Here is a 72,089-nt window from a genome sequence, read left to right as displayed (position 1 = left end):
ACTAATGAAATGACTATTCAGACTACAAAATTTAACACATAAAACACCAAACACTTAATATTGGTCTTTGTTTTTTTTTTTTTTTTTTTTTTTGGTCCACACAGGGCAGTGTTTGGGACTTATTCTCAGATCTGGGTTTGGAATTGCTTCTGGCAGTGCTTAGGGGACCATGCGGTAGCAGGGATTGAATCCAGGCCTTCTTCATACAAAGCAGGTGCTCAGCCCACTAAGTTGTCTCCCTCCCTCCTCTCTCCCTTTCCTTCCTTCCCTCCCTTCCTCTCCCCCCAACACTGATCTTTCCTTGCTAATGGCATTTACAACTTGGCCAGCCAGTGTCTAATATAATACTAACTTATTGAAATGGATGTTGTAAATCTTGTTAAAGACATCTAAATTGTGAGACCCACAGTTGTAAAGTTAGTCTGAGAAACAAATATGATTATTTTCCTCTCTTAATTAAATATTCCTCTCTTAATTAAAGATTTCCAACGTCCCTGGTAATAAGAACTGACATAACTTAATTTTACATTTAAATAAAAGAAAGTAGGTGAGAACCATAATAGACATTTTAATTTTATTTTTTATTTGGAGAGTGAGGGTTAGGACCATACCCAGTTATGCTCAGGGCCTATTCATGGCTCTGTGCCCAAGAGTAACCTCAGCAATGCTTCAGGGGACGGAAGTGGTTCTGGGTATTTGAAATGGGGTCTGGTCGCATGAAAGATGCTAGCAACTTGTCTCCTATGCTATCTCTTTGGTCCCATAATAAGCATTTAAAAAATATTAGAGAGTTCAGGGAGATGGCTTCTTTATTAGCTCAAATTCACCCATAGTATAACCAAGGCCCCGAATTCCATCCCTGACACCATGTGACATCCCCACCAACCTTGGCGCAAGCAAGTGTGACCGTGATAGACCTTGACACCTGGTGGCTCTTGTGCATCACCAACCGTGCTCTGCTGGGAATGGCCTCTATTTAAAAACAAAAAGTGAATAGGGCATACAGATTTGACTCAGTGGTGTAATGCTGCCTTGTATGTGTTAGGTTCTGAGTTTGTTCCCTGGCACTGCCCCATGTCACGAGGTGTAGGATAACATTGCCACAGGGAGCTTAGGTTTATTGGGTTACACCCATCACAGTGCTCCCTAGTCACTCCCATTCCTCTGTTTATCTGTAAACTCTTCTCTGTGCTCCTTCCTAGCCAGCTAATCACCTTTTCTCCCTAATCAGATTCTGTTAGCTTGTAAGATCAGATCCTTCTAAGGACACTGAACTTGTATTGTAAGTTATGTCTTTTGCATAGTTTACCTTAAAGCAACATCCTTTCTGTATGGACACAGGAAGACAGTTAATATTATGCTTTGTAACTTGGGAGTTGATTGACTCCGAATAATATTTACTGCTGGGCATCTGCTTTCTTGACTCAGTTGCCCTTAGTTCCTAGCATCCCAAAAGCAGGGTCCCAACAAGGGACTGAATGGACCCAGGGCAAGCTGTGAGCTACTCTGGCATTGAAATGGGCCAGGCCAAAGTGTTACGATACTCAACTACAAGTTGAGGGCATGATCATGGACAAATGCTGTCATAATCCAAAAGTAAGTAACGACAAGACTAGGAAGGGGCTTGGAAGACTAACCTGACCTGAGAACTGCAGAATATATAGTGAGATGTCCTCAGGAAGAACCAAACTGTAAGTTTATGTCTCTTACTGTGCTTATACAGAATGACATTGCTAGAATTATTAGAAGTAGACTTACTACAACTATTTAAGTAGATTACTAGCTGAGGAAAGAATACACCCTTGTTAGGATCCTACCCTTGAGCAGATCTCCTAGTTTTTCATCATCATCCTGTTATTCGTAGATTGCCTTGAGCAGGCCCCAGTAATGTCTCTTTCATCCTAGCCCTGAGATTATATTCAAGGCTCTTTAGGAGAATGAGACCTATCATTGTTACTGGTATTTGGCATATTTGGTACGCCACGGAGAGTTTGCCAGACTCTGCCCTGTGGGCAGGCTACATTCGATAGCCTGCAAGTTTGTCCAAAGTAGGAATGAGATAATAAGATGTCATAAAAAGATGTCCTGATAAGACGTCGCGCAGCCGCGAATGCTCTCGTCCGGGAGCTGGATTTTATAGTCTCTGAGTCTTGGCCGTTGATGGGATTACACGGCGCAAGGGGCCAGGTGGTGGGTGTGACCCCCGCCTACTGGAATTTGGAGGATCTGGGTGGAAGATGCTCGACTCCAATCCGAGTAGGCTTGGAGATCTCGGCCCCAGAACCTGCGTGGCTTTGTCCCTCTGCCAGTACCTTCATGTGTGCGGAGAGTGGTCTCAGCATGGTGGTGGCTGGTCCTGGAGGTCTTCGGCTGCCGGAGCCCTGGTCGGGGTGGGGAGGAAAGCTCAACCCGCTCCCCGCCAAGGGGCCTCGGTGAGGAACAGCCAGGCACGGGGACAGAAGACTCCTAGATCTCCTAGTAATCTGGAATAATCTCTTTAGATGAGATTTTATCCTTGAGTTAATCTCGAGGAGTGGTCATACCTCTCTTTGCTGATTTGTTAATGTTCAACCCACCTTTGTGTCGCCACCCTACGTGATTGCTATATAAACTAAGACTGTAAGCTCGAAGGGGGCTTGGGCGGAGAGAGAAGGCTCAGGCTGAGGAGGAGGCTGAGGCTCAGACTCAGGCTCAAGCTCGGGATCGGGTTTGGACTCAAGAGAGCAGAGACTGAGGCTCAGGCTCAGGCTCAGGCTCAGGCACAGACTCAGGCTGAGGCTCGGGCTCTGGCTCAAGAGCTCGGGCTCCAGAGGGCAGAGTCAGAGGTGAAAGTGAAGATTGGAATAAACTACAATTAATACCGACCAGTCTGGCCCTTGTTTCCGTCCTTCACCTGCCCATCGCCGTCGAACTCCCTGGTACGGGGGAAGCAACGTGAGATCACCGAACGCAGGCAGCGGGAGAGATAGAGCACTGCCAGACCTTCCAAAAACACACAACGAGGCACAATCCCCTGGGACTACACTAATTACTGTACTTAATGATAACAATAATGAATCACTGTAGCACTGTAGCACTGTTTCCTCCTGTTGTTCATCGATTTGCTCGAGTGGACACCAGTTAATGTCTCCATTGTGAGACTTGTTACTGTTTTTGGCATATTGAATATGCCACAGGGAGCTTGCCAGGCTCTGCAGTGTGGACGGGATAGTCCGGTAGCTTGCTGAGCTCTCCGAGAGGGATGGAGAAATTGAACCCAGGTTGGCCACGTGCAAGGCAAATGCCCTACACGCTATTCTATTGCTCTAACCCAATAATGAATCACTTGTATTCACTTGTATCACTTATATCACTTGTCACCCTGTTGATCATCAATTTGCTCGAGCGGGTGTCAGTAACATCTCCATTCATCCCTGTCACGTGCTAGGGATGCTCCAGGAACATGAAAATCCTCTGTTTGTTCAGGGTTTTGACAAAGAAGTCTGACCATCTCATAGGTGGGTGGCCACACGTCCTTTTGACGTCCCCGTGGGATCCAGTTGGTAACAGCTCTACTCCAGCGGCTGTCTTTAAATCACATTACATGTCCATCACATCTGATTTTCGACACCTTAGCAAATGAGACAGTGTCCCTGATTCTCAATCGTCAATGGGGGTTGGAACTCCATATTCCTTCTCTCACTTGAGTGAAGCATGATATTCCAAGCTTAGCTCTTTCGATTCCTCTTTGGGATACCCGCATAGCGTTCTTGTCCTGTTTTTGTAGGACCCAGGTCTCTGAGGCATATGTTAGTACAGGAAGAATGGTGGAGTCGAAAAGGTGTGCCCAGAGCTGGAGGTTCTTTATCCTCGGCGTTCCAAACCACCCTTTTCCTCCTGCGCAGTTCTGGCGCCAAGTCATTCGTCATGTTGAGTTCTCGACTCAGGTACACATAACTGCTACATTCAGAGATGTTCATTCCATTGAGAGAAAATGGAACGTCAGGGACTAGTTCATTTTTTATGAACATTGTCTTTGTGAGATTCAGCTGCAGTCTGACTTTTCCACACTCACGGTAGAAGTCGGCCAGCATTTGTGCCGCTTGGCTCATGTTTGGTGTTATTAGAACGATGTCATCAGTGAAGCAGAGGTGGTGTAGTTGCTGACCGTCTATCTTCACTCCCATTCCTCCCCATTCCAGTTATCGCATGATGTTCTCGAGGGTGGCACTGAAGAGTTTCGGTGAAATGGCATCACCCTGCCGAATCAATTAACTATATTTTAAGTTATGCTGCAAATCTCAAATATATGTTGTTCAGTTGATTGCTGCAAAACAAATTTAAGATTTGATTTATTCAGTCTTCATGCAGCTTTGATAAGCACCTAAATTTCATTCTATGTGAGATAAAATAAATTCATCATTATAATTTCTTTTTAGAGATCAAGTTCCAATCACACACTTATTTAACATTTTCTGAAAAATTATAATCCCTTCTTTAAGTGGCGTTTTTGCATGGCCATAGTCCCTCAGAGAGAGAAGATGAGCCTCCAAAAATAATAAGAAGAACAAAAAGTAAAATGTTTGAGATTATCTTTTGGTTGGAGATGTACCAAGTGATCATTATTTTCTCCTATGAATTTTTCCAAATTTTTCCAACAATTCTGGAAATGAGGATGGGGGACTGGGGACCCATCAGTGACATGAGCACATTCCTTTGAAGCCCAGAAGGGTGAGGCCTGTATTGAATCATGTTCCTGCCCCCTGATGCCCACACATGAGCCCACAAGCTCTGCAATTTCTGATCCCTGGCAATGCAGTCAAGTGTGTGATCTCAGGCTCACCGTAGCCAGACCCATGCAAGCACCACAGTTGTATGAGGGCACCACAACCAAGTATGCAAGCCTCAATGGTCACTATAATCAAGTGTACACAAGCAGCACAACTATTTTGAATTCCTTGGTGAGCGGCATCACTTAACATGGGAATGTCACGACCAAGTGTGTCTTTGCAAGAACAATAGCAACAGAGAAAGGAAAATAAAACAATACTCAATAAACAAACAAGGAAATAAAGAAAAGGAGAGAAAGGGAGGAGGCGGCGCAGAAGGTTGGGGGAAAATCAGGATGTGGAATTCCTGACAAACTCATGTGTGAGAGCCCCACCACCAAATGTGCCAATGCTACAGCCAAGAGTGTGCAACCTTGGATCATGGCAATTACCACAGAGATGGAATGGGCAATAAAAATAAATAAAATAAGTCTGACTCATTCTTGAAATCTGAAAATAGTTATTTGGACAAAGCACGATTCTTCTATGCTGTTCCTCCCCCACCTCCTGATGCTGTTGCTGTGCCTTTTGTCTCTCTAATAGGACAAAAGTGTCTAATAGGACACTAATTACTCCCATTGTTTCCAACGGGAGAACCACTTCTCCTGCCTCACATCACAATGCAGCTAGTCTTCATTATTGCAAATCACAATTAAAAGAATAGAGGGGTCAGAAAGATAGTGTAGGGATGAAGGTGCTTTGCTTTACATGTGGCTGACCCTACTTTGATCCGTGGCACTACCTATGGTTCCCCTAAGCATTTCCAGGAGTAATCCCTGAGCACTGCTGGATATCACTCAGAAATTTAAATGATTTGTATCTCTGAATAATTTTGACATGATTCTAAGTTTTTAATGCACCCTCTTTTTAAGGGAAGGGAGGTAGTGTGGATAATAACTGATGAAAGATAGCCCCATGACAAATGGACCCTAGCAAAGCAAGTCCCAGCCCATATCCCGTCCTGCAGCTGTGGCAGGCTAGCAACACCAAGTACCCCCATCTCCTCCTTGCATCTGGAATTTGCCAGATAAGGCCACAAGGCCGGAGAAAGCCTACTGAGACATCTCCTTGTCCTGGAATCCGCCTAACAAGGCCCAACACCAAGTACCCCCATCTCCTTGCACCTGGAATTCGCCAGATAAGGCCACAAGGTCAGAGAAGGCCTAATGAAAAGGCCTAATTGACTGCCCATTGGGAGGGCCTGGTGACAGGTACAGAAGAGAGTGGCTGGTGCTGATGGCTTGTTGCAAAATGATTGACTGCCTGCATGCAGCATCTAATGTGACAATTCAAATGTATTGGGTGATTTGTGCGCGGGCTTTCTGAAATGCGTGGGAAGATGCCCTATAAAAAGCCCCCTTTGAAGAGGCTCGGGGCTCTCAGTCACTGATGGTTTTTGGTCATGCTGTGAACCCGAGCATGCTCGAATAAACCTATTGCTTTTGCATGGACTTGGTCTCTCAGAGTTTTCCTTGACAGGTGAGGCTGTCCTGAGCTCGGACTCTAACACTGATAGGTAGAAATCAAAGGTTGTTTGTTTTCTATAACTTTTCTGGCTTTGGGGTATTAATCTTCACCCTAAAATTAGTTCTTACTTCATCCCCCCAAGATAGTGGTCTTAAAATAAAATACAATTTATTTTAAAGTAAAATTTGTCCTTTACCATGTCATGGATCACTGAAACCCTTCTAGTAATAATCAGCCAGAGGTCTACTTGACTATGCGGATCATTCCTGGTACATGATATTAAAACCTGATGCATGTGATATGAGATCTTAGGGACCGAAGAGAAAGTCCAGGAGTTAGAGTGATAGTTTGCATGTGATCAACCGTGGTTTGATTCCCAGAATCACACATGGTTACCTGAGCACCTCCAGGAGTCACTCCTGAACACAGAGGCAGAAATAGACCCTGAGGACCTCAAGTGTGGTCCAAATGCCCTCTCCACACACATCCCCACAATCCCCCAAATCAGAGACCTTAGTTTCTTTTGCAGGAAAGTAATGGTTTAGTCTCTTCCCATCTAAGGGACAATGTAATTAAAAGAATTTTTCCCCTACTATGTCTTGCCTCCCTTCAAAAGGCAATAGAATATTATTTTCCTTCTAATTTTAGAATTGCACGACTGAAAAAAAAAGACAGGTGAGATTAAACGGAGGATAGAAATAGAAGTTAAAAGTTCATCACCACAGGGGGGAAGAGATAATTCAAAGGTCTGGGGTACTTGCTTTAAATGAGGAGCCCTCGGTGGATCCCTGATGCTGCCTGTCTCCCTCACACTGCTGACAGCGACTCCTGGGCACTACTCTCTCCCCCCAAGGAAGTCAGAATCGGAGAAATGGAGAAATTATAATTGGTAATACATTTGTAATTAATTCTATTATATGAGGCTATTTTTAAATTTATTTATTGAATCACCATGAGAACAGTTACAAAGCTTTCAGATTTAAGTCTCCGTCATACAACAATCAAACACCCATCCCTTCACCAGTGCATATTTTCCACCACCAAAAACCCCAATATACTCCCCATGCCACCCCTCCCTGTGCCTGCAAGGTAGATGATTTCCACTTAACTCTCTCTCTACTTTGATTACATTCATTATTTCGACAAAAGATGCACCATTATTATTTGGAATTTTGCCCCAACAATCAAACCTGCTGAAAAGGCATCATGAAATAATTTGTTTTCTATTGCTGGTTATGAAGACCATATAATGCTGTGCGTGATTTTGGATTTCTGATATTTTACTAATTAAGTCTGGAAGGATTTCTGCCAAAAGCCGAATAGTTCTGAGATTGGTTTGTGTGCCTCTGGGTCCATGGCTGGGCCGGAGGGCCACTCGTGGGGGGCAACTCGTGGTCTCGACAGGGCAAGAAGGATGTGCCAGTTCCGCCCCCCATTCCATGAGGCCACAGTTGCCCCGTCACCGCCCACTCATACCTGGCTGTCCAATAAACTCTGAGGTAGCTGCCACCATGCATCTGGGGTGGGGGGATGGCGGAAGAGACTGACACCCTTTCCCTTCTCGGGGGGCGGGGGTGGCAGGCGCAGTAGCTTAATGCATAGTCTATTCACATTTCTGTATAAGGCTTGTTGTCAATTTACAAGTAACAGTGTAAATTGCAAATAAGGTTAGGGAAAAAATATATAAAACTTGAAAAACTATACAGTTGTAACTGGACTTCAAATTTCATTCTAAGTTGATTGGAAACTAGAGTTAAACCAGAGATGCAATCAGTGTAATTTCATTTGCTTTCATTAATTCAGTATGGGACAGCAGTATTAATTTATACTGTGATGAAACAACTATTGAAGTCACGATTGGTAGAAAACTTGGGACAAATAGGCAATTGTTTCTCATGATACTAAATATAGCATCTATTAGGACAGAAAAAAACTTTTACCTTTTATCAGATAATTTTGTTTGTTTGAATAATCTTTTGTTATTCTCTGTAGAATATTCAGATGGTTTATGTCCATTTTGACTTTAAGGATTTTTTTCTCATGGTGTTCTAGTAAAAGATTAGGATTAGAAAACGTTGACTGGGCTGAAGAGGTAATACAGGGTTTAAGGTGCTTGGTTGCATGAACCCGCCTACCCCAGTTCAAATTCCTGGTAATTGTTTCTCATGATATGATACCCCCAAGCGTCGTCAGGTGTCACTCCTGAGCACAGAGCCATGAGGAAGCCTTGAGCACTGCTGGGTATGGCTACCCCCTCCACCCACCCTAATGGTCTTGGTCCCCCACCTTGGAGGGGGGAGAGAAAGAGAGAGAGGGAGAGAGGGAGAGAGACACACACACACACAGAGGAGGGAGGGAGGGAGGGAGGGACGGAGGGAGGGAGGGAGGAGAGAGAAAACGTTGCTAAGAATTAAAGCAAACATATTTAAGGATCTAGGAACATGGTTTCAGTGGTAGGGACATGCCTTGAACAGTTTCATTCTGACCATCATCTACTCTCACCCCAGAACCACCCATGTATGACCCTGCCACACTCAAGGGCAGCATGCTGGGGATGGGGGTTGTCTTGTCTTTCAGAGAAAATCTTTAAACGCTTCTTGTAAAATTGGTTTTTGAGGGGTATTTATATCCAGCTCACTTAAACATGAAAAAATAAAGTGAAAATAGAATTTCCCTGACAGTCTGTAACAAGTCAGTGAACTGGGAATCTAAGCAACCTGACACAGCCCAGAAGTAAATCACTAGGGAAAATGGAAGGCTCCAGAAACAGAGATCAATCAGTCAATACTTGGAAATTTGTATTATCCGGTAAAAGGTGAGCTTACAAGTAAAGCAAACAGAAACCATTCTAAATTCATTTTAGTTTATTGTGTAAGATAGTGGTGTAGTTTTATTCTCTAGCATGTGATTGTCTAATTTTTAATTTTTTCAAATTTTAAATTTTATTTATTTTTAAATTTTATTTTCATAAGGTTGTTCACATTAATTGATTGCATTCAGTATATTAACCCCAATCCCACCACCATTATTTCGAATTTTTCCACCACCGTTCAAGCCTGCCTGCCATAGACAGATTCTAGGTAATTTATTTTCTATTATTTATTATGAATACCTTGAGAAGTCTCATGGCCACACACTCCTGGAATTCTAAATATGTAAATTATTGGGGTCCAGAGACATCTCTGTAGGGAGCTAATCCACTTTGAGATTCATTTGAGAGCCTCTGGATCAAGGCCAGTGGCGCACTTACATGTGGCCTGGAGGCAGTTCGTGGGTGTGACAGCCAGAGCCTCCAGGGGCAGGGAAATGGGAAGGGATAAACCTCTCTGCCTCCACATCACCTGGCATCTTCAGAACCTGTTCCTGCGTACCTGGATTTTTCTTCTCAAAGTTTGTGGCCACCGGAGGTTCATCTGGAGTGGGTGGAGAGGGGACCCTGCTCCTCTGAGGAGCCCTGGTGAAATCGGCTCAGCAAGGGGGCCAGAAGGATCTCCAGTGAGTTGCTGCCTTCAGGGATTCATGGCTGCGTCAATTGTCCAATTTTAAAAGTACATTTAAAGTACACGAGGCTATCATTTTTCCATTGGATGCTCTTTGCCTCTTTGTCATAAATTATTTATCTATTTATTTATCTATCTGGATATATTTCTGGACTCTCAATTTTAGTCCTTTGGTAGTGTTTTGATTAATATGTAGCCTTACAGTTTGAAGTGCTCGTAGTTGGAGGTTCTTTGTCCTTTTAGTTATTTCTTCAATGCTCTTGAAGGCATTCCAAGCCGCTCTCTTCCTCCTGCGTAACTCAGGTGCCAGGTCATTCATCATGTTGATTTCTCGACCTAAGTATATATAACTGTTGCATTCGGAGATGGTGGTTCCGTTGAGAGCGAATGGAGCGTCAGGAACAAGGCTGTTTCTCATAAACATTGTCTTCGTAAGATTCAGCTGTAGTCCAACCTTTCCACACTCACGGTCAAAGTCCGCAAGCATTTGTGCCGCTTGGCTGATGTTTGGTGTTATTAGAACGATGTCATCAGCAAAGCGGAGGTGGTGTAGTTGCTGACCATCTATCTTCACTCCCATGTTTTCCCATTCTAGTCGTCGCATGATGTTCTCGAGGGTGGCACTGAAGAGTTTTGGTGAAATGGTATCACATCTCTTTGATTCCACTATTCTTCCTGCATTAACATATGCCTCAGAGACCTGGACCCTACGAAAACAGGATGAGAACACTATTCGGGTCTCTCAAAGAGGAATCGAAAGAACTATGCTTGGAATATCACGATTCACTCAAATGAGAGATAGAATCCGGAGTTCTGATCTTCGTCAACGCTCAAGAATCAGAGACGCTGTCTCATTTGCCAAGACATCAAAAATCAGATGGGCTGGACATGTAATGAGGTTTACAGACAACCGCTGGACTAGAGCCATTACTGATTGGATTCCACGAGACATCAAAAGATCACGTGGACGCCCACCTATAAGATGGTCAGACTTCTTCGACAAGACCCTAAATGATCGGTTTGAGGCTCTGCATGTTCCTAAAACGAACAGATACCATTGGGCTACGCTAGCACGCAACCGGGATGAATGGAGACGTTACTGGCACCCGCTCGAATAAATCGATGAATAACGGGGATTAAGTGATTAAGTGATTAAGTGACAGTTTGAAGTAAGGGAACACAAGACCCTTAAATTTTTTTTAACTGAATCATCATGAGATACACAGTTACAAAGCTGTTCGTGGTTGGGTTTCAGTCATACAATGTCCTGACATCCAACCCTTTACCAGTGTACATTTCCTACAACCAATGTCCCAGTTTCCTAACCCTTCCCCCAAGAAGCACCCTTCTCTACCTCTATGGCAGGCACTTTTCCTCCTCCTCCTCCTCCTCCTCCTCCTCCTCCTCCTCTCTTTCCTTTTAGGCATTATGGCTTGCATAATGTACTGAAAAGTTATCATGTTTGACCTTTACCTGCTTTCAGCACTCAGTTCTTGGGGATTTATTTCCAGATATCATTGTCATAGTGGTCCCTTCTCTATCCTAACTGCCCTCCCTGGCTCCACACAACCACTTATAGAAAGTTTTCAACTATGGACCAGCCCTCCTGGCCCCTGTTCAAGACCAATCCTGACAGAGGGCAGGGGTAGGAGGGAATGTGATGTTAAGGATCAAACTGTCTCACACATGGTAGGCTTGTGTTCTACCACTTGAGCTCTCTCTCTCTCCAGCTCTCTATTTTTCTTGGGATTTCCCCCCACTTTTTTTTTTACTATTTCTTTCTTTTTTTTATTAGTGAAACACCATGTGGTACAGTTGTAGACTTACAAATTTTTGTGCTTGGTTTCAGTTATACAATGATTGGGTACCAATCTGTAGGATAATATTGATTTGTCCTTTCTCTCTTGCCACAAGGAGCTTAGGTTTATCGGGTTACACCCATCACAGTGCTCCCTAGTCACTCCCATTCCTCTGTTTTTCTGTAAACTCTTCTCTGTGCTCCTTCCTAGCCAGCTAATCACCTTTTCTCCCTAATCAGATTCTGTTAGCTTGTAAGATCAGATCCTTCTAAGGACACTGAACTTGTATTGTAAATTATGTCTTTTGCATAGTTTACCTTAAAGCAACATCCTTTCTGTATGGACACAGGAAGACAGTTAATATTATGCTTTGTAACTTGGGAGTTGATTGACTCCGAATAATATTTACTGCTGGGCATCTGCTTTTTTGACTCAGTTGCCCTTAGTTCCTAGCACCCCAAAAGCAGGGTCCCAATGAGGGACTGAATGGATCCAGGGCAAGCTGTTAGCTACCCTGGCATCGAAATGGGCCAGGTCAAAGTGTTACGATACTCAACTACAAGTTGAGAGCATGATCATGGACAAATGCTGTCATAATCCAAAAGTAAGTAATGACAAGACTAGGAAGGGGCTTGGGAGACTAACCTGGCCTGAGAACTGCAGAATATATAGTGAGATGTCCTCAGGAAGAACCAAACTGTAAGTTTATGTCTCTTACTGTGCTTATACAGAATGACATTGCTAGAACTATTAGAAGTAGACTTACTACAACTATTTAAGTAGATTTCTAGCTGAGGAAAGAATACACCCTTGTTAGGATCCCACCCTTGAGCAGATCTCCTAGTAATCTGGAATAATCTCTTTAGATGAGATTTTATCCTTGAGTTAATCTCCTCGAGGAGTGGTCATACCTCTCTTTGCTGATTTGTTAATGTTCAACCCACCTTTGTGTCACCACCCTACGTGATTGCTATATAAACTAAGACTGTAAGCTCGAAGGGGGCTTGGGCGGAGAGAGAAGGCTCAGGCTGAGGAGGAGGCTGAGGCTCAGACTCAGGCTCAAGCTCGGGATCGGGTTTGGACTCAAGAGAGCAGAGACTGAGGCTCAGGCTGAGGCTCAGGAAGAGGCTCAGGCTGAGGCGCGAGCTCGGGTTCGGGAGCTCGGGCTCCAGAGGGCAGAGTCAGAGGTGAGAGTGAAGATTGGAATAAACTACAATTGATACCAATCAGTCTGATCAGTCTGGCCCTTGTTTCCTTCCTTCGTCTCCTAGCCGGTCGACCTCCCTGGGGTGGGGGAAGCGACTTGAGACTACCAAACGTGGGTGGCAGGAGAGATAGAGCACTGCCGCACCTTTGAAAACACACATCCATCCCTCCAGCAATGCCCATTTTCCACCTCCAGTGCTCCCATTATTCCTCCTACCCCCCATTTCCCCATCCCACACCACCACTGTGGCAGGGCATTCCCTTTTGTTTTCTCTCTCCTTTTGGGTGCTGTGGTTTGCAAAAGAGGCATTGCATGGCAATCAAGTTCGGTCTATAGTCTACTTTCAGCATGCATCTTATCCTGGGAGGATCCTCCCAACACCCTTTATTTGGTGCTCCCTTCTCTATCTGAGCTGCCTTTGCCCCTAGCGCGTGCGGCTGGCCTCCAAGTCAGAGTGAACCTCCTGGTACTTATCTCAGCTATTCTTAAGTGTTAGTCTCCTATTTTGTTACTTTATATTCCCCAGATGAATCCAGTCTTTCTATGTATGTCCCTCTCTTTCTGACTCATTTCACTTAGCATGATTCTTTCCATGTAGTACCACTTGTATGTAAATTCATGACTTCATCTTTTCTAACAGCTGCATAGTACTCCATTGTGTAAATGTACTAAAGTTTCTTTAACCAGTCATCTGTTCTCGGGCATTTGGGTTTTTTCTAGATTTTGGCTATTATGAACATAGAAGTGCAAATGTCATTTTGACTGTACTTGTTTGTCTCTCTGGGATATATTCCCAGGAGTGGTATTGCTGGGTCAAATGGGAGCTCAATTTCTAATTTTTTGAGAAACATCCATACTGTTTTCCAAAAGGGCTGAACCAGTCGGCATTCCCACTAGCAGTGAAGGGGAGTCCCTTTCTTGACACATCCACACCAACACCGGTTGCTTTTGTTCTTTTGGATGTGGGCCAGTCTCTGTGGTTGTGAGATGATATCTTATTGTTGTTTTGATCTGCATCCTCCCTGATGATTAATGATGTAGAGCATTTTCTCATTTGCCTTATAGCCATTCAGATTTCTTATTTGGAAAAGTTTCTGTTAATTTCATCAGCCCATTTTTTAGATGTTAGATGGTGTTAGATGTTTTCTTCTTGTAGAGTTCAACCAGTGCTTTGTATATCCTTGATATCAACCCCTTATCAGATGGGTATTGAGTAAATATCCTTTCCCATTCTGTAGATTGTCTTTGTATTCTGGTCACTGTATCTTTTTAGGTGCAGAAGCTTCTTAGTTTAAGATAGTCCCATTTGTTTATCTCTGTTTTCACTTGGTTGGTCAGTGGAGTGTTGTCTTTGAAAATACCATTAGCCTCAATATCCTGGAGGGTTTTGCTGACCTTGATTTCAACGTATCTTATGTATTTCGGCCTGATGTTCAGATCTTTAATCCATTTTTTTGGTAGGAGTACTGCTATTTATTCAGCCACTGATTAGCTGATTGAATTGGGCATAAACTCCACTTAATTTTTTATTTATTATTTTTTCTTTTTATATTTACTTGGATAGCAGCGGTAGGGCGTTCGCCTTACAAGCGGCCAACATGGCCGACCCGAGTTTGATTCCTCTGCCCCTCTCAGAGAGCCCGGAAAGCTACCGAGAGTATTCGATATGCCAGACACAGTAACATCAAAGTCTCCAATGGAGACGTTACTGGGCCTGCTCGAGCAAATCGACGATCAACGGGAGGGCCTTTAAAAATATTTACTTATTGAATAACTGTGGGAAAAGTTACTAAGCTTTCAGGTTTAAGTCTCGGTCATACAATGATCAAACACCTTTCCCTTCACCAGTACTCATTTTTCACCACCAAGAACCCCAGTATACCCCCCACCCCTCCAAATGCCTGTGAGGCAGATGATTTCTACTTATCTCTTCTCTACATTGATTACATTCATGATTTCAACAAAAGATGCACCATTATTGTTTAGAATTTCCCCCCAAACAATCAGAATTGCTGAAAAGGCATTGTGAAATATTTTGTTTTCTATAGTTGGTTATGAGAATCATATAATGTCATGCAGCCATGATTTTGAATTTCTGCCAAGAGCCAGATAATTACGAGATTGGTTTCTGTGTGTCTGGTGTTATGGCCGTGCCAGAGAGCCGCTCGTGAGGAGTAACTCGTGACTTCGGTAGGGCGTGAAGGACGTGCCGGTACCATCCCCCCTTCCCATGAGACTGCAGTTGCCCCGTCACTGCCGGTTCGTACCTGGCTTTCCTATAAGCTCTGAGGCGGCAGACACCTTGCTGCAAGGGGGGAAAATGGCGGAAGGGAGCAACACCCTTTCCCTCCTGGGGAGGCATGGCGCCGTAGTTTAACGCATGGTCCATTCACTTTTCTTCTGCAAGCTGCTGGGTTCTGGACTAAGCCATGCCAGAGAACCGCTTGTGGAGGGCAACTCATGACCTTGGTAGGGCGTGAAGGACGAGCCGGTACCATCCCCCTTCCCATGAGACTGCAGTTGCCTCTTCACCACCGGCTCATACCTGGCTTTCCAATGAGCTCTGAGGCGGTGACCACCTTGCTGCCAGGGGGGAAAAAGGCGGAAGGGAACAACACCCTTTTCCTCCCAGGGAGGCATGGCGCCGTAGTTTAACGCATGGTCTATTCACTTCTCTGGCGCAAGCTGCCAGTTTCTAGATTAAGTCCTTTTGCCTCTGGAGTCATGGCCATGCCAGAGAGCCACTTGTGGGGGGCAACTTGTGACCTCGGTAGGGCGTGAAGGACGAGCTGATACCGCCCTCCTTCCCATGAGACTGCAGTTGCCCCGTCACCACCGGCACATACCTGGCTTTCCAATGAGATCTGAGCTGGCGGCCACCTTGTATGCAGTCCAGATGCATTTCTGCCGAAAGCCGCTGGGTTTCAAGATTTGTTTCTGAGTCTCCAGTATTATGGCTATTAATCAGCTTAATCAGGAGCCAGAGAGGCCATTTGTAGGCAGTAACTCGGGGTCTCATTGGGATGGGGAGAAAGAGTTGGCTCTACCCCCGTGTGGTGAGGCCTCGTATGTCTCGTCACTGCAAGCTTAAACCTGACTGTCCAGTGGCCTCTGGAGGATGGCGATCACCAGGCCGCCAGGGGGAACAGGCCAAGGCACAAAACCTATTCCTACCTGGAGTGGCCCAGCGCCAGTAACCTACTGCAGGAACAGGACACATTTCTGCCAAAAGCCTTTGGGTTCCGAGATTTGTTTCTGAGTCTCTGGGATCACAGCCAGTAAGCAGTTCGATCAGGAACCAGAGAGGCCATGCCTCCAATTATATAGCTGAGCTGGAGGTGATTTGTGGGTGTGTCTCCCACATACCTAACTTTTGGTCGTTTACTTTCTTGGTAAACTTTGCCTCAAGTTTTTGGGGTCTGGCCAAAGGCACAGCAGCATTTTTGGGGTATCTGAAAAGTCTGACATTGCCATCAGGCTGCTGATGCCCTCACCTCACAGGTACAGATTGACCTGGTAGCGGCACCATACCCCTGTTTTTAATCCATTTTGATCTGACTTTTGTGCATGGTTAAGTCGAGGTCTAAGTCTATTTTTTTGCATGTGGTTGTCCAGTTATGCCAGCACCAATTGTTGAAGAGGCTTTCCTTGCTTCACTTAATATTTCTTGCTCCCTTATCAAAGATTAGATGTTCATACATTTGGGGTTGTGTGTACGGATATTCCACCCTGTTCCATTGGTCTGCAGCCCTGCCTTTGTTCCAGTACCATGCTGTTTTAATTATTACCGCTTTGTAATAGAGTTTGAGGTTGGGGAGGGTGATGCTTCCCAACGTCTTTTCCCCAAGAATTGCTTTAGCTATTCATGGGCGTTTGTTGTTCCATATGAATTTCAGGAGTGCTTGATCTATTTCTTTGAAGAATTTCATGGGTATCCCTATAGGGATCACGTTGAATCTGTATAATGCTTTCGGAAGTATTGCCATTTTGACGATGTTAATTCTTCCTATCCATGAGCAGGGGATATGTTTCCATTTCCTCGTGTCCTCTTTTATTTCATGGAGTAGCGTTTTGTATTTTTCATTGTAGAGGTCTTTTAGCTCTTTAGTTAGACTGATTACGAGATCTTTGATTTTCTGGAGCACAATTGTGAAAGGATTATTTTTTCATGTCACTTTCCTCTCTCTGATTATTTGTGCATAGGAAGGTCATGGATTTTTGGGCATTGATTTTATAGCCTGCGACTTTACTGTACAAGCCTATTGTTTCTAGCAGTTTCTTGGTAGAGGATTTAGGATTCTCGAGATATAGTATCATATCATCTGCGAATAATAAGAACTTGATTTCTTCCTTTCCTATCTGGATGCCTTTAATGTCTTTTTCTTGCCTAATCGCTATTGCAAGTACTTCCAGTATTATGTTAAACAGAAATGGTGAAAGTGGGCATCCTTGTCTTGTCCCTGATCTTAGAGGAAAGGCCCTTCGTTTTTTCCCATTGAGGAGAATGCTTGCCATGGGTTTGTCATTAGATAGCTTTGACTATCTTGAGGAAAGTTCCTTCAAAACCCATTTTGGTGAGAGTTTTCATTATGAACGGGTGCTGGATCTTGTTAAAAGCTTTCTCTGCGTCTAATGATATGATCATATGGTTTTTATCTTTACTTTTGTTGATATGATGGCTGGAGCAATAGCACAGTGATAGGGCGTTTGCCTTGCACACAGCCAGCCCGACCGAGCCGGGTTTGATTCCTCTGCCCCTCTCAGAGAGCCTGGCAAGTAACCGAGAGTATTTTGTCTGCATGGCAAAGCCTGGCAAGCAACCCATGACGTATTCAATATGCCAAACACAGTAATGAGAAGTCTCAAAAATGAAGACGTTACTGGGCCCACTTGAGCAAATCGATGAACAACGGGATGACAGTGTTTTGATATGATGGATTATGTTGATTGATTTCCGAATGTTAAACCATCCTTGCATCCCTGGAATGAATCCCACTTGGTCGTGGTGTATGATCTTTTTTGATGAGTTGTTGGATTCTATTTGCTAATATTTTGCTGAGGATCTTTGCATCTGTGTTCAGGGATATTGGCCTATAGTTTTCTGTGTTAGTGGTGTCTTTGTTTGCTTTTGGGATTAGGGAGATATGTGCCTCATAGAAGCTGTTTGGGAGAGTTCCTGTTTTTTCAATTTCCTGGAAAAGCTTGAGGAGACCTGGCAAAAGGTCTTCTTTAGATGTTTGGAAGAATTCACTATTGAATCCGTCTGGGCCTGGGCTTTTGTTTTTGGGAAGACTTTTGATTACCACTTCAATTTCCTTGATATGAATGGGTCTATTCAGGTATCCCAAGTCTTCCTGGTTCAATCTTGGGAGATTATAGGAATCCAGGAATTTATCCATTTCTTCTAGGTTCTCTTGCTTCGTGGCATACAGACTCTCAAAGTAGTCTCTGATCATCTTTTGGATTTCATTGGTTTCTGTTGTGATGTCCCCTTTTTCATTTCTGATTCGGTTTATTAGGGTTCTCTCTCTCTTTCTTTCTTTCTTTCTTTCTTTCTTTCTTTCTTTCTTTCTGAGTATTGCTAGTGGTTTATCGATGTTATTCATTTTCTCAAAGAACCAGCTCTTGGTTTCATTTACCTTTTGGATTGTTTTTTTTTTTGTTTCCATGTTGTTAATTTCTGTTCTAAGTTTTATTATTTCTTTCCTTTGTCCGATTTTGGGTTCCTTTTGTTGGTCTTTTTCTAAGATCTTGAGCTGTGTGGTTAGGTTATCTATGTACGCCCTTTCTTCTTTCCTTAGGAATGCTTACAATGCTATAAATTTTCCTCTTAGCACGGCTTTAGCTGCATCCCATAGGTTCTGGTAGTTCGTGTCTTCGTTCTCATTTGTTTCCAGGAATCTTTTGATTTCGTCTTTGACTTCCTTCCTGACCCACTTATTGTTCAACATTGAGTTATTTAATTTCCAGGTGTTTGATTTGTTTCTCGATGTCTTTGTGTTATTCGCTTCTATCTTGAGCACATTGTGGTCTGAAAAGATTGTCGATACTACTTCTATCTTTCTGATTCTATTGAGGTATGTTCTGTGGCCTAACACATGGTCTATTTTGGAAAATGTTCCATGTGTACTGGAGAAGAATATGTATTCTTTTTTTGGGGGGTATAAAGCCCTGTATAGGTCTATTAGCCCTCTCTCTTCTATTTCTTCCTTCAAAGCCTGTGTTTCCTTGTTGAGTTTTGTTCTTGTTGATCTATCCAGAGGTGATAAGGCGATTTTGAAGTCTCCAACTACTATTGTGTTACTAACAATGTCCTCCTTAAAATCTGTAAGCAGTTATTTTAAGTATTTAGCTGTTCCCTCATTAGGTGCATATACATTTTAGAGTGTGATTTCTTCCTGCTGTATGTATCCCTTGATAAATAGAAAATGGCCTTCGCTGTCCCTTCTAATCTTTTTTAACCTGAAATTTATGTTGTCGGATACTAGTATGGCCACCCCAGCTTTTTTGAGGGAGCTGTTTGCTTGTAAAATTGTTTTCCATCCTTTAACTTTGAGTCTGTGTTTGCTCTGATTGTTCAGATGTGTTTCTTGTAGACAGCAGAATGTTGGCTTCAGTTTCTGGATCCATTTTGCCACTCTGTGTCTCTTGATTGGTGCATGTAGACCATTGACATTGAGAGAGATTATTGTCATGGGGTTTTGTGCCATCTTTCTGTAGGGATTGGTTGTGTTTCTAAGTGTTTTCCTTCTTATCTTACAGGATCCCCTTTAATCCTTCTTTTAGATTTGGTTTTGAGCCTATGAAGTTTCTGAGCTGTTGTTTATCTACAAAATGGTGTATAGTTTCATTGAGTTTGAGTGAGAGTTTAGCTGGGTACAGTATTTTTGGTGAGGCGTTCATTTCATTGAGTTTTTTCACTGAATCCCACCATTGTCTTCGAGCTTGAAGGGTTTCCTCTGATAGGTCTGCTGTAAATCTAAGGGGTGCTCCTTTGTATGTGATTCTCTTCTTTGACCTTGCTGCTTGCAGTATTGTGTCTCTGTCAATAGCATCCATCATTCTGACTATGATATGCCTAGGAGTGTTTTTGAATAACCTGAATAGGTCTCTTTTAGCTGGCACCCTTCTGGCTTCTTGGATCTGGATGTGTGCATTCTTTAACTCTGGGAACTTTTCAGCAATGATTTCTTTGACTGGGATTTTTCATTGCCTCCCTATCCTTCTGGTACTCCGATGATTCTAATGTTGTTCCTCTTGGCGTCATCCCCTAGGTCTCTGATTCTCCTTAGAGCTATTTTGAGATCTTTCCCAATCGTTTGTTGTTCCCTATGCGATTTCTGTTGCTCATCTTCAAGCTCACTCATCCTGTCTTCAGCTGTATTCATCCTACTGCTGAGGGCACCTACTGAGTTTTTAATTTCATCTACCAAAACCTTTTTTTTGAACACTTCTTTTTGTAGCTTTTTTTTTCTGCTCTCATTTCTTCATGTATTTTCTCGACTATCCATTCTATTGTTTCTTTCATTTCTTCCTTTACTTTTCTGGATATCTCCTCCATTGATTCTTTGAGTAGTTCCTTGACCATCCTCTGCATCTCATCTCAGAATTCTTTATCAGAGAGAGCATATTTGTAGATAACCCTGGTTGAGGATTCGGGACTCTTTTCTTTGTCCTCTCCTTGTAGTGGAGATTTGTGCTGTTTCTTCATGTTGTTTTGGTTGTCTAGTGGTCAAACCCTGGAATTCACTGGCACTATTCCCTCTTATTGTCGAAAAGGATTCTAGATAAGGTCGGTCGATGGTGATCACCCTTCTCCTTTTCTAGAGTCTGACCTTTCTCTCAGACATTATTATTTGGTTATGATGAGCATGTAGTGAAGCTTTGGAGGAGGTGTTCTTTTAATATTGGGCTTGTACAGCTTCTTGCGTACTGGTCTTTTGTTAGAATTGAAGTAAGCCAGTGGATAATTGTAGGTGAGGTGGCCAGGAATTTTTTTCACAGAATTAGGTGATAAAGGTTGGGACGAAAGTCAAGAGTCGTGGGAGTGGGAAATGTAACTGCGGCCGCATGAGTGGCCACCCGCACTGGAGAATGCCAAGCCCACTTTGAGGAGGCCACGCCTCCACAGTGGTGGCCACACCTCAAGCCAAGTCCATATGCTAGTCCACAGACCTGTTGGGGAGGGGTGGCGACTAGTTGGGCTGGCGCTCACTGCAGAAGTGGAGGGAGGTGCCCCGGGTCGGGGTCCCAGCGGCGGCTGGCTTTTGGGTTACCGAGTTTGGGTGCAGGGGTGTGCCAAGTGGGAACAGACCTGTTGAATTTCCCCACTTTGGCAAGATTATCTGGACATCTGAAATCTTCCATGGTCCCATACTGTCACTGCCCTGTCCTCCCGTTGTTCATTGATTTGCTCAAGCGGGCCCAGTAACGTCTCCATTGTGAGACTTCTTGTTACTGTGTTTGGCATATTGAATACTCTCGATAGCTTGCCAGGCTCTCCAAGAGGGGTAGAGAAATTGAACCCAGCTCGGCCGGGCTGGCTGCATGCAAGGAAAATGCCTTACCGCTGTGCTATCACTCTAGCCCACACAAGATTAAAATTTTTGTTCCAGGGGCTGGAGGGATTTCACAGTGGGTAGGGCGTTTGCCTTCCACATGGTCCACCCAGTTTAGATTCCCAGCATCCCATATGGTCCCCCGAGCACTGCCCGGAGTGATTCCTGAGTGCATGAACCAGGAGTAACCCCTATGCATTGCTGGGTGTGACCCAAAAAGCCAAAAAAAAAATGGTTCTAGATCAGTAGGCCCACTTCCACATCTATGATTGTTTCCCCAGGTAAAGTTCATTTCCAGGCTAAAAATCCCCTTGGGGTCTTTTTGAAATCAGAAATGGGTTCTCAGTCTCACCACTGCCACCATGCAATCTCATCTATTGAACCTGTTCCAGAGACGCATACATAAATCTAGAAAGAGATGAATAGCCACAGAAATTTCTTAGACACTCATTCCCGGCAGAGATCTCTGGGGCAATCTTGGGAGGAGGGGAGGCCTACCTTGGCCCTGCCAAAGCCCATGGCAGCTGCTGCCATGCGTCACGCCACACAGTCCAGTTAAATATTCTGGATTTTCTGGAGTGACATCTCCAAACTCTGCAACACTGATATCCCAGTAATAGCACACCAGATTGGATGGGATGTAATGCAGAAGCCAACCAATCTGGGCTAATAAAAACATTAACACAGAAGGCTTAACTTGCATCTACAGATTTGTTAGTAAATCCTCAGACAAGGAGGGTTTGTGCTCATGGTGAGATACAAAATTTTCACCAATTTTCTTCTAAGGAAGTAGTTTCTGATCTTTCTGTTAGCCATTTAGTGGTAACAAGCAGTATAAAATAAATTATCGTGGTATTGCTATGTGGTAAGGTATGAGGGATGGTTGGGAAATAGAAACAATGGTGGAGAAAGGTGATAGTAGTGGTGTGATGGGTGTTGGAATATTGAATGCCTCTATCATTCAATCGTGTTCAAAGCATCATGAACAACTTTGTAAACCATGGTGGTTATGTAAACTGGAGAAAATAAAAAAATAATTTCCCTCCCTTCCAAACATGTCCCTGCAGCTATGTCTGACCTCTGCCATCTCCGCATAGCCTGAGAAGTGAGACTGTGTATGCAACAGCTCTACTGATTACATCTAACACTTACATTTCCTGTTATTGGGTGAAGATAGGTGAGGAAGAAGAAGAGCAACACCCAGCCTAATCCCGCAGGACTGCCAGAAGAGCTGGCTACAGAGGTTCATGCTCAGCACAGCAGGAGCCCAGCAATCACAGTGGGGAAGCTGCTCACAGCCCACAAGCTCTATGAGAGCCCGGCAAGCTACCGAGAGTATTGGATATGCCAGACACAGTAACAACAAAAAGTCTCCAATGGAGACGTTACTGGGCCCGCTCGAGCAAAATGAGGGAAAATAATAACACAGAAAACTCTATCAGTACCAGCCACTCTCAGAGAATTGACTTCAGTGACACTGTGGTGAGGAACTCCAAGAAATGATGGCACAGATAGTCAGCAAGTATGAAAAACTATGAGCCACGGGATGGGAGATGTGTGCTGAAAGTAGGTAAAGGACCAACCATGGTGGCCTCTCAGTATCTTTATGGCAAGCCGTAAGTCCCAAAAGTAGAGTGAGAGTAAGAAGGAAATTATCTGTCATCGAGGCATCGGGGTGGGATAGGGCGGGAGTGTCAGGAGGGAGACTGGGGACGTTGGTGGTGGAAAATGTGCATCGGTTAAGGGATAGGTGCTTGGTAATTGTATGACTGAAACTCGATCATGAAAGCTTTGTAACTGTATCTCATGATGATTCAATAATAATAATAATAATAATAATAATAATAGAAAAAGTATGAGCCAAAATGAGAAAACTACTATCAGAAGTGATAGAAATGAAGATTATGGCGGGTGATATTTGAAACTCATTATAAATTCTGAGCAGCAGATAACAGAAGCTGAGGAGAAGATCAGTGAACTCCAAGGTGAGATGCAGGAAACTGCTAGAAAACAACAGAAAATGGGGGAAAGTCTGAAAAGAAATGAACAGCACACCAGAGAACTTGTGGGAAAAAATCACGAGGGACAATGTAAGACTTATTGATGTTCCTGAAGAATGGGAAGGCAAATTCAATGGACCACTGTTGAGGAAATCATAGGCAAGAATTTCCCAATTTTGTGACATAGAGTTGCTCATATTAGTCTCTTATGATACTTTGTATGATATTTGTCGTAACTTTAACTTCTGATTCTATTTATTTGGGATTCTTTAGCTTTTTCTTCAAGACCCTCACTAAGGTTTTTATTGTTCGGGATTTTTTCCCCCCTGAAACAATATAGTTTTTGTTTTTGTTTAGTTTTAGGGCCACACCCAGCAGTGTGGGCTGACTCCTGGATCTGTGCTCAGGAATCACTCCTAGTGGGGCTCAAAGGAATCATATGGGGTGCAGGGGATTGAACCTGGGTCTGCAGCATGAAAGGCAAATATCCTACCCACTGTACTATCACTCCATCCTCCAAAGTTTAAATTATAATTTTTGTTTGTTTTTGGATTTCAGTGTCATACTGGACAGTGCTCACAGACTATTCCTAGCCCTGTGTACAGTGATCACTTCTGATAGTGTTCAGATAATACACGTGGTGCCAGAAATTGAACTAGTGTTGACTGTGTGCAAGGCAAGTGCCCTAATAACTGTACTTTCTCTCTAGCCCATCACTAAGATTTTATCAGTCTTGTTTACACTTTCAAAGAACCAGCTATTGGCTTTATTGGTCTTTTAAATTTGTATTTTCTTTGTGTCTTCTCTAATTTTCTTCCTTAAGTTTTAAGTTATTGTTTACTGAATGTGTCCTGTTTCCTGCCATACGCCTGTAATTCCATGACTTTCTCTCTACTATTGCTTTTCTGATGTCCCATGTATTCTGATGGATTGTTTTCATTCTTAGAAGTCTCCAGGAACTTCTAAATTTCGTCTTTGATTCCTCAATGACACAAAGGTTTTTCAACAATGTGCTGTTTAGATTCTAAATATTTGCTTCTTCCAGATTTCTTTTTGTGGTTGTCTTGTAGGTTTTTAGTACTATGTATTGAAGAGATACTTGGTATGATTTCAATCTTCATGACTTATTGACCCTTGTTTTGTGTTCCACCATCTGTTCTAACCTTGAAACTGTTCCATGTGCACAAGACAAAGAATGTGTATTTGGCTTTGAAAAGACTAAGAGCCCTGTAAATGTCTATTTTGCTCATCTATTCCAACTACTTATTTAAGACTATTATTTCTTACAGAAATAGAAAATTTCAAAAGGGCAGAGAGAGGGGGGGAAGACTTTTATTTCCTTATTGTTTTTCTGTTTCCTTATTTATCTGTCCAACGAGAGTATTAAAGTTCCTAACCACTACTGGGGCTGTTGTTTGTGCTTTTCTTTGGGTACATTAAGAGTTGCCCCTATTTTGCTGCCCTTTTGTTAGTGTATATATATACTAATGATATTTAGTTCTCTTGATCACTGTATCACTGTCGTCCCATTGTTCACCAATTTGCTCGAGTGGGCACCAGTAACGTCTCCATTCGTCCCAGTCCTGAGATTTTAGCAGCCTCTCCTTACTCGTCCTTCCCAACACTGCCATATTGGAGGCTGTTTCAGGGTCAGGGGAATGAGGCCCGTTATTGTAACTGTTTTTGGCATATCAAATATGCCACGGGTAGCTTGCCAGGCTCTGCCACGGGGGCGGGATACTCTCAGTAGTTTGCAGGGCTCTCTGAGAGGGACGTAGGTTAAGCATGTACATAAGAGAATACAAGCAAGTACGTTAAAACCAAACACATGTGTGCTGCTTTAGGTACATCAGTGGGCTAGACTATAAGAGGTCCAGGAGCTTTGTTTTACAGTCTCTGGATATTGGCCATTGATGGGATTACATGGTGCTGGGGGAAGATTGTAGGTGTGACTGCCAAGCTACTGGAAAATCGGGGATCTGGGTGGAGGAGGCCCAGTCCTGATTCGAGCAGGCTTGGAGATCTCAGCCCTGGGTTCCACATACCTGGGTTCCTCTGCCGGTTCCTTCATGCGTGAGGCTCGTCCGAACCTGTGGAGAGTGGCCTTGAGCATGGCTGTTGTGTAAACTCACACAAATTGGGGGCGCGCGGCACCCATACGGCGGCGGCTCTATCTCTCCCACCACCCGCGTTCGGTAGTCTCACCCTTCTACCACCCCGGAGAGGTCGATGGCGATGGTCAGGCGGAGGAAGGAACGAGGGCCAGGCTGGTAGGTATTAGTCGTAGTTTATTCTGATTCTCTCCTCATCTCTCCTTCTGTCTCTCCTTCTCTCTCTCTGCTCCCATCTCTCTCTGTTTCTCCTCGTCTCTCCTGTCTCTGCTCCCATGCTACTTCATTCTCCTTCCCCATCCCCCTTCATCCTCCTCTTCCTTCTGATCCTCTCTGAACTTCTGCTTCTTCCTTCTGCCTTCTCTGAACTCTCTTCTTCCTTCTCCTGCCCCTCTCTGAACTCTCTTCTTCCTTCTCCTGCCCCTGTCTCCCTCCTACAGTACAGTTAAATCCTCTCTCCTGAGGAATTGGGGGAACAATTACACATAGGTGTGGTCACAATCAATAGGGGTGGAGATGAACAGGGGTAGAAATCTTAGCCTCAGGGAAGACCGCTCCTAGGACAGATCCTTCCTTAGCAGGAGGACCCACCCTAGAGCAGAATTCCATGGGCGTGCCTCTCCTCTCCTTGTCCAACAAGCATATAAAATATTATATAAATCATTTTGTATGGATACAGTAAGAAATATCTTAAACTTATAGAATTGCTCTCCTAGGGCCATCTCGATCTCACACTACGGTGCTCAGGCCAGATAGTCTTTCCCACCCCTAGCAGGATCCTAGTCTTGTCGTTACCTTTGGATCATGACAGCATTTGTCTATGATCAAACTCTTAACTTATAGTTAAGAATCATGGCACTTTGGCCTGGCCCATTTCGCTGCCAGGGTAGCTCACTGCTTGCCCTGGGTCCATTCAGTCCCTCGTCGGGACCCTGCTTTTGGGGTGTTAGGAACTATGGGCAACTGAGGCTTAAGTCGAGAAAGATGATGCCCGGGAGTGAATAATATTCAAGGCCAATCAAATCCTAAATTACAAAGCATAATGTTAACGGTCTTCCTGTATCTATACAAAAAGGATATTACTTTAAAGTAAACTGTTCATAAGGCATAAGGAGAGGAGAAAGGCAATATTTCACTCATACATATAAAATCATAGATTTCTGGGAAACTGATCTTACAAACTAACAAAGTCTGATTAAGGGGAAAGCTGATTAACTGGGTAGGAAGGAGAGCATAGGAAAGACTGTTTACATGTTTACATGTAAACACAATGGAAGTGGAAGTGCCTCTGGAGCACTGTGGTGGGTGTAACCAGATAAAACCTAAGCTTCTTGAAGGACAAAGCAATGTTACCCAACATCTGTGGCTGGGTTCTGGAGATTTTTGGTTGCTGCTGTTCTACTTGGGGCGGGGAGGGAAACTTGACCCACCCCTGTCTGATGTTTTGGTTAATTATTAATCATTATATGTTGTCCATTCCTGTCTTCCATAAACATTTAAAATCTTCTACCGAATTTGAGCATCACAGTATGGTGGGATCATCCTGTAAGCAGCTCAACTAACTGTGAGGACTGCAGGCAGCACAGGGGGACTCCCAGTCATGGTGCAAACAGCAAAGGGGAGTGGAGGGGAGGGCGGGGGCAAGAGTTCTGCATCTTTTTCTCTTTCTTCTCCTCTGGGACCCTATCACATGAATATTGCTCCTCTTGATACTGATTTTACATCATTTATGTCGTCTTCATTTTTTAAATGGATTTTCTTCTATTTTTCTCTTCTTTTGTGGTGGTTTCCTCTACCTTAGCCTTGAGATCATCCATTCCATATTTTGCCACTGTCAGTCTTTTGTTAAATCTTCAGTTGTATTTTCTAGTTAAGTACCTGTGTTCTTTTTTAAAAAAAATTTTATTAGTGAAACACCATGAGAGTACCTGTGTTCCTTTGATCAATTACTTCTGCTGAAAATTTTCTCATACTTTCTATGTCTCTATATCTCTCCATTAATTCCTCAGTTCTAGTGAGCTGAGGTTAGAATGGTTGCTTTAAAGTTTTCATTCATAGTGTAGCAAGCAGGTAGGGTACTTGCCTTGCACACAGTTGACCTGCCATTCAAGCACCCCATATGGTCCCCCAGGCACTACCAGGAGTGATTCCTGAATGTAGAGCCAGGAGTAAAATCTGAGCACAGACAGGTGTGGCCCGAATATCAAACAAAAAAATATTATCTGTATCTATGTGTTTTGCAAATAAGATATACATTACTTTTAAATTAAAACATTATAAATATTATGAAATATACTGTGAGTATACACTAAACATGTACAAGAATGGTGTTACATGTGTTGTATTTCTAAAATTTTTGGCAATACCAAATTGAGAACAAATGTAAAATTGTTTTATTTCTAGTACCTAAATTATTATATTTGTCAAAAAGGTATCTAAAATTGTTAATAATACATTTTTATTAAAAGAGGTTTCAAAATACCCCCCACCCCACAAAAATTTAAACTTTTCATTCAAAAATTTTCTGATGTGCTTGGCATTTTTCCAAGCCTTTGCTTTCATCCTTCGGTGCAGGTGAATTCCTCCATTTTTTCATTATTCCTGGTCCCTTACATAATAGTAAGGGACTAGGATCCATGCAGGTCTTCCAGCCACTTGTGTTCACCTGGGTCTGGGTGAATATAGACAATTGGCCGCCACAAATGCCCAGAAACAGCTACTGCAGCACCAAGTTTGAGAGGAACTGAACATCCAGGTTTCACGGTTGCTAACCCCTGTCAGGGGGTGTGCTATAAAGTCAAGCAAGCAGGCCTGATCAGTGACTGAGTTCTTGGAGTCGTCTGTGTCCCAAAGCTATTGAATCAACAAGCAGACCGGGGGAGTTGTGTTTGTAAATATCTGGCAACCAACTAGTGCCAAGGTTGGGTGAATGTGGTTAGCAACCTGGGTGCCTGGTTGTGGTTATGCAGCAAGGCCTGTGATGCCAAATTTGAGTGGACTGCAACCAAATGTTGACCATCTCAGGTTTGCAGGGGTATCTGTGCCCCAAATGTGTGTAGTCCTCAGCAAGGGACCAGGAGTTTGAACTTGTGAGGATATGAAAGTCCAGAGAGGGGAGGAGTCTGAAGAGCAAGATTGCCAATGGCCTGGGGGCACCTGTGTACCAAATTCTGAGGGCCTGGGACCTGAGTCAGAAGTCTTTGGGGCACACTGGAATTGGGTCTGCTAGCTGCTACTGAAAGTAGGGCCCATGGGTAGCTGACTAGGCTCCAGGAGGTAGAGCCAGGAGTAAAATCTGAGCACAGAGTAGCTGGGTGGCCGCTGTGGTAGTGGTTGGCAGGGGCGGGAAGCAGCAGGTGACGAAGCCCGCTGGCTTGCTCTGCTGTGGGGAGTCTGCAGAGCACTCACTGGCAATAGAGCTGTGGCTTTTACCACTAGGAGGCTGGGGGGGGGGGGGGGAGGCTGGGGGGCTGGGCTTGCTCGCCTGTCTGGTGAAAGTCCGCTTACTCGCTGTCTTCTGGCCCCCAGCCCTCCTGGCCTAGTAGCATGGAAGGTGGGCTTCAGGTTGCTGCCCTTTCCTCCCGTTTCAGCAAGGTTGTTAGAGGTTGTTAGAGGTTGCCGATGGTGCCTACGAGTGACCCTCATCCCAGTGTACTCCTTAGGTTTCTCTCCTCTCGGGCCGGTGCTATAGGGATCGTAACTGGGATTCCTTTGCCTCTGGGTACTGCTCAGACCATTTGGGTCACTCTGAAATTCAGTGTTACCATTTGGAGGCCCAGAAACAGTGAGTCTGTTCATTGAACTAAACCAATGGCTGAATGCTCCTCCAAACATTTCCTGGCATGCTGGGGTCCACTTCCTTCTGACAACGCAGGGGCTCCCAGATAGTCATCTCCACATCCTTAATTGTGCAGAGCAAAAAGTGCCCCACTTCCCAGGGGAGAGTTCCACACCTTAGCAATTGCTTCCTGGTTGGGGCTCAATGCTCTCTTCATAAGAGAGAACACCTCTGTCTTTCTTTACGATTGGAGGATGCATTTTTAAACTTTACTTCATTGTGGGAGCAGGTTTAAGCCACATCTCTGGGTACTCAGGGCTTACTCCTGGGTCTGTGCTCATGAATCACTTCAGGAATCACTCCTGGCAGTGTTCTGGGCACCTTATGCAGGAGTGGGGATTGAACTGTTAGGATTTGGGTTAGGTTTCGGGTTCGGGATCGGTTTTGGTTTGGGGTTGGGGTTCGAGTTAGGGTTCGGGTTAGGGTTCAGGCAAGGGTTCCGGTTAGGTTTTTAGGGTAAGGCTAACGGTAAGGATTTGGGTTCCGGTTCCGGTTAGGGTTGGGGTTAGGGTTAGGGTGAGGATGAGGGTAAGGGTTAGGGTTAGGGTGAGGGTGAGAGTGAGGGTTCCATTCCATTCTAGCAGACTTTCTTGGACCATGAGAAGAGGGATACTGAGAATTTTATATGTGTCTACCCCCAATGGAAAATGTCACAAGGGAGGGGACCCTGTGGACAAGTCATAGGCGACTCTCAGGTGCTCATCTGACCAGACCCCTTGTGGGATCTTCGCTCAAGAGTGTCGGTATGAATTCCCCATTCGGGTCACACCTCGAAGGACCAGCTTCTGAGACAGTCATCTCCATTAGGCTGAAATGCCTGTCCATGGAATCGCATGTTAGAGCCCACCAGATCCTGTAGTGGGTGCCCTGGGACCGAATCAGTCACTCACCCAGACATTCACGACACAGACCAGAGTCTAGAAGACATTCCCAATGCCCGAGCCAACTCACAAAACCCAGAAAACCAGGAGCGCAGAAAAAATAGTGCACAAACCCCAGAAAATAGTGCTGCCTCTGGATCAACATCAGAGGCCTCAATGGCACCTACATTCCTGTATTTCCTGTAGAGGCCCAGTGCCACCTCTGAAACTCCATCAGAGGCTTCGGATGCAAATCCTCAAGCAGGGAGATCAGTCCTGGGGAACCCAACTCAGCTTAAAGTCACACCCAGAAGCGCCCGGGGTTACTTCTGGCTCTGCGCTCGGGAATCACTCCTGGCAGTGTGGGGAATCATGGGTCTGCACCCCAATAAATGACGTCACAAGGGAGGGGCCCCCGTGGCCCTCCATGGGGTGCGAAGGATAGAACCTGGCTCGGCCACATGCAAGGCAAACCCCCTTCCACATTGTACTGCCTCCTGGCGGTGTGGCGGGTTGGAGCACCGCCTGGGGGTGCAGCCTCGCTTCCTGCGTGAGTCTGTGGCGGGAAGCGGCTCACGGTAGCCCAGGCTTCTCCACCGTGGAGAGGGGGTCGCAGTGACGCCTCCACGGTGTCACATAGGAAAGTATGAAAGCACAGATCTCAAGAGGGAGAGGCAGGTGACACGTGTGCTCGGGCACCGCCTAAGCGGAGCAGCCTATGAGGTCAAGTTGGCTTTTAGGGGGTTCTCACGGGCTGCCCAAGTCCGTTGTCAGGATTGTTGCCAAGGGCAGGGGGCGGGGGAGTCAGAGCTCACTAATGCGGGCCAGGTGTATTCAGGTGTGTCCCTGGAAACCTCACCCAGGGAACACGTGGCCAATCAGAGTGGGAATGGGAGGGCTGGGGGGGTGGGTGGGCTGCCAGAGCGGATAAAAGACAGTCCCCAGACCCACTTCTTCCTTTTGCCGGCTCTCGGGTCTCCGGTGTCAGGTAGGGCTCTGCGTCCCCAGGGCCTGGCACGGGCAGACTGCTCGGGTCCAGTTCCGCCGGTGCAGGCAGGTCCGGCGGAGGTTTGGGTCAGTCTGGACTCCGACGCCCGGGCAGCGATAAGGAGCGGGGCGCAGGGGGACTCGGAGACTCTCAATGCAGTGGGGGGCCCAGAGACAGGCCCTGAGCACGGGGTCTCGCCCACGCGGCTGGAGACTGGAGGAAGGGCGGGGGGGGGGGGGGGGGGAGGGACAGAGAGGGAGGCGGGAGTGTGACCTGGTCCTATCACGGGCAGAGAGACCGGGCAGAGAGACTGTGGGTCCGGGAGCCACCCCCTCACCCCCTTTATCCTATAGTCAACTCAGGGGGTAGGTCTGCTCCCACTCAGAACTACCCCAGGCGGTGCTTGGGGAACCAGGGGCGTTTGGCACCCCAACGGGGTCGCCCACGTGCCAGGCTCAGCCCCGCCCACGCCACCTCCCCCGCTATTCCATTTCGAAGGAGGGACGCATTTCTCAGCTTCACACCTTTGGACAAGTCTTTCGCAACTGGGGCGGGGTCAACTGGGGGTGGCGGTCTCGCTTGCAAGGACCTGGGATCATAAGAGTCCGGCGTGCCTCCTGGGGGTGGGCCCCATTCCTGCCGCCTGGGGGCCTGGGGGCCGGGGGCGTGGCCTCGCCTGGGAGCCTCGTGGCCCCTGTGGGCCTCGAGCGAGTGTGGCCACGCCCTTGAGCTGCCTGGGGGCGTGGCCTCACCTTCGAGCTGCCAATGGGCGTGGCCTCCCTATGAGCCTCCCGGGGGTGTGGCCACGCATGCACCTCCTGGGTGCGTGCTCCCCCTGTGAGCCTGCCTCGGGGAGTGGCCTCACCTGTGAGCCTCGTGGGGGCGTGGTCTCGCCTGTGCGTTGCCTGGGGCTGTGGAGGGGGAGGGGCGGGCGCTCAGGGTGGAGCCGCGGCGCGGAGGCTGCCCGGGAGGCTCCGCCCCCATGGGTCTGTCCAGCCCCTTGGGTTGGTGTGTGGAGCGTACCTGCGGGTGCCTGGGGCTGGAGCCTCAGGGCCGTGGCCCCCTGCTCGGGGCGCCCCTGGGACCCCCGTGGCCGGGGTTGGTGCTGCCCAGGCCGGGCACTCGGGGGCGGGCGGGTCGCTGCTGGGCCGGGCGGGCGCCAGGTTGGCGCCGGGCTCAGGGCCGGGGGGACAGGGTCCCGGCACGCCCGCCCCCGGTTCAGCGCCCAGGGAGGCCCGGCCGGTCTCGCCACTGCCCGGAACTGCCCCTGCCTTTCATTGTTTTAAATAAAGCTCTTTTTTTGTTTTTGATTTTGAAGTTTTGAATTGGATCACAGTGAGTCATCGTCGATGGTTGGATTCCAGCCCCCAGATCCGAGCATCCCCACCCCTGTCCCTTCTGCAGCTCACACTTCTCGCCTCCGGCGTCCCCAGCTTCCCTCCCGGGGCTGGGGGTCCTTGCGTGCCCCAGATACGGGCCTCACCTGACTCGGTGCGTGCTTCTTCACTAGGGTCCACTGGGAGCTGTGGACGGGCTCCAGAGGATGAGGCCGGAGCGCCTGGGCTTCCAGGTAGGACTCCTGCTGGCCTCTCACTCCCCTTTGGCGTGGTGACCAGTGTGACTCTGAGACCATCACTGCCCTTCCCTAGCCTACGGGTCTCAGGGGAGCAGCTCTGAAAGGTCACGGAGTGCAGAAGGGAGCACCCCTCCCCAGACTGCGTCCATTCTCAGTGAGTTAATTCACAGTTGCAACGAATCGAAGGCATTGCAGTGAGGGTCAGTGGGGAGCAACAGGCTTAGCATGTGGCAGGCCAGGGACTGCAGCCTTGCAGGTTCACTCTCCCCCTCTGAGACAGTGGCTACCACTCAGTGTCAGGTGCAGGGCGGCATGTCCCATGTCCTCACACACCACTCTGCCTCTGCACAGCGATTGATTCAGTCATAGGAGCATCCAGGTCTGAGAGCACTGGGTGACCACCCCCCCCCCCCCACCCCCCCAGGGCTCAAGGAGAAATCCATACAGATGGAGTGTTCTGGGCATCATGCCAGTGACCACTGCAGACATCATTCTAGCCCTTACACGTGTGTCCTGACCATATCCATCCAGGGGTTTTCAGCCACCATTACGGGCCTGTTTCCTAGGTTTTACTGCCAGCCTCCAGAACCGGGACATGCCTGCCTGCCTTGATGTTCATCATGTTCCACCAGAGACCCCACATGGCTGCTCCTGCCGCAACACTGTCAGCTTCCCGCTCCAGAGTGCCTGAGGTGGGGGCGCTGTGCAAGTCAGTCATCGCCGATCACACACAACGCAGGTGTGTCACATGCTCATTTTCACATCACGTGGAAAAGTTTTGTTACATTAACTATGGTGAATCTTTTCCAGTTTTTACACTGGCTAAGTATGATTCAGGAATGAAGTTTTTCTATACAGCAAAACCTGTGTAGTGTACAGAACCTTGCTGTATGTCTTCTGTGTGTGTTCATTTACATCATGCAGCTGTTCCCTGGGTGTGTTCATTGACATCACTATAGAACATGATAAGGGATTAGATTTTAAGAAATCCACCATTTGCATCATGAAGGTGTAACAGTTGCCAGCCTCTATTTTTTTCCCCCTAAAGTCCTGGTACTCTGGGACCAGACCTACACATTAGGAGGTGCTGGTTTTCTCTTAGGCCACCAGATCACCCAGTTTCATCCTTTATATATGTCCTCTGAATAGCACTGAGGTTCATTTCTGAGCATATGCACAGGGTCAGGCATTGACCACCTGGGGTATGGTCCAGAAATGCCTCCTAAGGCAGGAGTGTGGGACCTCTGCTTTCCTCCAGGTGCTGCAGATGGTCCCATGGTAGCCCCAGGGCACTCTTGGCCACTGGGAGCACAGAGTGGGATGGTCAGGGACCTCCAGGCTTGCACATGACCTTGCTGTGGTTGGGGCCTACATGCCAGAGACTTCGCTCTGGACCTTGTATGTGCAAGGGCTATGCCCCCCTTGCTGAAGTATTTTCTTTGTATTTTTACCCTTGATTTTAAATTAGTGATTTTAAATGAGCACACACTGCAGCCTTCAGGGGATTGCATCCCTGCCATTGACTTCATGATCCCCAGCCCAGATCCAGGCGTTACCCCTGAGGGCTGGTAGGTGCATGTGTGCTTTCAGTGCAAAACCGTGCTAGAGTAAATGGATTTCTTTTCCTTTTGCTTTTATTAAAAGTTTATCCTCTTGTCCTGCAGAATTTCCGTTTACTTCTCACATTGCTGAGTGAGTTGAAGAGCAGATTCTGTAGATCCCACTTTCTCCACCTGCCCATTGTCTTGCGTTCACTCACCTTTGATCATTGATGCTGTGAATAGCTGTTGGGTAACATTGCTTTGTCCTTCAAGAAGCTTAGGTTTTATCTGGTTACACCCATTAATCTGGTTACACCCATCACAGTGCTCCTGAAGCACTTCCACTTCCATTGTGTTTACATGTAAACATGTAAACAGTCTTCCCTATGCTCTCCTTCCCACCCAGTTAATCAGCTTTCCCCTTAATCAGACTTTGTTAATTTGTAAGATCAGTTTCCCAGAAATCTATGATTTTATATGTATGAGTGAAATATTGCCTTTTTCCTCTCCTTATGCCTTATGAACAATTTACTTTAAAGTAATATCCTTTTTGTATAGATACAGGAAGACCGTTAACATTATGCTTTGTAACTTAGGATTTGATTGGCCTTGAATATTATTCACTCCTGGGCATCTGCTTTCTCGACTTAAGCCTCAGTTGCCCTTAGTTCCTAACACCCCAAAAGCAGGGTCCCGACGAGGGACTGAATGGACCCAGGGCAAGCAGTGAGCTACCCTGGCAGCGAAATGGGCCAGGCCAAAGTGCCACGATTCTTAACTATAAGTTAAGAGTTTGATCATGGACAAATGCTGTCATGATCCAAGGTAAGGACAAGACTAGGATCCTGCTAGGGGTGGGAAAGACTATCTGGCCTGAGCACTGTAGTCTGAGATCGAGATGGCCCTAGGAGAGCAATTCTATAAGTTTAAGATATTTCTTACTGTATCCATACAAAATGATTTATATTATATTCTTGTATGCTTGTCGGACAAGGAGAGGAGAGGCACGCCCATGGGATTCTGCTCTAGGGTGGGTCCTCCTGCTGAGGAAGGATCGTCCTAGGAGCGGTCTTCCCTGAGGCTAAGATTTCTACCCCTGTTGATCTCCACCCCTATTGATTGTGACCGCACCTATGTGTATTTGTTCCCCCAATTCCTCATGGAGAGAGGATTTAACTGTACTGTAGGAGTGGGGCAGGGGGCAGGCAGAAGGAAGAAGAGAGTTCAGAGAGGATCAGAACCCAGACTCCAGAGAAGGAGGATGAAGGGGAATGGAGAAGGAGAATGAAGTAGCTGGAGGAGGAAGAATGGGGGACAGAGAGAGACGGGAAGAGACAGAAGGAGAGATGAGGAGAGAATCAGAATAAACTACGACTAATACCTACCAGCCTGGCCCTCGTTCCTTCCTCTGCCTGACCATCGCCATCAACCTCTCCCGGGTGGGAGAAGGGTGAGACTACCGAACGCAGGCGGCGGGAGAGATAGAGACACCGCCGTGTGGGTACCGCGTGCCCCCCACCTTGTGTGAGTTTACACAATAGCCACGTACAGCTCTTTGCCCACAGTTGAGTTCTGCCCCTTGTGGAGCTCTTGAGACTCCTAGTGAAATGATAGGCGGTAGAGGACCTGTCTGCACTTCCTTAAGCAGCATTGCCATAATTGCTTTGCCTGTTGCGTTGGCTTTGCATATTCTATTGCTGTATGATCTTATTTCAGGTGTTTTTTGGTGGGGCACAATGAGCTTGAGAGAACCAGGCACTGTTACCAGTGTGTGTCATTCACTGACTTTGAAATTGTCATGATGCTCAGGTTGCTGTTGGGAAATGATGGGTATGACCTACGGTCCTTTTGTAGTATCCATTGTCTTGCTCAACTCTTTATTCGCATATAAAGCCATCCGAGTGGTCCAGTCTGCTGTGACATACTATTACTGTACACTTTTAACCGTTGCAGCGTCCTTTTATTGTGAAGTTCACCTCATGACTTGCAGTTGTTCAGATTGTATTTTCATTTTAAAGCAGTAGCCCCACACTTTGGCTGTGTGCGTTTCTGCTATGACAATGGTGTTTCTGCTATGTGCAGTACCCTATGTCACTGCAAACTTTAATCCTCTGATTTTCCTCCTGCTGGTTTTAACATTCTTAAAACCTTCTGACAACATACCTTAGTCTTGTCAAAGGACTGGAAGGTACTCCCTGTCTTTGGAAGTACTTTGGCTGATTATTATCCTGAGTAACAAATCCCCAGAACACACTCACCCTTGGAGCTTCACTTACTGTTTCAGCAGGGATTCGCTCCTTCAGAGTCCTCACAGCTTATTGGGGTTTTCTGCTTAGAGTCTGTATCAGACAGTCCTTACTGTTGAGGTCCCGCTTCTGGTGCCAGTAGCCTGGGACCAGTCAAAGGTGAAAAGGCTTTGAAGCAGTAACACTGAGGATTCAGGAACGACACAGAAATAAGAGAGAAAAATTATGGGGTCAGGGGCGTCATGAACGGAGGACCTGGATGTAAGCAAACACAGATGCTCTCACAAATTCAACCCTCCCATAAAATGCATTTGCAGAAATCACCATTTACCTAGCAGGCTGTTGGACATAAGAGTAAGTCATGACTCATTCTCTTTGAAAAAAATGGCAGTATGTTCCATGCTCTGCAGCACTTACTTTGCATGTCATGGTTCCGTGTCCCTCTGATGGCTCTTGGTTGGCCGTCACATCCGATAGTCTGCATGGCATGCCTTGTTCAGAATTTGTTTTGCAATCGCTGCATTTAGATTTTGTGGCTTGCATTTACGTTTTAATTTTAAAACTTAAAATCGCATATGTTGATGAATGAACTTAAGATTTTAAGTTTTGATTTCTGACAGACACACACGGAGCATCACTGCTCATGTGGCGTATAGTGGCGGTGCTTGTCCCTCGCAGCTACACAGCCCAACTCTATCACAGTGTCAGATCAGAAACGTGGCTGCATCCTTGTCTCAGGCACCATTACTTCATACTTTCTCCAGTGCCGTGTTCCTGTATGTGCACTCTTGTGGCACATGTCAGTGTGACACATGATGGATTTGCTAATGATTTACGAACCACACATGCACACACCCAAGCCTAGGGACACAGAACGTGGTTTTATGCCTTAGCTACTTGCCTGTGTACTTGCTTGTGTATTTTCAAAAGGCCAGCAGCACTCTCTCTCTCTTACCACCCACGTTCATTGCTCTCAGGCTGCTTCCCCCACCCCAGGGAGGCCGATGGTGATAGGTAGGTGAAGGAAGGAACGAGGGCCAGGCTGGTTGGTAACAATTGTAGTTTATTACAGTCTTCACTTTCCTTCTGCCCCCCCCCTCAAACCTGAGCCCCTCTCACCTCTGACTCTGCCCCCTGGAGCCCGAGCCCCCTCCAATCTTACAGTCTTAGTTTATATAGCAATCGCATAGGGTGGTGACACAAAGGTGGGTTGAATATTAACAAATCAACAAAGAGAGGTAAGGCCACTCCTCCAGGACATTAACTCAAGTATAAAATCTCATCTAAAGAGATTACTCCAGATTACTAGGAGATCCGCTCAAGGGTGGGATCCCAACAAGGGTGTGCTCTTTCCTCAGTAATCCACTTAAATAGTTGTAGTAAATCTACTTCCAACATTTCAAGCAATGTCATTCTGTAGGAGCACAGTAAGAGATATAAACTTAAGGTTTGGTTCTTCTTGAGACATCTCATTATATATTCTGTAATATATATTCAATATATAATAATAATAAAATATATATAATAATAAATAACAATATATAAATATATGATATATAAACAATGTTATATAATATATAAATAATATATAATAGCATTATTATAATATATATAATAAGAATAAATATATAATAATAAATTCAATATATAATGTAATATATATTCAAAATATATATATTACAGTCCTCAGGCCAGGCTAGCCTTCCTAGCCCCAGCAGGGACCTAGTCTCGCCATTACTTACTTTTGGATCATGACAGCGTTTGTCCATGATCATGCCCTCAACTTATAGTTGAGTATCGTAGCGCTTTGGCCTGGCCCATTTTGATGCTAGGGTAGCTCACAGCTTGCCCTGGGTCCATTCAGTCCCTCATTGGGACCCTGCTTTTGAGGTGCGAGGAACTAAGGGCAACTGAGTCAAGAAAGCAGATGCCCAGGAGTAAATATTATTCGGAGTCAGTCAACTACCAAGTTACAAAAGCATAACATTAACTGTCTTCCTGTGTCCATACAGAAAGGACATTGCTTTGAGACATAATTTACAATAAAAGTTCAGTGTTCTTAGAAGGATCTGATCTAATAAGCTAACAGAATCTGATTAGGGAGAAAAGGTGATTAGCCAATTGGGGAGGAGAGCACAGAGAAGAGTTTGCAGATAAATACTGAGGAATGGGAGTGACTGTGATGGGCATAACCAATAAACTTAAGCTCCCTGTGGCAATGTTATCATACAGTTGCTGGCATGTATAAGCCCGCAGAGCTCACCCCCTGGGTATGATTGCCATTGCTTTATTTCCTGTGTTTGGGCACAGGAAGTTTCAGGGATTGCATGCTGTCATCTGTGTGTAACACAGATGTACTTGCACTGAAAATTCATCATCTTTTCCCACAAGGAGCTTTCTGGGAAGCACCATCTATATTTTATGACAGTGATCCCTGAAGAGCTTTTCAGGACTTAGCAGATTCATGACAAGCACACTTTGAAAGACTACTGTCAACATATGTAATAGGTCTCAAAAATATATATATGCAATATATATGCAAAATATATGTAATATTTCTGATGGATTTCCACTTTCACAGTGAGTCCTCGAGTTTCTTTTGGGGAGTCCAGACTAGTTGCATTTCTGTATGGATTTGCCACCCCTGCTTGTGTGGCTTGCTAACCTCTGTTTCCATGTGTTATCCAAGTGTGCTTTTATCCTCTACTGAGACTGTATTAGTAGTTGCAGCAGTGTCAGTATTTTGGATTGTCTGCTGCTGCATTCATCCTGAAGGATGATTCGTCTATGGACTGGTTCTCTCAATATGTGGCTTTGCAAGTTTTCTCCCTTTTACTGCCTTAGAAGTGGGCCAGAGAGGAAGTCCCAGTGAGGGAGGGGAAGTGAACTGGGGAGGCCCGTGTTTTCAGGGCATCCATCGATCCTGGAGAAGGCGCATTCATGATGCCATTCTAAGCACATAATCAATTTGTGTCAGAGCATTCACTGTGAGTACGAACACTTGGGAGGCCTTTATTTCTTTTCTCAGTTTACTCTGTGACTTTTGTCAACTTTGAGTGAAACCAGACACTTTGGGTAGATTCCTGCAAGTTATGTGTGTATGGCCAAGTCTGTGGTCTGTACATGGACATTTCTGTTGCTCTGTTTGGTATTCCGGTAGTAACTGAGGATCACCGCTGGTGAGTGAATGGAGGGGTGTTAGCTGGGTTCCTATTCTTACTCAGGACTGCCTCGTGGACATTTGCACGTCTGTTATGATGTTGGCCATTGACTTGTATTCTGGACTTCCTGGAGGAGCTGGACTTTGTGTGGTTGGGGTGCTGTTGCAGTGTGTGTTTTACCACCACCAGGTGGTGTCGGGTGTTTTACGTTCTCGTTACAGTTTGGCCGTGGTCTCTCACCTGAGCAGGGACCACCCACCCACCATCACTGGGTGTGTTTCAAGAAGACTAATAAAAGACTACAAAACCTGTGCCTGGATCTTTTCATTTATTAACTTGTGTAATTAACTTTTGTAATGTTTGTTTGTGCTATTGCCCCTGTGCTGCTCCCATATATTTTTGCACTGTGTTTGTGTGCTTCACGGTGCTGCTGCTTTTGCTGTTACGTTTTATGTCATGGCTGAGATGATCCTGACTTAGTGTTTCTGAACATTGGTGTGGTTACATTAGATTAATGTTACAGTGCTTACATGGGGATGTCAAGATTGTGGTTACTGATGCTTAAAACACTCACTGAAACTGGGATCACAGGATACAGGTGAAACAGATGGTCTCGATAATTCATTGCTCACCTAAGATGCATTTGCAGAAATCACCTTTTTTCCAACCAGCTTCTGAAAACAAGATTCAAATTATTACTCATTCTCACATGCTTTGGCTTTGACTTAAGTAAGCTGCTGCTTAAGATGTAGTGCTAACCATTTTCTTAAATTCTCTATGCACCCTGTTTCGTGTTTTACCTGTATGTTTCGTATTTCTTGTTATGCCTGTATGTTCCATATTTCTTGTGTACCTGTATTTTCCATATTTCTGTTCCATAATTCTGTGTCACAGACATGATTAACTAATCCTAAGTTTTCTTTGCTCTATTTCCTGATCCTGATCCTTAGACCAGACACAGGCATGCGTGTTCATTCACATGCCTATGGACTCCCATCCATGTGAGCACATTCACTGAAGGTTCCCTTTAGTCAGTCATGTTCTTTGGAAGTAACTGGCAGATGCAAAATTCACAGGTAAATGCATGTGTACCCCCCCCCCCCCCACACACACACCCCTACATGTACACACACGCTCAGACCATGGCAATTAATTCTTTGCTTAGGAAACAGGAATTCTTGACTAATCTTCTCAGACCTGAGCACACTAACACACACCTGCTTGTGTTACCTTGGTGCTCACTTGGGTGTGCAAGTTAGCTTTACCTTTCATTTTTGTCATATGCTTAAATTGGATTCTGAGTACTGTGTTAGTTTTTTGTGTGCAGTCAGCTCAAGCTGTCACAAGCAGCTCTTGATTAAGTGCACAGTGTACTGTTTTCAGGATACTCTGTCTTACGGCACTTGCTCTACTAATCAGGTGCTGCTGCTGTTGCTTCTGGTGGCTCACACTTATGTGTGACATTTGATAGACTAACGGGAATCAATTTTATGTTGCCCAACATCCCTATTTTGAGGTTGGCATCTTCATAATTTCATGGCACAAATACCATAGTTAAAAATATTTTATTTCATGATCACACATGTCCAGTGTTGGTACTAGTCAGCCACAGTTGAAGCGTGCACATCTCAGCTAGTATTTCTCACACTCATTCTAAAATCAGGGTCATGATGTTTTGGTTGGTGCAGTCCCGTGTATGGGCCCTTCTTTGGAAATCCTTTCCCTGAGCACTGCTGTGCGCCCTTGTGTGCATTCCTGTGACATTTGTGTGAGCACAGTTAGTTCCTCATTGCAGAAAACATGGCTTTTCTCCCTTTCTCACCTAGTCACATGCGAGCATTTGTTGTGTTTTGCCACCCCAGCATGTTTGCTAAGCAGACGCCTGCTTTTGTTACCTTACTCCTCACTTGGACATGCAAATTTGATTTACCTTCCAGTTTGTCACATGCTTGAATTTGATTCTTTGGACAGCGTTTGATTTGTGGGGTGTTCTGATGGCTTAAGCTTTCACAGGCAGGTCTTGCTTCAGTGCACATTTCACTGGTTTCACTGTAATCTGGCTCACAGCACTTTACACTGCCTTCTTCACTGCAGTTAGCAGTAACAAGCACTGCACCGTCCCTCAGGTTTAACACTCGAACATAGGGGAAAATATTTTACTCTTCTTGACTTCACACGGTAGGTTTCCTAAGTGACATTAGTGACTAGACTTTGAAAAGGGCGTCCTTCAACCTGTTCTTTCATTGATTAAACATTTTATACACACCTATTATTTTTTTCCTGATACCTAACCTATGCTCTCTGTCTCTGTCTAACCCTATAACACCATGGCTGTAATCATCTCCCACTCATACAAATGATGGTACTATGGCAGTATCAATAACTGTTCATTTATGTTCCCTACTTTGTGGCTTGAAGTGATACTGCAGCATGTAGAAGAGTTCCTTGCACTTTGCCAGCTGGGTTTCAACCTACGGCCTTCCATATGGACTCATCACTGCCGGGAGTTATGACTTAACACAGAGCCATTAGTCAACCCTGACTCTGTATGGCCCAGTAACATTAAGGAAAGGCAACTTTTTGTTGCCTGGTGGTGAGTGGCTATTCTGAGTACCCTCATTCCTGTGATAACAGTGATAGCTGCGGGCAAATTATCATTTCTGTTCATGGCATACACTTAATTCAATCCTTATATTTCGTGTGTGGTTTCACTGTAGAGTTGTGTTATGTGCTTTTGGTGCCATGCCATGCCAGGTAGTCGGCCTCATTAACATCACATAGGAGCTCTTTATTTGCAGGTGCAACACTTGTCCCAGAGTGGCTGAACGGTAAGTCTCAGGTAGGTGACTGGGTGGTTGGGGGTTTAGGTAGAAGGATATGTAGGGATATGGGCGTAGGGGCTAGAGAAACAGGGTTACTGTATAAAGTATGGAGATGAAGTTTGAATATATGTGAGGGAAAAAACAGGACAAGTGCTAGTTGAATTGGGATTGGATTCAAGTTAAGCAAAGATGAGGGCATAGGTGAGACTGGGATAGGATTCGAGATTTAGGGATGGAAAAAAGATAAAAAATTATGTAGCCTGTTAGGTTAAGGGATAAAGGGAGAAGAAAGGTACAGAGAGGGTTGGATTAGAGAAGATTAGGGTTACATGATGGTAAAATTACAATCAAGGTTATGGTTAGGGTTAGAATTGGGACTGGGGTTGGGTTTAGGGTGTAGGTTTAGGGTTATGGTTAGTGTTTTATGGTTAAGGAATTAGGGGGTTAGGGATAGGCTTCGGGTTGGGGTTAGGGTTGGGGTTAGGGTTAGGGTTCGGGTTGGGGGTAGGGGTAGGGTTAGGGCTAGGGTTGGGGTTAGGGGTTGGGGTAGGGGTAGGGGTCGGGGTTGGGGTTAGGGTTGGGGTGGTTAGGGTTAGGGTTAGAGAGTTAGGGTTGGGGTTGGGGTTGGGGTTGGTGATACGGGTTAGGGCTAGGGCTAGGGGGTTAGGGTTAGGGGGTTTAGGGTTGGGGGGTTACGGTTAGGGTTAGGTTTAGGGTTTGGGGTTAGGGTTAGGGTTGGGGTTAGGGTTAGGGGTTAGGGTTAGGGTTAGGGGTTATGGGTTAGGTTTAGGGTTAGGGTTGTTAGGGTTCGGGTGGTTAGGGTTAGGGTTGTTAGAGTTAGGGCTGTTAGGGTTAGGGTTGGGTTAGGGTTAGGGTTGGGTTGGGGTTGGGGTTGGGGTTAGGGTTAAGGTTAGGGGTTGGGGTTAGGGTTAAGCTTAGGGGTTGGGGTTGGGGTTAGGGTTAGGGTTGGGGTTGGGGTTTGGGGTTAGGGATTGGGGTTGGGGTTGTTAGGGTTAGGGTTAGGGTTGGGGTTAGGGTTGTTAAGGTTAGGGTTAGAGTTAGGGTTAGGGTTAGATTTGGGTTAGGGTCAGGGTCAGGGTTTAAGGGTTAGGGGTTAGGGTTAGGGGTTAGGGTTAGGGTTAGGGTTAGGACTGGAGGCCATGGTCAAGATACAGACAACAGGGACCATGTAGTACGTGAAGATCAAGACAGACTCTCCTGTGCCTGTGTGTGTGGAACAAGAGGCCGCAGACCTTAGACCCAGGCCGCAGACTCAGCCTCCACGTCCAGAGCTTCAGCACAGGTTCCGCTGGAAACTTAATCCCCACTGTTTTCTTTTTTTCTGCTGCCTGGTGGACACTCTCCTCTCCAAATCCAATTCATCTAGCCCCAATGCTGTCCTTCCCACCCCCTACTTCCCGCCTTCCTCATTTCATCCTCCTCCTTCCTTGCTCTTCCTTCCACCCTCCTCTTGCCACTCTCACCTGCCACCAACCAGGAGGCATCAGGTATGTTGGGAGCAGACAAGGCCCCCACCTGAAAACACGAGATCAGGGGAGCAGAAAGGTCAACCACAACAAGACACAGGGGGTCGGGGGGCAGAAATGTCCCCCAACACTTTGAACAGAGATGCGGGGGTCAGACATGCCACAACAACTAGGCATCAGGGATCAAGGGGACAGAAATATCCCCAATAGGTAACAGGGATGTAAGGAATAGAAATGGCCCCGACCTGAAGACAAGGGGTCATGGGGACAGAAATGCCCCACATCACTAGGTACCAGGGACCAAGGGGACAGGAATGTCCCCCGCCCCCACTAGGCACTAGGTATTAGGGGAACAAATTCCTCCTAGACAAGGCACAAGGTATCATGGATACAAATGACCCCCCTTAGGCACCAAGGATCGGGGGGCAGAAATGTCACCCCGTTAGGCACTTGGAATTGGGGGGAAAATGACCCCCGATAATTAGGCACCAGGAATGGGGGGCAGAAATGTTCCCCCACAAATAGACACCAGGTATATAGGGGCAGAAATGTCCCGCCCATCAGGGACTAGGAATTGGAAGCCATAAATGTCTCCCCCACCACAAGGCACCAGGGATCAGGAGGCAGAAGTGTCCCCCTCACTAGGCACAAGCGATAGGGTGTAGAAATGTACTCCATATTAGATACAAGGACTGGGGGCAGAAATGTCCTCACAAACAGTAGACACCAAAGATCAGGGGGCAGAAATGTCCCCCCATTAGGCACGAAAAATCGGAGCCCAAAATGACCCCCAATCATTAGACACCAGATATCTGACGCAGAAATATCCCACAAACTAGGTACCAGGTATCAGGGAGCAGAAATGCCCCCCCCCCCATTAGTCACAAGGAATCAGGGGGCAGAACGTTGACCCTCAGCATGAGGCACCAGGGATAAGGTGGACAGAAATATTCTGCCCATTAGACACCAAAAATCAGAGGCAGTAATGTCCCCCCAGGACAAGGCAATAGGTATCGTGGGGCAGCAATGTCCCCCGTATTAGGCAAAAAGAATCTCGGGGAAGAAATGTCTGGCACATCACTAGGTGCCAGGGATCGGGGGCAGTTATGTTCCCTGTACCACTAGGCAAGAGGGATTTGTGGCAGACATGTTCCCCCCCCCCCAAGGATATGAGGATTTGGGGTCAAAAATGTACCATCCATTAAGGCACCAGTGAATGGGTGGCAGGAAAGAAACGTCCCCCCAATATGCTCGAGGAATTTCGGGGGCAGAAATTCCCCCCACTTACCTTAGGCACCAGGATGGGGGGAAGAAATGTCCACAACACCAGAAGGCACCAGGGATCAGAGGGTAGAAATGTCCCCCCAACAATTAGGCACCAGGTATTGGGGGCCAGAGATGTCCCCCCACCAGTAGGCACCAGGGAGCAGGGGGCAGAATTGTCCCTCATTATGCATCATAATTGGGGGACAAACATGTCAGACCTACCACTAGGCACCAGGGATAGGGACCAGAAATGTCCCCCCTATGAGGCACCAGGGATCAGGAGGGAGAAATTTCCCACCCATTAGGCATCAGAATCAAGGGGCAGAAATGTCCCTCCCACCATTAGGCACCAGGGATTGAGGGCATAAATGTCCCCTCACAACTAGGCACCAGGGATCAGGGGGAAAAACACCTCCCCCAGCAGTAGGTACCATTGATCAGGGGGGCAGAAATGTCCCCCCCCCATTAAATAACAGGAACTGGGGGCAGAAATGTCCCCACATAACTAAACAGCAGGGAGCAGGTAGCAGAAATGTCCCACCAATCAGCAGGCACCTGGGATTGGGAGCAGAAATGTCTCCCCCATTAGGCAACAGGAACTGGGGGGGGGGGTTGTCCCTGCTATTAGGCACAAGGGATCATGCGCAGAAATATCGTCCCACCAGTAGGCACCAGAGAGGTAGGGGCAGAAATTTCCCCCATTATGAATCAGGTATTGGGGGGCAAAAATGTCCCCCATGCCACTAGGCACCAGGGACCAGGTGGCAGAAATGTCCCCCCACAACTAGGCAGAAATGTCCCCACAACCACTAGGCACCAGAGATCGGGGGGCAGAAATATTCCCCCAACCACTAGGCACCAGGAATCAGGAGGGAGATACATCCCCCTTATTAGCAAGCAGGAATCAGGGGGCAGATATGTTCCACTTTTAGGCACCAAGAATGGGGTCAGAAATGTCCCCTCCACAACTAGGCACCCGGGATGGGAGGGCATACATTTCCCTCCCCACCAGTGGCACCATTAATCGGGGAGCAGGTGTGTCCCCCTTATTAGGTACCAGGAATCAGGGGACAGAAATGTCCCCCTTTTAGGCACCAGGAAGTGGGGGGCTGATGTGTCCCTGCCATTAGGCACCAGGAATCAGGGAGAAGAAATATTCCGACCACAAGCAGGCAGCAGGGATCAGGGGCAGAAATGTCCCCCCAACCACAAGGCACCAGGGATCAGAGAAGAGAAACCTCCCTCTATTAGGTACAAGAAACGGGGGCCAGAAATGTCCCCCTATTAGGTACCAGGGATCAGGGGGTAGAAATGTCCCTCCTTTTTGGTCACCAGGAATCTGGGAGCAGAAATGTTTCCACCAGGAATCGAGCAAGAGAAATATCTCCCCGACCACGAGGCACAAAAGATCGTTGGGCAGAAATATCCCTCCTATTAAGCACCAGGGATCAGGGTGCAGAAATGTCACCCACAGCACAAGGCACCAGGGATCAGAGGGCAGAAATGTCCACCCTCTTTGGCACCAGGGATCAGGAGGCAGAAATGTCCCCCAGACTAGTAGGTATGAGTGATCGGGGATCAGAATTGTTCCCCCATTAGGTACCAGGAGACGTGCGGGTCAGTAATATCACCCACACCACTGGGCACCAGGGATCGGGGGACTTATATGTCCCCCAACCACTAGGCACCAGTGATCAGGGAACAGAAACGTCTCTAGATTAGGTACAAGAAACGGGGCAGAATGTCGCCCTGTCATGTACCAGGATCGGGGGGTAGAAATGTCCCCCACACCACTAGGCACCAGACATCGGGGAAAGAAATGTCACCCCCACCACTAGGCACCAGGGATCGGGGCAGAAATGTCTGCTCAACCACTAGGCACCAGGAATCAAGGGGCAGATATGTCCCCCCTATTAGAAACCAGGAATAATGGGGCAGATATGTCCTGCTTTCGGCACCAGGAATCGGGGGACAGAAATGTCCCCCCCAACGCTAGGTAGCAGGGATCGGGAGGCACAAATTTCCCTCACCCCCACCACTGGCACCATGAATCGGGGGCAAATATGTCCACCTATTAGGCACCAGGAATAGTAGGACAAAAACGTCCCCCATTTAGGAACTTGTAATCATGGGGCAGATGTGTCCTCCCATTAGGCACCAGGAATTGGGGAAGCATAAATATCCCCCACCACTAGACACCAGGGATCATGGAGCAGAAATCTCCCTCTATTAGGTACAAGAAACGGGGGGTAGAAATATCCTTCTATTATCAGGGATTGGGGGACAGACATGTCCCCCCAAGCACAAGACACCTGGGATCAGGGGCCAGAATGTCCCTCTGTTTTGGCACCAGGAATCAGGAGGGAGAAATGTCCCCCCCACCATGAGGTAAGAAAGATTGTGGGGTTAAAATGTCCTGTCCCTCGTATTGGCACCAGGGGTCAGGGTACAGAAATGTCCCCTCATTATTCACCTGAATCAGGACACAAATGTCCTCCCCAACATGAAGTATGAGAAATCGGGGGACAGAAATGTCTCCCCTTTTAGGCACAAGGTATCAGAGGGCAGAAATATCCCACCCATTAGGCACCAGAATCTGGAGGTAGAAATGTCCCCCCACCAGTAGGCACCAGAGAGCGGGGGGCAGAAATGTCCCCCATATGAATCAGGAATCGGGGTAAAAATGTGTCCCCCCCCACTAGATACCAGGGATTAGGAAGTAGAAATGTGCCCTCCAATTAGGCACAATAAATCATGGGGCAGTACTATTCCCAAAATAGGCACAAGGAATCAGGGGGCAGAAATGTCCCCCCTGCCACTAAGCAACAGGGATTGGGGGACAAAAATGTCCCCCCAGCATGAAGCACTAGGGATCAGGGCCCAGAAATGTCCCTCCTTTATGGCACCATGAATCGGGGAGCAGATGTGTTCCCCCCATTAGGAACCAGGAATCAGGACTGAAATGTTCCCCCATTAGACACCAAGAATCAGGGGACAGAAAAGTCCCATTAGGCACCAGAGATCAGGTGTCAGAAATGTCCCTGCAACCACTAGACATCAGAGATCAGGGGGCAGAAATGTCCGTCCCCCCCCACCACCACCACTAGGCACCAGGAATTGGGAGCAGAAACGTCCCCTGACCACAAGGCACCAGTAATCGGTTCAGAAATATCCCATTACATAACAGGAGACGGGGAGCAGAAGTGTCCCCCACAACACTAGGCACCAGGGATCGGGGGCAGAAATGTCCCCCCCAGCACGAGCCACCATGTATTGGGGGCCAAAAATGTCCCCACCACCAATAGGCACCAGGAATCAAGGACAAAAGGCCCCCCAGCAAGAGAGACCAGGAATCGGGGGCCAAAATGTTTCTCATTTTTTTCACTAAAAATCGGGGAGCAAAAATGTCCCCCCACCATGATGGATGAAACATCATGGGGCAGAAATGTCTTCCCAATTAGGCCCAGAAATTGGGGGCAGAAATGCCCCCGTCCCCACTAGGCACCAGGGATCAGGAGGCAGAAATGTCCCCCAGGCCACTAGGCACCAGTGATCGGGGATCAAAATTGTCCCCCCATTAGGTACTAGGAGACGGGGAGCAGTAATATCACCCACACTCCTGAACACCAGGGATTGGGGGGGCAATATGTCCCCCCAACCACTAGGCACCAGGGATCAGGAAGCAGAAATGTCTCTAGATTAGGTACAAGAAACAGGGCAGAATGTCCCCCTATCAAGTACCAGGATCGGGGGACAGAAATGTCCCTCACTCCCCATGTGACCTGAGATTGGGGGGCAGAAATACCCCCTACCAGTAGGCACAAGGGATCAGGGTGCAGAACTGTCTTCCCATAGGTACCAGAGATTGGCAGGGTAAGGTAGCAGAAATCTCCCTTTATTAGGTGCAAGAAACGGGTGGCAGAAATGTCCCGTATTAAGCAATGGTGTTTCGGGGGCAGAAATGTCTCCCACACCACTAGGCCACAGGCATGTGGGGCAGAAATATCCCTCCCACCACTAGGCATCAGGAATTCGGGGTCAGATATGTTCACCCCACCACTAAGCACCATGGATCGGGGGCAGAAATGTCCCCCCCACCACCACTAGGCACCAGGGATGGGGGCAGAAATGTCCTTTCAACCACTAGGCAGCAGAAATCAGGGGTAGGTATGTCCCCGCTGTTATGAACCAGAAATCAGGGGGCAAATATGTACCCTCTTTTAGGCACCAGGAATCAGGGGGCAAATCTGTCCTGCCTATTAGGCACCAGGAATCGAGACAGAAATGTCCCCCCTTTAGGCACCAGTAACGGGTGGCAGATGTGTCTCCCCATTATGCACCAGGAATTGGGGGGCAGAAATGTCCCCCCCAGCACTAGGCACCAGGGATCAGAAAGAAGAAATCTCCCTCTATTAGGTATGAGAAATGGGGAGCAGAAAAGTCCACCTATTAAGTACAAGGGATCGGGAGGCAGAAATGTCCCTCCCCACCCCCCCGCACGAGACACCTGGGATCAGGGGCCAGAAATGTTCCTCCTTTTTGGCACCAGGATTCGGGGAGCAGAAATGATCCCCTTTTTAGGCACAAGGTATTTGAGGGCAGAAATGCCCCCCCCATTAGGCACCAGGAATCTGGAGGTAGAAATATCCCCCCATCAATAGGTACCAGAGAGCAGGGGACAAAAATGTCCCCCATATGAATCCAGAATTGGGGGCAAAAATGTCCCTCACAGCACTAGATACCAGGAATTGGGAAGCAGAAATGCCCCCCCCTTTAGGCACAAGTAATCAGGGGGCAATAATGTCCCCCCATTAGGCACCAGGAATGGGTAGGCAGAAATGCCCTCCCCACCGCAAGGTATGAGAGATCAGGGGACAGAAATGTCCCCCCTATTAGGCACCAGTGATCAAGGTGCTGAAATGTCCCCCATTTTGACAACAGGTATCAGGGGCAGAAATGTCCCACATTAGGCACCAGGAATCAGCGGGCAGAAATGTCCTCCCCACCACTAGGCATCAGGGATAGGGTGGCAGCAATGTCCCTCCCCACAACTAGCCACCAGGAATGGGGGCAGAAATGTCCCCTCATCTATGAGGCACCAGATGCTGGGGGCAGATATGTCCCTCCTTTTATTTACCAGGAATCATGGGGAGATATGTCCCCACTTTTAGGCATCAGGAATCAGGGGCAGAAATTCCCCCCACCCCCACTGGGCCCCAGGGATCAGGTGGGCAGAAATTTTGCCCCCACCACTGACACCATGGATCGGGGGGCAAACCAGTCTCCCCTATTAGGCACCAGGAATCAGGGGACAGAAATGTCCCCCCTTTAGGCACCAGTAGTCAGGGAGCAGATGTGTCCCCTATTAGGCACCAGGAATTGGGGGGGCAAAAATGTCTCCCCCACCACCACTAGGCATCGGGGATCAGGAGAAGAAATGTCCCACCAACCCCTAGGCATCAGGGATCAAAGAGCAGAAATCACCCTCTATTAGGTATGAGAAACAGGGGGCAGAAATGTCCTCCTAAAATATACCAGGGATCAGATCAGGAGATAGAAATGTCACCTCCCCTCCGCCCCCCCCCCCCCCCCAGCATGAGACACCTGGGATCAGGGGCCGGAAATGTTCCTGCTTTTTGGCATCAGGATTCCGGGAGCAGAAATATTCCCCCATTAGTCACCTGGAATTGGGGGGGGGGGAGGAGAAATGCTCCCTCACCACGAGGTATGAGAAATCGGGGGGCAGAAATGTCCCCCCTTTTAGGCACAAGGTATCAATGGGCAGAAATGTCCCACCCATTAGGCACCAGGAATCTGGAGGTAGAAATGTCCCCCATCAGTAGGCACCAGAGAGCAGGGAACAAAATTGACACCATATGCATTCGGAATCGGGGGCAAAAATGTCCCCCACACCACTAGATAACACGGATTGGGAAGCAGAAATGTCCCCCCCAATTAGGCACAAGTAACTGGGGGACAGTAATGTCCCCCAATTAGGCACGAAGAATCAGGGGGCAGAAATGTCCCCCCAAGCATGAGGCACCAGAGACTAGGGACCAGAAAAGTCCCTCCTTTTTGGCACCAGGAATCATGGAGCAGAAATGTCCCCTCTTAGGCACTAGGAATGGGGAGGCAGAAATATCCTCCCACCATGAGGTACAAGAGATCGGGGGGCAGCAATGTCTCTCCTACTAGACACCAGCGATTGGGGGGCAGAAATGTCCCCCATTAGGTACTAAGGATCGGGGGCAGAAATGTCCTCCCGACTACTAGGCACCTGGGATCAGGGAGAAGAAATCTCCCTCTATTCGGTATGAGAAACGGGGGGCAAAAATGTCCCCTTTTCGGGGCTGGAGCAATAGCACAGCGGGTAAGGCGTTTGCCTTGCACGCAGCCAACATGGCCAACACAGGTTCGATTCCCAGCATCCCATATGGTCCCCCGAGCACCACCAGGAGCAATTCCTGAGTTCATGAGCCAGGAGTAACCCCTGAGCATCGCCGGGTGTGACCCAAAAAGCAAAAAAAAAAAAAGTCCCCTTTTAAGTACCAAGGATCGAGGGGCAGAAATGTCCCCCCCCCAGCATGGGGAACCTGGGATCAGGGGCCAGAAATTTCCCTCATTTTTGGCACCAGGATTTGGGGATCACAAATGTTCCCCCTTAAGGCACCAAGAACTGGGGGGGAATGTCCCCCCCATCATAAGGTATGAGAAATCTGGGGGCAGAAATGTCCCCCCTTTGAGGCAAAGGTATCAAAGGGCAGAAATGTCCCCCCTCAGTAGGTACCAGGGATCTGTAGGTAGAAATGTCCCCCCACCAGTAGGAACAGAGTTCAGGGGGCAGAAATGTCCCCCATATGTATCAGGATCCTGGGACAAAATTGTCCCCCACATCACTAGATACCAGGGATTAGGAAGCATAAGTGTAATCCACTATTAGGCAGAAAAATTGGGGGCAGTAATGTCCCCCAATTAGGCACAAGGAATCGGGAGGCTGAAATGTGCCCCCACCAGTAGGCACCAGGGATCGGGGGACAAAAATGTCCCCCCAAGCATGAAACACCAGGGATCAGGGCCCAGAAATGTCCCTCCTCTGGTACCATGATTCGGGGGCAGATGTATTCCCCCTATTTGTCACCAAGAATCAGAACAGAAATGTCCGCCCATAAGGCACAAGGAATAGGGGCCAGAAGTGTCCCCGTTTGGCACCAGGAATCGGAGGCAGAAATGTCTCCGCAACCACTATGACCAGTGATCGGGGTCAGAATTGTCCCCCCATTAGGTACCAGGAGACCGGGGGAGCAGTAATATCCCCCATACCACTGGGCTCCAGGGATCAGGGTATGGAAATGTCCCCCACAACCACTATGCAACATGGATCAGGGAGCAGAAATGTCCCTATATTTGGTACGAGAAACAGGTGGCAGAATGTCCCCCTATTAAGTGCCACAGATCGGGGGCAGAAATGTCCCCCACACCACTAGGCATCAGAGATCAGGGGCTAAATATGCCCCCCTAATTAGACACCAGGAATCAGGGGGCAGATATGTTCCTGCCTTTAGTCACCAGGAATTGGGGGCAGAAATGTCCCCACACCACAAAATATGAACGATCGGGGGTCAGAAATGTCCCCCCCAACTAGGCACCAGGGACAGGGGCAGAAATGTCTGCTCAACCACTAGGCATCAGGTGTCAGGGGGCAGATATGTCCCCCCCTATTAGGCACCGGAAATCCTGGAGCAGATACGTCCCCGCTTTTAGGTACCAGTAATCGGGGGCAGAAATGTCTCCCCCAGCAGTAGGCATCAGGGATCTTGGGGGGCAAAATTTTTTTCCCACCACTAGTCACCAGGTATAGGTTGCAGAAATATACCCCCAACCACTAGGCACCAGGAATCAGGGAGTAGAAATCTCCCTCTAGAGAAACGGGGGCAGAAATGTCCCCCTAAGTACCAGGGATCAGGGGGCAGAAATGTCCTCTCAGCATAAGACACCTGGGATCAGGGGCTAGAAATATTCCTCCTTTTTGGCACCAGGATATAGGGAGCAGAAATGTTCCCCAATTAGGCACCTGGAATCGGGGGGGGGGGGAAGAAATGTTCCCCCACCATGCGGTACAAAAAATTGGGGGGCAGAAATGTCCCCTCATTAGGCACTAGGAATTGGAGGTAGAAATGTCCCCCCTTCAGTAGGCACCAGAGAGCGGGGGACAAAAATGTCCCCCATATGCATCCGGAATCGGGGTCAAAAATGTCCCCACACCACTAGATACCAGGTATTGGGAAGCAGAAGTGTCCCCCGCCCCCAATTAGGCACAAGAAATCGGGGGCAGTAATGTCTCACAATTAGTCACAAGGAATTGGGGGCAGAAATGTCCACCTAAGTACCAGGCACCAGAGACTATGGGCCAGAAAAGTCCCTCCTTTTTGGCACCAGGGATCAGGGAGAAGAAATCTCCCTCTATTAGGTATGAAAAGGCGGGGGCAGAAATGTCCCCTTGTAAGTACCAAGTATAGGGGGGAAGAAATGTCCCGACCAGCAACAGTGATGGGGGGGCAGAAATGTCCCCCCATTACATACCGGGAGATGGGGGGCAGAAATGTATCCCTATTAAATACCGGGGATCAGATGGGCAGAAATGTCCCCCCATCAGTAGGCACCAGAGAGCGGTGGACAGAAATGTCCCCCATATGCATCAGGAATTGGGGCAAAAATGTCCCCCACACCACTAGATACCAGGGATTGAAAAGTAGAAATGTGCCCCCAATTAGGCACAAGAAATCGGGGGGCAGAAATGTGCCCCCACCACTAGGCACCAGGGATCAGGGGACAAAAATGTTCCCCCCAGCATGAAGCACCAGGGATCAGGGCCCAGAAATGTCCCTCATTAGGCACCAGGAATCATGGGCCACTAATATCCCCCCCTCGATGTATAAGAGAATGTGTCCTCACTATTAGGCACAAGAGATCGGGGTTAGAAATATACCTTCCACCACTAGGCACCAGGGATTGGACTGCAGAAATGTCTCACGGACCACTAGGCAACAGGTATCAGGGGACAGAAATGTCTTCCCCAAAACCCACTAGGCACCTGGGATCAGGGGGCAGACATTTGTACCCTATTAGGCACCAGGAATCATGGAACTGATATGTCCCTGCTATTAGGAATCGGGGGCAGAAATGTCCCCCTCACCACTAGGCACCAAAGATCGGGGGGGCAGAAATTTCCACCCCACCACTGGCACCATGAATTGGGGGGCAAATCTGCCTCCCCTATTAGGAACCAGGAATCAGTGGACAGAAGAGTCCCCCCTTTAGGAATCAGTAATCGGGGGGGGCAGAAATGTTCCCCCCAGCACTGTGCACCAGGGATCTGGAGGCAGAAATGTCCCTGAACACTAGGTACCAGGGATTGGGGGGCAGAAATGTCCCCCCATTACATACCAGGAGATGTGGTGGCAGAAATGTCCCCCACAGCACTAGGCATCAGAAATATCCCCCCCAAAATTAGGCAACAGGGATCAGGGAGTAGAAATCTCCCTCTGTTAGGTATGAGAAACGGGGGGCAGGAATGTCCCCCCATTGAATACGAAGGATTGGGGGGGGATATGTCCCCTCACCCAGCATGAGATACCTGGGATCAGGGGCCAGAAATGTCCCTTCTTTTTAGCACCTGGATTCAGGGAGCACAAATGTTCCTCCATTACGCATCTGGAATCGGGGATGGGAGGAGAAATGTCCTCCCCACCAGGAGGTACGAGAAATTAGGGGGCAGAAATGTCCCCCCTTATAGGCAAAAGGTTTCGGAGGGCAGAAATGTCTCCCCCATTAGGCACCAGGAATCTGTAGTTAGAAATGTCCCCCCACAGGTAGGCACCAGAGAGCGGGGGACAGAAATGTCCCCCATATGCATCTGGAATCAAGGGGCCAAAATGTCCCCACATGACTAGATACCATGGATGGAGAAGCAGAAATGTCGCCCCAATTAGGCACAAGTAATCGGGGGGGGGGGGCGGTAATGTCCCCCAATTAGGCACAAGGAATTGGGGGGCAAAAAGTCCCCCCACTACTAGGCTCCAGAGATCGGGGCACAAAAATATCCCTCCTTTTTGGCACCAGGTAACGGGGGCAGAAATGTCCCCCATTAGGCACCAGGAATCAGCGGGCAGAAATGTCCTCCCTACCACTAGGCATCAGTGATCGGGGGCAGAAATGTCCCCCCACTACTAGGCACCTCATTGAGTGGAGGACATTTCTGCTGCCCATTCATGGTGCCTTATGGGGTGACATTTCTGCTCCCCGATTCCTGGTGCAAAAAAGGAGGGACATTTCTGGACCCTGATCCCTGGTGATTCATGCTGGGGAGGACATTTTTGTCCCCCAATTCCTGGAGCATAATTTAAAGGGAACATTTCTGCCCCTGATTTTTATGCCTAATTGGGGACATTACTGCCCCCCAAATTCTCATACCTCATGATGGGGCGGGGAATTTCTCCCCCTGATTATTGGTTCCTAATGGGGGAACATTTGTGGACCCAGAAAACTGGTGCCAAAAAGGAGGGACATTTTGGACCCCTGATCCCAGGTGTCTCTTGCTGGGGGGACATTTCAGTTCCCCGATCCTTGGTACTTAATAGGGGGACATTTCTGCCCTTGATCCCTGGTGCCTAGTGGTGGTGGGGGGGCACATTTCTGACCACAATTCCTGGTGCCTAATGGGGGAACATTTCCGTCCCCCGATTCCTGGTGCCTAATATGGGGGACAGATTTGTCCTCCGATTAATGGTGTCAGTGGTGGGCGGGAAATTTCTGCCCACCCGATTCCTGATGCCTAGTAGTGGGGAGGACATTTCTGCTGCCCATTCCAAGTGCCTAATGGGGCAACATCTCTGCTCCCTGATTACAAGTGCCAAAAATGAGGAACATTTCTGGCCCCAGATCCCTGGTGCCTCGGGCTTTTGGGGACATTCTGTCCCCCGATTCCTGATGCCTTGTGGTGGGGGACATTTCTGACCCCCGATCTCTGGTTCCCAATAGGGGGGATGTTTCTGCCCGCCGATCTCTCATACCTTGTGGTGGGGGACATTACTGACCCCCGATTCCTGGTGCCTAATGGAGGACTTTTCTGCTCCTGGATTCCTGGTCCCAGAAAGGAGGGACATTTCTGTGCCCTGATCCATGGTGCTTCATGCTGGGGGGGGGGGGGCATTTTTGTGTCCTGATCTCTGAAGCCTAGTTGTGGGGGGGCATTTCTGCCCCCCAATTTTTCGTACCTCATGGTGGGGGAACATTTCTCCCCCCGATTCCAGGTACCTAATGGGAGAACATTTCTGCTCTCCGAATCCAGGTGCTAAAAAGAAAGGACATTTCTGGCCACTGATCCCAGGTGTCTCGTGCTAGGGGGGACATTTCTGCCCCCCATTTCTCATACCTAATAGAGATTTCTGCTGTTTATCCCTGGTGCCTAGTGGTGGAGGGGACTTTTCTGTCCCCAGCTTCCTGGTGTCTAAAAGAGGGGACATATTTGCTCCCTGATTCCTGGTTCATAACAGTGGGGACATATCTGCCCACTGATTCCTGGTGCCTAGTGGTTGAGGAGACATTACTGTCCCCATCCCTGGTACCTTGTGTTGGGGGAGATATATCTGCCCTCGATCCCTGGTTCTTAGTGGTGGAGTAAACATTTCTGACCCCCAATTCCTGATGACCAGTGGTGCGGGTGACATTTCTGCCCCCCGATATCCCATTGCTTAATAAGGGACATTTCTGCCACCTTTTTCTTGTATCTAATGGAGGTAGATTTTGCTATCTTATCCCTGGAGCCAAGTGTTGTGTGTACATTTCTGCCCCCCAGTCTCTGGCGCCTAGTGATTGGGAAGATAATACTGCACCCCGATCCCTCATACCTACTAGTGAGGGGCATTTCTGTCCCCCAATCTCTGGTGTGATGGGTTGTGGGGGACATTTCAGTCCCCCAATTCAGGTACTTGATAGTGGGATATTCTGTCCCCTGTTTCTCGTAACTAATATAGGGACATTTCTGTTGCCTAGTGGTTGGGGGGACATATCCGCCCCCCAATCCCTGGTGTTCAGTAGTATGGGTGATATTACTGCTCCCCGTCTCCTAGTACCTAATGGGGGGGGACAATTCTGACCCCCAATCATTGGTGCCTAGTGGTCTGGGGGACATTTCTGTCTCCTGATCCCTGGTGCCTAGTGGTGAAGGGGGCATTTCTGACCCTGATCCCTGGTGCCTAATTGGGAAGATATTTCTGCCCCCTGATGTTTCATACACCGTGGTGGGGGACATTTCTGCTCCCCGATTCCTGGTGACAAAATAGAGGAACATTTTGGCCTTTGACTCCTAGTGTCTCTTGCTGGGGGAAGGGGAATTTTGTCCCTGATTTCTGATGCCTAGTGGTGGTGGGGACATTTCTGGCTCCCAATACATGGTGGCTCGTGTTAGGGGAGACATTTCTGCCCCTTGATCTCTGGAGATTAGTGTTGTGGGGGACACTTCTGCTCCCCATCTCCTGTTATGTAATGGGATATTTCTGACTCAATCACTGATGCCTAGTGGTTGGGGGGACATTTCTGCCCCCCAATCCTGGTGCCTACTCGTAGGGGGACATTTTTGCCCCCTGATTTCTGGTGTGCAATAAGTGGGAAATTTCAGCACCCGATTTCTCTTAACTCGTGGTGTGGGAGACATTACTGGCCCCCGATTCCTGGTGTCTAATGGCGGGAAATTTCAGTCCTGATTCCTGGTGCCTAATGGGGGGGGACAGATCTGCTCCCCCATTCCTGGTGACAAAAGGGAGGGACATTTATGGGCCCTGATTCCTAGTGTTTCATGCTGGGGGGACATTTTCGTCCCCCATCCCTAATGCCTAGTGGGGGGAGACATTTGTGCCCCCGATTCCTTGTACCTAATTGGGGAACAGTACTGCCCCCCGATTTATTGTGCCAATTGGGGGGCACATATCTACTTCCCAATCCTTGGTATCTAGTGGTGTGGGGGACATTTTTGCCCCCTGATTCCTGATGCATAAGAGGGACATTTCTGTCCCCTGCTCTCTGGTGCCTACTGGTGGGGGGACATTTCTACCTTTAGATTCCAGATGCCTAATGTGGGGGCGGGGGGCGGAATTTCTGCCCTCCGTTACCTTGTGCCTAAAATGGAACACATTTCTGTCCCCCAATTTCTCGTACTTCATCTTGGGGAGGACATTTCTGTCCTGATTCAGGTGATTAATGAGGGGACATTTCTGCATCCTGATCCCTGGTGCCAATAGGAGGGAAATTTCATCCCCACGATCTTTCATACTTCATGGTGGGTGGGACATTTCTCCCTCACAATTCCTAGTGCCAAAAAAGTGGGACATTCTGGCCCCTGATCCCAGTTGTCTCGTGCTATGGGGGATATTTCTTCCCCTCGACCTCTGATAATAGGGAGACATTTCTGCTTATTCTGCAGAAATGTCCCCCCAATACCAGGCACCAGGGATTGGGGGCAGAAATGTTCCCCCACAACAAGGCACCAGAGATCGGGGGGCAGAAATTTCCCGCCCACCACTGACACCATGAATAGGGGGACAAATCTGTCCATCCAATTAGGACCAGGAATCAGGAGACAGAAAAGTCTCCCTATTAGGCACCAGTAATCGAGGGGCAGACGTGTCCCACCACTAGGCACCAGGGATCAAGGAGTAGAAATTACCTTCTATTAGGTATGAAAGAAGAGTTTCGGTGAAAACTCTTCAGTGCCACCCTCGAGAACATCATGCGACGACTGGAATGGGAAGGAATGGGAGTGAAGATAGACGGTTGGCAACTACACCACCTCCGCTTTGCTGATGACATTGTTTTAATAACACCAAACATCAGCCAAGCGGCACAAATGCTGGCCGACTTTGACGGTGAGTGTGGAAAGGTAGGACTACAGCTGAATCTTACAAAGACAATGTTTATGAGAAACAGCCTCGTTCCTGATGCCCCATTTGCTCTCAATGGAACGACCATCTCCGAATGCAACAGCTATGTGTACCTAGGTCGAGAAGTCAACATGACAAATGACCTGGCACCCGAGCTGCGCAGGAGAAAGAGAGTGGCTTGGAACACCTTCAAGAATGTCGAAGAAATAGCTAAGAGGACGAAGAACCTCCGGCTCCGGGCACATCTCTTTGATTCCACTGTTCTTCCTGCATTAACATATGCTTCAGAGACCTGGGCCCTACGCAAACAGGATGAGAACGCTATTCAGGTCTCCCAAAGAAGAATAGAAAGAGCTATGCTTGGAATATCACGTTTCAATCAAATGAGAGAAAGAATCCAGAGTTCCAACATCCGTCGACGATCAAGAATCAGGGATGCTGTCTCATTTGCCAAGGTGTCAAAAATCAGATGGGCTGGTCACGTAATGAGATTTAAAGACGACCGCTGGACTAGAGCTGTTACTGACTGGATCCCACGGGATGTCAAAAGACCGCGTGGCCGCCCACCTACCCGATGGTCAGACTTCTTCGTCAAGATCATGAACGATCGGTTTGAGGTTCTTCATGTTCCCAGAGCGAATAGATGCCATTGGGCTACACTAGCACGCGATAGGGACAGATGGAGACGTTACTGGCGCCCGCTCGAGCAAATCAACGACTAACGGGAAGTTAAGTGATTAGGTACGAAAAAAGGAGGGCAGAAATGTTCCCCTATTTAGTACCAGGGATCGGGAGGCAGAAATGTCCCCCCCACCACTAGACACCAGGGATAAGGAAGTAGAAATCTCCCTTTATTAGGTACAAGAAATGGGCAGCAGAAATGTCCCTTATTAAGCATCAGGTATCAGGGGGCAGAAATGTCCCCAACGCCACTATGCGTCAGGAATCATGGGGCAGAAATGCTCCCCACCACTAAGCATCGGGGATCGAAGGGCAGAAATGTCCTCCAGAGCACTAGACAATAGAAACTGAAGCACAGAAATGTCCCCCCAAGCACAAGGTACCAGGGATCAGGGGCCATGAATGTCCCTCCTTTTTGGCAATGGGAATCCGGGAGCCGAAATGTTCCCCCATTAGGCACAAGGAATGGGTGGGAGAAATGTCCAATATTAAGCACCAGGTATTCACGGGGCAGAAATATCCCCCCAAGCATGAGGTAGCAGGGATCAAAGGCCAGAAATGTCCCTCCTTTTTGCTCCAGGAATCAGGGAACAGAAATGTCACCCCATTAGGAACCAGGAATGGGCAGGCAGAAATGTCCTCCCCAGAAGGTACAAGAGATCAGGGGGCAGAAATGTCCCCCCTATTAGACACGAGTGATTGGGGTGAAGAAATGTCCCCCCTTTTTGGCACCAGGTATCAGGGGTAATAACGTTCCCCAGTAGGCACCAGGAATCAGGGGGCAGAAATATCCAAACTATTGGGCACCAGAGATCAGGGGTCATAAATGTCCCTCCAACCACTAGACATAAATGGTCAGGGGCAGAAATGTCCCTCCCACCACTAGGCACTAGGGATCAAGAGACAGAAATGTCCCCCTGACCACTAGGCACAGATGATCAGGTCAGAAATATCCCATTACATAACAGGATTCGAGGAGCAGAAGTGTCCCCCACAACACTATGCACCGGGAACGTGGGGGCAGAAATGTCCCCCCGAACATGAGCCACCATGTGTCAGGGGCCAGAAATGTCCCCACCACTAGTAGATACCAGAAATTACGCACAAAATTCCCCTACCCCCAGCAAGAGACACCAGGAATCAGAGGCCAAAGTGTTCCTCCTTTTTGTCACCAGGAATCGGGGAGGAGAAATGTCCCCCCACCAGGTGTATGAAACATCGGGGCACACGGGGGGCAGATGTGCCCCCCTAATAAGTACCAGGGATCAGGGGCAGAAATGTCCGCCCCAGTACAAGACACCTGGGATTAGGGGCCAGAAATGTTCCTGCTTTTTGGCATCAGGATTCGGGAGCAGAAATATTCCCCCATTAGGCACCTGGAATTGCGGGGGGGGGGGGGGGGAAAGAAATGTTCCCCCACCATGAGGTACGAGAAATCTGGGGGCAGAAATTTCCCCCGTTAGGCACCAGGAATCTGGAGATAGAAATGTCCCCCCCATCAGTAGTCACCAGAGAGTGGGGGAGAAAAATGTCCCCCATATGCATCCGGAATCAGGGGCAAAATGTCCCCCACACCACTAGATACCAGGGATTGGGAAGCAGAAATGTCCCCCCCCCATTACGCACAAGTAATCAGGGGGCAGTAATGTCTCCCAATTAGGCACAAGGAATCGGGGGGCAGAAATGTCCACCTAAGCACCAGGCACCAGAGACTATGGGCCAGAAAAGTCCCTCCTTTTTGGCACCAGGAATCAGGGAGCTGAAATGTCCCCTCTTAGGCACTAGGAATGGGGAGGCAGAAATATCCTCCTACCATGAGGTACTAGAGATCGGGGGGCAGAAATGTCTCTCCTATTAGACACCAGCGATCGGGGGGCAGAAATGTTCCCCCTACCACTAAGCACCAGAGATCGAGGGGCAGAAATGTCCCCCCAACCACTAAGGCACCAGAGATGAGAGAGCAGAAATCTCCCTCTGTTTGATAAGAGAAATGGGGGCAGAAATGTCTACCTATTAATACCAGGGATCAGGGAGCAGAAATGTACCCCCCAGCATAAGCCACCAGGGATCAGGGGCCAGAAATGTCAACACCATTAGGCACCAAGAATTGGGGGGGGGCAAAAATGCCCCCCCAGAAGAGACACCAGAAATCAGGGGCCAAAATATTGCACCTTTTTGGCACCAGGAATCGGGGAGCAGAAATGTCCCTGAACCATGATGTATGAATCATTGGGGAGCGGAAATGTCTCGCCTATTGGGCACCAGGGAGGGGGGGTATACAGTGGTAGGCACCAGGGATCAGGGGGCAGAAATGTCCCCCCATTAGGAACCAGGAATCGGGGGCAGACATGCCTTCATCACCACTAGGCACCAGGGATCAGGAGCAAAAATGTTCCCCAGACTTCTAGGTACCAATGATCGGGGATCAGAATTGTCCCCCCATTAGGTACCAGGAGGTGAGGGGGTCAGTAATATCACTCACACCACTGGGCACCAAGGATCAGGGGACTGATATGTCCCCCAACCATTAGGCACCAGGGATCAAGGAACAGAAATGTCCGTATATTAGGTACAAGAAATGGGAGAGAATGTCCCTCTATGAAGTACCAGGATCAGGGGGCAGAAAAGTTCCCCACAACACTAGACACCAGGGATAAGAGAGCAGAAATCTCCCTCTTTTTGGTACAAAAAACGGGCAGCAGAAATGCCACTATTAAGCCCAGGTATTGGGGGACAGAAATGTCCCCCACACCACTAGGCACCAGGGATGGTGGCAGAAATGTCCCCTCAACCACTAGGCACCAGGAATCAAGGGACAGATATGTCCCCCCCTATTAGGCACCAGGAATCATGGGGCAGATATGTCCCTGCTTTTACGCACCAGGAATCAGGGGCAGAAATGTCCCCCCCCCACCACTAGGCACCAGGGATTTGAGGGGGGGGTCAAAAATTTCCCTCCACCACTGGCACCATGCATCCGGGGCAAATCGGTCCACATATTAGGTACCAGGAATAAGAAGAGAAAAATGTCCCCCATTTAGGCACCTGTAATCATGAGGCAGATGTTTTCCCCCATTAGGAACCAGGAATTGGGGGGCAGAAGTGTCCCCCCCACTAGACACCAGGGATTGGTGGCAGAAATGTCCCCCCAACCATTAGGCACCAGGGATCAGGGAGCAAAAATCTAAATCTATTAGGTACAAGAAATAGGGGCAGAAATGTCCCCCTATTAAGGATCAGGGATCGGGGGGCAGAAATGTCCCCCCAAGCACAATACACCTGCGATCAGGGGCCAGAATGTCCCTCTTTTTTGGTACCAGGATTCAGGAAGTAGAAATGTGCCCATCAGGCACCAGGAATCAGGAGGGAGAAATGAACCCCCTACCACGAGGTATGAAAGATTATGAGGAAGAAATGTCCCATCTATTAGCACCAGGGTTCAGATCAGGGTGCAGAAATGTCCCCTCATTAGTCAACTGAATAGAGACAGAAATATCCAACCCAACATGAAGTACAAGAAATCAGGGGACAGAAATGTCTCCCTTTTTAGGCACAAGGTATCAGAGGGCAGAAATGTTCCCCCATTAGGTATCCAGAATATGGAGGTAGAAATGTCCCCCCACCAGTAGGCACCAGAGAGCAGGGGGCAGAAATGTCCCCCATAGCATCAGGAATCAGGGGGCAAAAATGTCCCCCACACCACTAGATACCAGGGATTGGGAAGTAGAAATTTGCCCCCCAATTAGGCACAATAAGTTGGGGGACAGTACTGTTCCCCAATTAGGCACAAGGAATCGGGGGCAAAAATGTCCCCCAACCACTAGGCACCAGGGATTGGGGACAAAAATGTTCCCCACCAGCATGAAGCACCATGATTCAGGGCCCAGAAATGTCCCCCCTAATAGGCACGAGGAATCGGGACGGAAATGTCCCCCCATTAGACAACAGGAATCGGGGACAGAAAAGTCCCCATTAGGCACCAGGAATCGGGGGCCAGTAATGTCCCCCCCACCACGAGGTAAGAGAGATCGGGGGGGGGCAGAAATGTCCTAACTATTGGGCACCAGAGATCAGGGGTCAGAAATGTCCTTCCTCCAAACACTAGGCATCAGGGATCAAGGGGCAGAAATGTCCCTCCCACCACTAGGCACTAGGGATTGGGGGTCAGAAATGTCCTCCCCACAACTAGGCACCAGGGATTGGGGGGCAGAAATGTTCCGCCGACCACTAGGCACCAGTGATTGGGTCAGAAATATCCCATTACATAACAGGAGATGGGGAGCAGAAATGTCCCCCACAACACTAGGCACCAGGGATCGGGGGGCAGAAATGTCCCACCCAGCACAAGCCAACATGTATCGGGGGACAGAAATGTCCCCACCACCACTAGGCAAGAGGAATCGGGAACAAAAGTCCCCCCTAGCAAGAGACAAGGAATCGGGCCAAAATGTTCCTCCTTTTTGTCACCAGGAATTGAGGAGCAGAAATGCCCCCCCACCACGATGTATGAAACATTGGGAGGCAGAAATGTCTTTCCAATTAGGCACCAGGGATCGGGGGACAGAAATGTCCCCACATTAGGCACCAGAAATAGTGGGCAGAAATGCCCTCGTCAATACTAGGCACCAGGGATCAGGAGGCAGAAATGTCCCCCAGACCACTAGGCACCAGTGATCGGGGGTCAGAAATGTCCCCCCATTAGGTACCAGGAGACGGGAGCAGTAATATCATCCACACCCCTGAACACCAGTGATTGTGGGGCTGTGGGGCCGATATGTCCCCCAACCACTTGGCACCAGTGATCTGGAAGCAGAAATGTCCCTATATTAGGTACAAGAAAAGGGGCAGAATGTATCACTATCAAGTACCAGGATCGGGGGACAGAAATGTCCCCTACACCCCATGGCATCACATATTGGGGGCAGAAAGGTCTCCCAACAGTAGGCATGAGGGATAGGGGCACAGAATTGTCTTCCTAATCACTAGGCACGAGAGACTGGAGGACAGAAATGTACCCACACCACTAGGCCACAGGCATCAGGGCCAGAAATGCCCTCCCCCCCCCCCACTAGGCATCAGGCATTGGGAGGCAGAAATGTTCACCCCAACACTAAGCACCAGGGATCAGGGTCAGAAATGCCCCCCCCCCCCCACTACTAGGCACCAGGAATCAAGGAGCAAATATGTCCCTTCTTTTAGAAACCAGGAATCAGTTGGCAGAAATGTCCCCTCCACCACTAGGCATCAGAGATCGGGGAGGAGGCGGTAGAAATGTGCCCCGCACCACTAGGCACCAGGAATCAGGGAGCAAATATGTCCCCTCTTTTAGACACCAGGAATCGGGTGGCAGAAATGTCCCCTCTATCACTAGGCACCAGAGTCCGGGGCAGGGGCAGAAATTCCCCCCACACACACACTGGCACCATAAATCAGGAGGCAAATCTGTCCCCCCTATTAGGCACCAGGAATCAGGGGACAGAAATGTCCCCCCTTTAGGCACCAGTAATCGGGAGGCAGAAATTTCTCCCACGCAGCACTATACACCAGAGATCTGGAGGCAGAAATGTCCCCTGAACACTAGGCACCAGGGATTGGGGGGCAGAAATGTCCCCCACAGCACTAGGCACCTGGGATCGGGGCCAGAAATGTACCCCCAAAATTAGGTACCAGGGATTAGGGAGTAGAAATGTCCCTCTATTAGGTATGAGAAATGGGGGGGGGTCAGAAATGTCCCTCCATGAAGTACCAGGGATCAGGGCCCAGAAATGTCCCTCCTTTTTGGCACCAGAATTCGGGTAGTACAACTGTTCCCCCATTAGGTACGGGGAATCAGGGGGAGAAATGTCCTCCCCAAGAGGAGGTAAAGAAATTGGGGGGCATAAATGTCCTCACTTTTAGGCACAAGGTATTGAAGGGCAGAAATGTCCCCCCCATTAGGAACTCGGAATCTGAAGGTAGAAATTCCCCCCCCCCCCCCATACTAGGCACCAGCGATTGGGAAGCAGAAATGTTCCCTCAACCACTATGCAAAAAGAATTAGTGGATATGTCCCCCTATTAGGCACCAGGAATCATGGGGCAGATATGTCCCCACTTTTATGCACCAGGATTCGGGGGCAAAATTGTCCCCCCCCACCTCTGGCACCATGAATCGGGGGGGCAAATCTGTCCCCCTATTAGACACCAGAAATCAGGGGACAGAAATGCCCCCCCATTTAGGCACCAGAAATCGGAGTGCTGAAATGTCCCCCTTTTTGACAGCAGGTATCGGGGGCAGAAATGTCTCCCATTAGGCACCAGGAGGGCTGGAGCGATAGCACAGCGGTAGGGCATTTGCCTTGCACGCAGCCAACATGGCCGACTCGAAATTGATTCCTCCGCCCCTCTCAGAGAACCCGGCAAGCTACTGAGAGGATCTCGCCCGCACGGCAAAGCCTGGCAAGCTACCGTGATGTACTCGATATGCCAAACACAGTAACAACAAGTCTCATGATGGAGACGTAACTGGGCCCGCTCGAGCAAATCGATGAACAACGGGAGGACCGTGACCGTGACCTGAGGCACCAGGAATCAGAAGGCGGAAATGTCCTCCCCACCATTTGGCATCAGGGATTGGGGGTAGAAATACGCCCCCCCCGACAACAAGTCACCAAGGATGGGGGCAGAAATGTCCCCTCAACCACTTGGCAAAAGGAATTAGGGGGCAGATATGTCCCCCCTATTAGGCACCAGGAATCATGGAGAGAAATGTTCCCACTTTTAGGTACCAGAAATCAGAGAGCAGAAATTTCCCCCCACCACTGGCACCATGAATCGGGGGGCAAATCTGTCCCCCACTAGGCACCAGGAATCAGGGGACAGAAATGTCCCCTCTTTAGGCACCAGTAATTGGGGGTGCAGATGTGTCCCCGCATTAGGCACCAGAAATTGGGGTCAGAAATGTGCCCCCCCCCACACACCACTAGACACCAGAGGAGCAGAAATCTCTATTAGGTACGAGAAACAAGGGGCAGAAATGACCCCCCTATTAAGTACCAAGGATTGGGGGACTGAAATTCCCCCACCCCCCCAGCAAGAGACACCCGGGATCAGGGTCCAGAAATATCCCTCCTTTTGGCACCAGTATTCAGGGAGCAGAAATGTTCCCCCATTAGGAACCAATAATTAGGGGGAGAAATGCCCCCCCAACATGAAGTATGAGAATTGGGGGGCAGTAATATCCCCAATTAGGCACAAAGAATCAGGGGCAGAAATGTCCCCCTCACCATTAGGCTCCAGGAATTGGGGGACAAAAATGTCCTCCCCAGCATGAATCACCAGGGATCAGGGACCAGAAATGTCCCTCCTTTTTTGCACCAGGAAATGGGGAGCAGAAATGTCGCCCCATAAGGCACCATGAATGGGCAGCAGAAATCTCATCCCGTCCATGAGATATGAGAGATCTGGGGGGCAGAAATGTCCCCCCTATTAGGCACCAGCAATCAGGGTGCAGAAATGTCCCCGCTTTTTGGCACCAGGTATTGGGGGCAGAAATATCCCCTATTAAGCACCAGGAATCAGCGGGCAGAAATGTCACCCCCACCAATAATCACCAGGAATTGGGGGGCATAAATTTCCTGCCCACCACTGGCACCATGAATTGGGGGACAAATCTGTCCCCCCTATTGGGCACATGGAATCAGGGGACAGAAATGTCCCCACCCTTTAAGCACCAGTAATCGGTGGGCAGATTTCCTCCCCCCCTAGGCACCAGGAATTGGGGGGTAAAAATGTCCCCCCAAAACTAGGCACCAGGGATCAGGGTCAGAAATGTCCCCGAAACTTCTAGGCACCAGGGATCAGGGAACAGAAATCACCCTCTATTTGGTATGAGATACAGGAGGTAGAAATGTCCCCCCAAGCACGAGGTACCAGGGATCAAAGGCCAGAAATATCCCTCCTTTTTGGCACCAGGAATCAGGGAACAGAAATGTCCCCCCCCATTAGGCAACAGGAATGGGTAGGCAGAAATGTCCTCCCCACAAGGTACAAGAGATCGGGGGGCAGAAATGTCTCCCTATTAGGCATGAGTGATCGGGGTGCAGAAATGTCCACCCTTTTTGGCACCAGGTATCAGGGACAATAATGGCCCCCAGTAGGCTCCAGAATCAGAGGGCAAAAATGTCCTCCCCACCACTAGGCATCAGGGATCGGGGGGCAGAAATGTCCCCCCAACTAAGAGGCACCAGGGACTGGAGGGCAGAAATGTCCCGCCACCACCACTAGGCACCAGGGATCAGGGAGCAGTAAAGTCCCTCTATTAAGTATGAGAAAGGGTGGCATAAATGTCCCCCTATTTAGTACCAGGAATCAGGGGGAAGAAATGTCCCCCACACCACGAGGCACCAGGGATCGGGGGAACAGAAATTTCCACACCACCACCCACACCGTGAATCGGTGGGCAGATATCTCCCCCCTATTAGACACCAGGAATCAGGGGACAGAAGTGCCCCCCATTAGGCACCAGGAATCGGGGGTAGAAATGAACCCCCTACCATGAGGCACCATGATGGGGGGGGAAATGTCCCCCCATTAGGTATCAAGAGACGGGGCAGAAATGTCCCCCACACCTCTACACACCAGGGATCGGGACGCTGAAATGTCCCCCTGTTAGGTACCAGGAGACATGGGGCAGATATGTCACCCACACCAATAGGCACCAGAAATTGGGGGGCAGAAATGTCCCCCTAACCACTAGGCACCAGGGATCGGGGAACAAAAATGTCCCTCTATTAGGTACAACGAACGGGGGCAGAAATGTCCCCCTATTAAACACCAGGGATCAGATGGGCAGAAATGTCCCCCACACCGATAGGCACCAGGGATAGGGGAGAGAAATGTCCCCCCCCATCTCTAAGCACCAGGGATCAGGGGGCAGAAATGTCCCCCTCGCCCCCCAGCACTATGCTTTAGGGATCTTGGGGCAGAAATGTCTCCCGTTTGAATTTCTCATTAGGACTCAAACCTCAGTCCCAATGGCTTCCAAGCCAAAGGTTTGAGCTGGGCACTCCCCCGACCTCCGCCCCAGCCCCGCGTGTGCACTCCTGTTTCTGGGAAAGGCACCCCTGAAGCTGCTGGGGCTGGAACCTTCAGAGCAACCACTGTTGGGCGCTCTTTGGGCTATTTGTGCGACTCATGAATTGGTGGCAGAGGAGAGCGGAGGCAGGAGGGCTGGCTCGCTCCCCTGACAGTCACTGTCCTATTTCCATGATTGTTTCAATAAATGGATCTCTTTCCCAGGCTGGTATGGATTTGTGGTGGAGGGGGGCAGGGGATGGCTCCCCTGGGAAGGGCACAAGCTTCAGAACTGTGGGGATCCTCTGCCATGGGGTCTTCCGGGACTTCAGGGACTGGGGTTAGATATGGCCAGAGCCGGTCACTTGCACGCCCCTGGGTGACACCTGTCCCGTGACCCCAGTCATTCCATTCTCAGGATTAGAGGGCTTCAAACAGAATCATCCTCCAGAGGGGGCCAGGGTTCTCATACCCCAGAACCCTGCCTTGCACTGCAGCACCTCCATGGCCTGCCGCCCCCTCCCCCCGTGCCAGTTCCCTGGTCCCCCACCTCCTATCACAAGAGGCAGACCCCACCTTGCCCCTAGACTAGTGGTTGCCACCCCCTAGTGACCAATCAGGTTTCCCAGGACTGCAGCACGTGGGTCTAAGTTGGTGTCCCCTCAGCCAGGGTTCCTCTCGATGCCACCCGCCCTGGCAGAAAGAGAATCTCATCACCAGCAGCAGGATGAGGCCGTGGATGGAACATGTTTCGGGTCAGCCCAGAACCAGCCAAGAGCCGGCATCCTGATGTGGCCCCCACTTTTGTGTGGATCCTCAGATTTCTCTACTACAAGCCCCACTCCCAGGGGTCAGCAGCTCGGCCAGACTCCCGTGTTGGGGAGCTCCAAGCCCTGGCTCCTCTCTGCTCCCGCACACAGGGATCCGTGGAGACAGCCCTGCTGAGTCACACAGACTCAGAGACAGGGCAGGAAGCATGCCCAGGTCAAGGGTCAGGGACCGGTGGCAAAGCCTCAGGAGGAAGCACCAACCTTTTCAGGAAACTTCCAGGAATGGGGTCAGCCACGGCCCTTGCTGTCACTCACACACCCACCAGCACCCAGAACAGTTACCGATGGGTCTTTGGTTGACCCTAGGACTCCCAGGGATAGTTCTGTCCTCAACTTGTGCTCTGGGCCCGGGGCTGCCCATTCACTGTCACGCTTCTGCATGCCGCACACACGAGCCTGAATGGGAGAGAGCACAGCCTCTCGCAGCCTCCACTGGGGCTCTGGGCTTAGCTCCTTGTGTCCTGCCACTGGGCTGGGGAGACCCCACGCCCAGGTTCTCCTTGAGGTTTGGGGACCTGGGAGACTGTGGGGATCAGTCGCTCAACCCCTACACACCCTTGCCGGTTAAAGAACTGTTCTCCCTGGATGCTGAATGACCATCGTGCAACTTTTCCCTCTTAGCATGGGACACCGATCTGACCAATACATAGGTGGCACCAGAGAAGTATGAGGGAAGCACCCCAATTTATTCCAAGAGTCGAGACTCAACCCAGCTCCTGCCCCAACAGGCATTAGCAGGGACGCAGGACACAGGTTCTGTAGGTTGGTTCCAGGCACCATCGATTCCACGGCAACACCTTTCACCTCTCACACACAGTGGTGCCGAGTGTACTCAGCTGCTCCGACCAGTGATGACAATCAGTTCCTACGCCCCAGCATTAGTCTGTTCCCGGAAACCTCTTCTGTCCCTGCTCTTGCAACCTGCCCACTGGCTCTCCTACTCCAGAGGAGGAAAGAGACAGATGGGGTGCGGATGGTCCCTGGGATGAGACCTGGGTTTCCTGCTGGCCTGGCAGACTCAGATTATTTAGGTTTTGCTTCTGAGACAGGAGAAATGTGACCCACATGGGTCAGAATGCTAGTACAGGGGTCAAGGGGCTTGCCCTGCCTCACCTGCCACTGACCCCTGGGTTGATCCCCAAAACTGCACCCGTGGGAGAGACTCCCAACCTCAGAGCCTGGAGTAACTCCTGTACACTACAGACTGTCACCCTCCCCGCCCACCCAACAAAGGGGGTGGTCCAGAAAACCAATGCCAGGAAATAGCTTCCCTGCCTCCCAGAAACAGACCGAGTCTTGGCAACCCCAGCAACTGTTTAATGACTGAAATGAGTCTAGTCTCAATGGGAGAGAAGTTCCTGCAGGTGGGACTTTCCTCCATGCTTCGAGGCCAGCAGAAGGGGATGAAGGAGACGGAATCTGAGGCTCGGTGTTGGGAAAGACATCCTCTCTGCTTTCTGCCCCACGGGCCAAGGTCCTGGTGTTTGAGATGCGGACATGCCTCCCGCCTAACTGTCCCCAGACCCATGCTCCCAAATGGAGAGAGAGCGCTCTCCTGCTCCAAGACGCACACTGTGCTATCATTACCAAAAAGATAAATGGGGGGGGGGGGGGTACCTAACTAATACCTAAGCCCAGTGAGCCTGAGCAGCGGAGCTCTGCCCGAGGCCTGTGTTGAGGTTGCAGCTCCTTCCAGAAGGACGAACACTGCACACCTCACTCTTTCACCAGGCCTGGCTCAGCACCCAGAGGACAAGCCCCCTCCTCGAAGAGGGCCACTCCAGCCGAGCACTCAAAGCTGTTGTTCCCGGTGGGGTAGGGAGAGAAGAGAAGGTGGGGGGAGTGGGGGCAAACTCTGGGCAAGTCTCCTGCCGACCCGGGCCCACAGCCCTGCCTCCAACTAACGTCAGGAGTAGGCGCCAGGGAGAGAATCCGGGTGGTCACATGCTGATTTCCACACAGCAGCCCACAGTGCTAGCCTGGGTGGGCCAGAATGATCTTCGGAGGCCAAGGGAGACTCTGTCCCGCCCCCTTCCTGCACTCAGGTAGGGAAATGTCTGGAGAAACAGCAACAGGGACAGCCTCTAGCTCAGGGCAGAAAGGGCCCTAAAAGGGGGACACAGGCGCCTGAGGGGCTGGAGTGATAGCACAGTGGGTAGGGTCAACTGCCTTGCAACCAGCCGACCGGGTTCGATTCCCAGCATCTCATATGGTCCCCTCAGCACCGCCAGGAGTAATTCCTGGGCATCAGGAGGTGTGAACCAAAAAGAAAAAACAAAGTATTTATACTATGAGTCTGAACTCCAGGTCTTTATTAAACTTCTCATAGTGGTATTTGTAGACAAAAAAAAAAAAA

Source organism: Sorex fumeus, unplaced genomic scaffold (genome assembly GCF_029834395.1).
Source record: "Sorex fumeus unplaced genomic scaffold, SorFum_2.1 ptg000254l, whole genome shotgun sequence".
NCBI classification, from domain to species: Eukaryota; Metazoa; Chordata; class Mammalia; order Eulipotyphla; family Soricidae; genus Sorex; species Sorex fumeus.
Note: the sequence above shows the minus strand (reverse complement) of the source record.